Genomic DNA, 72089 nt, shown 5'->3' with positions numbered 1-72089 from the left:
TAATTTCTTTCATATTATCACTAAACGATCAATTTTTCTTTTCATTAACTAATAAAAAAAAACTACTTGTGCAAAAGAATTCTTGAGCGAAGAAATGTATTTTGTCACACGATGCGTTTTTGTGTGATGAAAAAATGAACTTCGCTATGCTCAAACTTCAAAAAATAAAATTCTTGCGCGATGACATTGTATCTTTGCGCAAGGAACCCTTAGTCGCTCAAGGGCTATTTGCCCAACTGTCCTTTCTGTCGCACAAAACCCCAAATGTTTCGTGGTAAACTAGGGTTTGGCTCCACCATTTGTGTGACGATAATGTATGTAGTGCGAGAAAATATTTGTAAGGTTCTAAAAAACGTTAAATGCTAATCGGGCGGCGAGTTGAGGTTAGCACCTAGACGGCAAAGCGGGAGCTTAGGCGGTCTAGGTGGATTTAAATATATATATATATATATATATATATATATTATATGAATAAGTATCTACTTATACAAAAACATACAATTGTATTACAATAAAAAAAATACAAAATACAAAAATATAAATTAGTTTTGTAACATTGCAAATTGCTTTGGTACACATCTGTAAAAAGACCCTTGCAAATTGCATTAAGAAACCAAAAAGCCCACAGTACTACCCCAAAAAAGGCCTACCAACTGTAAAAAAAGGCATGCAAATTGCAAATTACTTTTATATCCAATTAAATTAAGTGATCTTTCATGAAACGAGTTTGGATTAAATTTATTTTAACCAAAAATCATGCTATAACTTTATTTAATTAAAAAGACTTAAATTTTAATGAAAGCCCCTTAAACTTTAATAAAAGGACAAAAGAACTTAAATTTTAATGAAAAAGACATAATTTTAATATTAAAAAAAAAATTGGCGCGCATGTCCCACTTGTCGTCACAAATACTATATGAAACTTAACGGTATTACAATGTTTATGAAACTTACTACACTGCTTATGAAACTTAACGGTACTATATTGTTTATGAAATTTAACAGTATTACTGTTTATGAAATTTACTACACTGTTTATTTAATGGTACCACACTGTTTATGAAACTTACTACACTATTTATGAAACTTAATGGTACTATACTGTTTATGAAATTTAATGGTACCACACTGTTTATATAACTTACTACACTTTTTATGAAACTTAACGAGTGTTGGGCACACATTTATATTTTATGTTTTTTTTGTCCTTCTTAGATGGTTTTTTTTATTAAAATGCAAAGTTTTGAAGCCTTTTCATTAATTTTTCTTTTCACACAGGTCCTCCAAGAAGTCCTAGGCCTACACCTAACAGCAACAGTGAAACACGATAAAAGAATTTAAAAATAAGTAAAAGGGAAAATGGTGGGGACCATCTTAAAGGTAAAACGTGCAATTAAACAGACAAAAGGGCTTCATCTTCTCCCTCGCGCGTAACGTGGGGCTCTGCAACAAAAAAAAATTCTTGATTTCAGTGTTCTCCATATATGCCCGCCTAGCTCCCCTCCAGCCTCGCCTAGTCTCGCCCAAGCGTCGGCTTATTATGCTTTCCAATTTTGTGACTGATTAAGTCTTAATCGCAACGATTACTGACCGTTCAGCGCCAGGCGCCACTAGACCGATTTTTTTAGAACATTGAATATTTGTCACGTAAGGTGGCTTTGTGCAATGAAAAACTAAATTTTGTTGAAGCGCAAAGTTGAACTTAGATATGGAACTTCGGATTCCATAACCTCTTCAAGGGTCTCATTTGCATATAACGTATGGATGATCACAGGTATACTCAAAGGTAACACCTTCAGGATGTAGTTCGACTGGTAGACTAAAGTACTATCAGAACAACACTTGAACTTCAAGCCAAGGCAAAAACGAGTTTTCCTAAGATCCTTCATCTCAAATTTTGTCTTCAAGTACAAGGCAGTTTTCTATATATAAAAACAAATGCCCACTCACTGATACGTCGATGGATCGTAGCCTCCTAGCCTTGTTTGTCCTCATACCTCCTCAGGGTAAGTCTCACCTATATGTGAAATAACTTTACTAATTAATTAATTAGGACATACACTAAAAGGCTAGGAAAATCCCTCATAGTTTGCTCAAACGGAGGGTTTAAGTATACGAAAACATTCTACTCGATGTCACGGACCCGTGCATGTCAAGCATGCGCCTTTCGGAGGCCGGACACGCCTTCATGCGCCGCCAAGTTGCGGCCACACACGCAAGCCACGCACCTGACAAACTGACAGAAACCCTAGGGAATATTTCGTCAGAGCTGACGGAATATTTCGTTAAATTTAATAGCGTTACCTAACAGCGTCAAAATTTAATTTCGTCTTCAAGTACAAGGCAATTTTCTATATATAAAAACAAATGCCCACTCACTGATACATCGATGGATCGTAGCCTCCTAGCCTTGTTTGTCCTCGTACCTCCTCAGGGTAAGTCTCACCTATATGTGAAATAACTTTACTAATTAATTAATTAGGACATACACTAAAAGGCTAGGAAAATCCCTCATAGTTTGCTCAAACGGAGGGTTTAAGTATACGAAAACATTCTACTCGATGTCACGGACCCGTGCATGTCAAGCACGTGCCGTCCGGAGGCCGGATACGCCTTCATGCGCTGCCAAGTTGCGGCCACACGCGCAGGCCACGTACCTGACAAACTGATAGAAACCCTAGGGAATATTCCGTCAGAGCTGACGGAATATTCCGTTAAATTTAATGGCGTTACCTAACAGCGTCAAAATATTATGTTAACTTTAATGGAATATTCTCCTTCTTCTTTGGTTGTCCTTCGCTGTCTGCCACTGCCAGCACCACCATCTGGTTCGCTGGTTTCTGGAAAAAAAATTAAAACTTCATAACTTCTTCATTTCTCAACCATTTTCAACGTACTTTATATGGAAATGAAGCTCATGAAGAGGAGAACAAGTTTGTACCTTTCGAAAGTCCAAAGAGTGGACAGAAATGGATTGAAAAAGCCTCGAAACTCTAGGCCCTATTTTCGTCATCTCAAACCCGCATGTTCTCATGTTGGCTCAACTTCAAACCTAGGCTAGTGGCCACGAGGAGTTGCCTAGATGTCTCCAAACCTTCTAAAACCTTGCAACTCGAACGGAAAAGTCATGGAGGAACGTACACCCAAGTCGGAGCTCAGAGTTGCTCCAAGTTGGACACTCAAAACTCGATTACTTTAAGATCGGTTCGTACGGATGGACTTATGAGGATGAGAGGAGCACGATGGTGGTGATTTTAGGTTCAATCTGTGTAGTTTGATGGTGAGTCTTGGTTGTTGCAAAGAGGAGAGGGAAGAAGAAGAGGAGAAAGAGAGAGAGAGAGAGAGTCTTCCGATTGGTCAAAAACAAAAAGAGAGATGAGATGTTTGATTGGGTGAGAAATGTGGGAAAGTGATTGATTGGTTAGTCAGGGAGAATAGGGCACGGGACAGATTTAAAGAGAGAACGGGATAAGATTTGTACAAATTTGAAATCACAAGAAATCTAACACACCTTATCGAAAACAGTAGTTTCCAATACTGAATAATTAGCACGCACGTGTACAAATCTACCCATTGGTAATGCACTTTAACTAAACGTAACGTTTTCGTTACAACTCCGATACAGGTCTAACTCGCGCTCACGCATTTGTAACAACAAGTACTAATTAATTACGATATCGAGAAAAATAATTTAAAATCTGAATAACTACGTCCACATCAGGTTCCACTTTTGCCAAAAAAGGGCATAAACGTCATTTTACACACTCAGGGAGAAAATTACATGGAAAATTAAGGACAGGTCATCACATCAAAGACACTAAATTTGAAACTACAAGTTCAATTTAGTTCATGAACAGTTAGTTCATAAAAGAGAGTTTCTTGCAAGAACACATAATGCAATATGCTGATTTAAGTGTAGTGGATTTGAGTTGCTTCAGGAACTCAAGTGTGAGCGCTTCGGGACTACTAAAGGATGTCAACGGTTCAATGAATAAAATTAAATTATTGAATCGTTAATGTCCAAAAGTGATCTTCAGGTCGATAATTTTGGATTTCTTGTCAGATTAATTAATTCAATAGATCGAGACCATACGAGGTCAATCGTAGAAGCAAAATAATGACATGATGGTCTTATTAGCTTCAAATGGCAATGGGACAAGTGACAAGTGAATTATAGCTTTATTAGCATTAACCAAAAACGTCCCAAAAAATATTTGGGTATGGTTAAGAAGCAAGGGATGCCAAAATATGTCATCGGGTAGAAAAAATAAAAAAAAAATAACCACAGCGCAGCACGTTTGGGCTGGCTGGTGAGGTACAGCTCTGCAGCAGGCCTTAGGTTACATGAAATGGCTGCATAGCAGCCCAATTTAGCTGCAGGTCAGCAAGCCAGGGAAAGGAGGCAGAGCCCAGCAGCGCTACGCTTGCTGGCAGAGGTGCAAAGGAAGCCCATTAGCTTCTGAGGACAGACCAAGTCGCGAGAATCCCATCAAGGGTTGCTGGCTTAAGGAATGGACTGAGGGCTGAAGCCTATGCACTAGGGATCCAAAGGGTATGCCTGGTTCTAATTCGAGCAATGAACCCAGAGGGCAGCCCAATTGCTGACCCAAGCTTCAGGCTTGGATTGAGCTTGGCGCGAGCGCATGGCTCCAACACAGCTCAAGTGACCGGCTCGGCTTGGCAGCGCAAATCAGCCAAGTTTTCCCTTTTTTCAGATTTTTTTTTTTTTCGATGTCTAGGGTTTGAAAAACCTTAATTGCTTCTAATTTTTTTTCGATTCTTTGACTCATAAATTCCACATAGTATAATTTTGTATTTCATGAACAAGTATATATATATATATATATATATATATATATATATATATATATATATATATATAGATTGACAAATATATGAAACATATACAATATATATATCGGAAGGTAAATATAAATGTAGGGGGTTCATGCATCATGGGGAATGTTTTCATGCTTCATGGTCGTTTCAAATATCTTTCTTTATTTTAAGCGTACCTGATTGGCAGAAAACAACAAAAGCTTTTGAATTTGTAAAAGATCCTTTCAGAATGTCGAAATTGCATCTCCAATGCGTTGTATCATGTTCAACACAGAAAAATTAAATTGAATCAATAGCATGTACATCAATTTAATAAAATAATAATTTAATCATAAAAAGAATGATTAAAACGTAATACTCCTCTGATTGAAGATCAAAACTATCTTTAGCGCAGCATCAAGAGCATGCTGATAACGTGTTGTAGACATAATTATTTGCAAAATCCTTAAAATTCACGGTAAACTAGGTTTTGGTGCCATCGTTGTGCAACAAAAATTTTAAAATGGAAGAAAACTGAAAAACTTGAAAAAATTCCCTTGTTGCCCAAAGCTTGAGCAACAGCAAGTGAGTGGTTCATATTCCCTGGAACTAAGGTTTAGGGTGAGATGCATGCCAATTACAGCAACCAAGTTAGTGACAACATTTATGTAAGTATTCCATTCTACGTTTCAAATTTAAATTTCATTACAATAAATAAATAAGGTTTAAACTATGATCGGTAGTCTTAAATGGTTTCTCTAGTTTTATTTTTTTAGACTTCTACAATGCAGAAGAAGAACGAGTACCTTGCCAACCTTTCCTAGCAATAACCGTACGTGCCAATAGAGGAGATGACACCTAATCTAAAGGTGTCTCTACAATTGTTGATGGACGAGCTTAGGCAACTGAAGGGCAAGAAACCCCACGGCCTATGAGTGGGTCAGTTCAAGACCTGGAGGTGTATTCTTCCTTTGCGAGCTCACATCCTTCGACCGAGAAATCTTCCAAACTTTAGTAGGTGGAGATGGAGCTAGCACACCAAAGAGAAGAAGTTGAGCGCCAAAGAGAAGAAGCGCACCTGAGCGAAGAAGTTGCTCGTGAGCGAGAAGCTACTACGTGCGATCAAGAAGCAGTACGCATGTACATTGCTTTGATAGCCCAAGCAATGTCAGCTTCTAACATTTGCATTCCCTAGCCCTCGAGCAACCTTTAGGTGTCATTCCCCCATCCACCTCAACACCCACCCGAGTAATTTAGGTTAATTAGTTTAGTTTGTTTTACAAAAGTATACGAACAATTTTATTTTGAACGCAATTAGATACATTTTAGCTTTTTAAATTAATATAATTAAAATGAAATAAATTATTTACTATACATATTGCTTTAAAACCGAATTTAAAGAAAAAAATTAAAATGGTTTGCTTGACAAATATATTCGTCGAGCAAACTTTTGTTTTATTTTTTTTAGTTTTGGTTTTAAACAGTTGCCCGACAACAATGTCGTCGGGTCAAGTTTTTAATAGTATTTAATTTGGTACGGGGCGACTAATATAAGAGTACATATGTGAGCGGGATTAAACTCATTTCACACGTGATGTTAGAGCATAATAAAATTGCAATAAAAGTAGAGAACGTATATACCATAAGGAGAAACCTCTTACAAGTCAACTTTTGCTAGAAATCATCGTCGTCACAAGAACTCTACCACTAAATCCTAGAGGAACAAAAAACAAAGATGAGTGGACCGAAAAGCAAAGTTTTGTAAAAACCAATGTTTTCATAAAGTTGTAACTACACAAAAGATATTATACTGAGGATAAAGCTTGGCTTATTTATCTCCATATGGTGCAGTTCTGTCGAGAAACTTAATTAGGAGCTACGGTCGTTTGTGATTACTAATTAATCTAGGCAGTTAGGCAAGCCTTAGTTCTGTTTCATTGTTTTCGTTGCGTGATTCAAATATAAAAAGTGACAGACGTCCTATACCAACATATATTATGACTTTTTCTTGGCATAATATAAAATAAAATGGACTAGGCAAATTTGAAACATTATCTAAGAACAGCTGGGTTTTCAAGTCGGCAGAAAAGCTCAAGTCCAAGTCAAGGTCAATGCTATTATATAGTAAGCTGCCCTTATTTATATTTGGGAAGAAAATGAGTTAATATGTTAATATATCTCTTTCTGTATTTAAAAGCGGACCAGCCCATGGCTTGCCACGATAGTCCGTTCTTTTGGAAATCAAGAAGACTCACGGAGACATTTCAGTCTTTTTTTACCACTATTGTGCAAGATAGAAAATTAATTGTACACATGCCACAAGACTAACAACTAAACTAGCATGTAAGTATTCAGATTTGGTTCTTGATCTGTCTTCAGAATATGATTTGAACTTTCAAGGGTAAAAGATTGATAGAATTTGTCAAAGCCGCTTTGCCTCATGCCAATGACTTTTCTGTTCATAGTTTATCTCAAGCTTACTGCCCAATATCTATATTGGAGCCTGCATTTCTTTATTACAATATGAATCAACAATTATTTTCTGTTCCTGTTAGGTAACCTTTTTTTTATATTTTATTTCCTTAGTTCTGCTAGGGTTTAGAAGAAATGTTGCTTGGGCTAAAGTTTAAATTATCCATGGGTTGCAAGTCTTCAATAATGAGGCTGATCATGACGAGTTGGCTTGTAGAACACGCATATACATAGGTAAATGCTAGTAGAACAACTACATAAGATTCATTAATAATCTAGATGGAAGATAATGATGATTGTATTAATAAGAAGAAAAGAAGGTCAGTACTAGTAGAACAACATACATACATACATGTAAAAACAAATTCGGCTCACAAATTTACCATACGTCAGATTACTGTTTTATAAATATATGTCTAAACCCGTCGAACGCTATCGAAGCTGGAAAAAGAAAAATCTATACACACAAGTAAATGCTTCTATAGGTAATAGAAGAGGTAATTCTTTTCACATTATCACTAAAAGATCCGTTTTTTTTTAATTCACTAGTAAAAAAACCTACTTGTGCGAAGAATCCTTGAGCATCGAAATGTATTTTGTCACGTGAGGTGTTTTTGCATGATGAGAAAATGAACTTTGTCATGCTCAAATTTTAAAAAATAAAACTCTTGCACGATGACATTTATCTTTGTGCGAGGAACCCTTAGTTGCTCAAGAACTATTTGCGTGATTGTCCTTTCAATCGCGCAAAACCCCAAATATTTTGCCGTAAACTAGGGTTTGGCTCCACCATTTGTGCGACGACAATATACTTAGTGCCAGAAAATATTTGTTGTGTAAGGCGGCTTTGCATGACGAAAAACTAATTTTGTTGCTAAGAAACCTTTACAAAAAATTGAAAACAAAATTGAGCCACAACATTATATCTTTGCGTGATGAATTGTTATTTGCAAAACCCTTAAAATTCGTAGTAAACTAGGTTTTGGCACCACCGTTGCACGATGAAAATTTTAAAATGGAAGAAAACTTAAAAACTTGAAAAATGCCATTGTCGCGCAAAGCACTAGTAACAGCTGGTGAGTGGTTCATATTCCCCGGAATTGGAGGTTTAGGGTGAGATGCATGTCAATTATGGCAACCAAGTCGGGGACGACATTTATGTAAGTATTATGTTCTACTTTTTAAATTTAAACTTCATTACAATTAAAAAAAAGGTTTAAATTATGATCAGTAATCTTAAATGATTTCTCTTGTTTTTTTTTTTTTTAAGACTTCTACAACGCAAAAGAAGGATGAGTACCTCGCCAACCTCTCTAAGCAGCAACCGAACGTGCCTATGGAGGAGATGACACCTGATCTAAAGGTGTCTCTGCAGTTGCTGATGGATGAGGTTAGGCAACTAAAAGGCAAGAAACTCCGCAGCCTATGAGTGGGTCGATTCAAGACCCAGAGGTGTCTTCTTCTTTAGCGAGCTCGCATCCTTCGATCGAGATGTCTTCCAAACTTCAGTAGGTGGAGATGGAGCTAGCACACCAAAGAGAAGAAGTTGAGCACCAAAGAGAAGAAGCAGAGCTCCTAAGAGAAGAAGTTGCTCGCGAGCGAGAAGCTGCTACGTACGACCAAGAAGCAATACACATGTACATTGATGGGATATCCCAAGCAAGTCAACTTCTAGCGTTCGCATTCCTAAGCCCTTCAGCGAACTTCAGGCGCCATTCCCCCAACCACCTCAGCACCCACCCGAGTAGTTTAGGTTAATTAGTTTAGTTTGTGTTACAAAATTGTACGAACAATTTTATTTTGAATGCAATTAAATAAATTTTAGCTTTTTAAATTAATATATTTAGAATTAAATAAATTATTTACTATAAATGTTGCTTTAAACCCGAATTTAAAAACAAAATTAAAAAGGTTTGCTCAACGAATATATTCGTCAAGCAAACTTTTGTTTTATTTTTTTTTATTTTTTTTGTTTAAATTTAAACAGTTGCCCGATGAAGATACCGTCAGGTCAAGTTTTTAATGGTGTTAAATTTGGTATGGAGCGACAAAATCACGCTGTCGGTCAAGATACTTTCGTTGGATAAATACGGTCTACACACTTTTACTCGACATAAAAGTCATCGAGCAAACTTAATTTTGCCCGACAAATTTCTATTTTCGTCGGATAAGGCTTCGAGAGACAGGTTTTGTGCGACCAACCTTTTCCAACAAACTTCCATCGTCTAAAGGTTTTGGACGAGGGAATCCACTTTTATCTGACAAATGTTTTCTGTCTAGCAAGGTGTTTTTTTGGTAGTGCTTACACATTTTCTTGTCTTTTTGTTGTTGGTTTTTATGTTTGTTTTGTATCAGGCTTTTGTTTTCTTGTTTTCATAGTTTTCTTCAAATATAAAGCAATCATAGTAAAATATAAAATAAAATGGGCAATTTTCCAACCTAGATATAAAATATATGGCGGGAACAAGTAAAAGGGGTGGTTGATTCTACGACCAGGTCTATCTATAACCAGCTGGTTTCAAGACGGCAAAAAAGCCCGAGTCCAAGTCAAGGTCAATGGTACATAGCAAGCTCCCTTATTATGAGTTGAGATCTTTTCCATATCTCATTGTTCGCCATATAAAATATATGGCGGGAACAAGTAAAAGGGGTGGTTGATTCTACGACCAGGTCTATCTATAACCAGCTGGTTTCAAGACGGCAAAAAAGCCCGAGTCCAAGTCAAGGTCAATGGTACATAGCAAGCTCCCTTATTATGAGTTGAGATCTTTTCCATATCTCATTGTTCGGAATTCAAGGATCAAGAAATTTGAACTATTTAAATTGAAGACATTGCTTCGTTGCTGAAGGTTTCAACAAGAGCTCATGTTGAAACCTTCAGCAGCCAAGTCTTATAAGCCAAAGGTCCAGGGGTTGAGTCTTACAAGCCAAGTTTTGAAATTCCTTTCTTTCTGTGGAAGCAAAGTGCATACAAGCCAAAGGTCCAGGGGTTGAGTAAAATCGCAAAAGGATGCGGATTTAAATCTTTGGTTTGGTTCGATTCACTTCGGTTTCTAAACTATCAAAACCGAACTAACCAATTTCAGTTCGGTTTTACAATTTCGTTTTGGTTTTTTTTTTTTTCTGTGTTTCGTTTCAATTTGGTTTTTTTCAAATGTGGCAATTGATGATTAAATACCTCTTTTAATGATTTAAATAAGTAATCCAATTATCAATTGTCACATCATATTGACTACAAAATATGGTTTAAGTAGATAATCTCTCTAGCATCTACAAAGAAATGTTGAACGGAAAAAAAAAAAAAAAAAACTCAAAAGTTAATTAATATCTTTTAAAATAAATTTAAAAAGTTGACGTTGAATATAGTGGTACACATAGCTCTCTATATAAACCATCCAAAGAATGGCACATTTGCACAGAACCCAGAAGTAAAAAAACAAAAGGCACTAGCTTAACTTAATTCACTAGTCACAAACCATGGTTCAATTTCACCATATTTGTTTCCTCTCCTTGCTCATAACACTAGCAGCAGGCTTCCTTCCTGGCACCCATGCAGTCGACTACAGCGTCACAAATACCGCCAGAGGAACCCCCGGCGGAATCCGCTTCAACAATGAAATCGGTGCAGACTACGGCAGGCAAACCCTAATCTCCACGACGGACTTCATATGGAGCTTGTTCCAGCAAAAAACAACCGATGACAGAAAGAGTGTCTCCAAGGTCACCCTAATCGTTGAAAACATCACCGGGGTCGCGTACACCATCAACAACGAGATCCACGTCAGCGCCAGCTACATAGCTGGTTACTCCGGCAATGTGAAGAGTGAGATCACCGGTGTGCTTTACCATGAGTCAACGCACGTCTGGCAATGGAATGGGAACGATCGAGCCCCGGGGGGGCTGATTGAGGGTATAGCTGATTACGTGAGGTTGAAGGCCGGGTACGCGCCAGGTCACTGGGTTAAGCCCGGGCAGGGGGATAGATGGGACCAGGGGTACGATGTCACTGCTAGGTTTCTGGACTATTTGAATAGTTTGAAAAATGGGTTTGTTGCTGAAATGAATAAGAAATTGAGGAGTGATTATAGTGCTGATTATTTTGTTGATTTGCTGGGGAAGAATGTTGATCAGCTTTGGAGAGAGTACAAGGCCAAGTATGCAGGAAACTAAATTGTAGTGCTTCTGTAGCCAATAATTTAGAGTGCATTTTTGCTCACCATCATTTAGTGCCCTATTTATCACTGTTAGATGAGTTTGAATTTTGAGATTTGTGTCTATCCACTACACGAATCTCGAAATTCAAAAATCATCTAACTGTGATAAATATGGTGGTGAGCATACACCACACTAAATAGTAGTGAGTAAAAATGCTCCCAATAATTTAAAGAAAGAGATCCTCTCCAGATCTATATATCGGCAGCCCATAGATCAAATGATCTTGGCTTTTAAAATTTTATCCTACTGCCAAAACTATTGTAACTTTCAAAAGTTTTCACTAACTTCTCTGCTTTTGGCCGTAGGATCAAATTTTAAAGGTCAGGATCATTTAGTCCCTGAACTCTAGAGATATAGATGCGGAAAGAATCTCTTCCCATAATTTAAAGCTGTCATGCAGCGCAAGGACTGATTTAAGTAAATAAAATGTTGTATTAATCTATTGATCATAAATAAATGGTTCCAATTCATTTGTACGATAGTATTATTTGTATATGTTATCAGACTGTCAATTTGTATTCTACATTACTATTAAACTAAATAAAAATTTTGATATAATCAATAGTTTATAGTCGGACAACACATCGAGCCAAAATTTTAATAAAGAAAACATAATATTCTATGATATGACACTTATTTGAAGCCTTTTTTTTTATAGGAAAAAAGATTTAATTAAACAGAAAAAGCCTCTAGTACAACCAATTCCCAAACAATTAAATTTAAAAGCATCCAAGGTCGAAGCAGGAAGGCAATAATCCCAAAAATATGGATTCGTCACTAATAGGCCCATGTGAGCTAATTTGTCCGCGACAAAATTTGCCTCCCTAAAATATGATGCCATCTAATGCATAGAAATCCCAACACTAGCCACTTGATGTCCTCAATGATCGATATAAGATGAGCTTGGAATCCCCCTCCACCACAAGCTTTCTCACACCTTTGTACCTGGCAAAAGAAATGCCCTCCTTTAAAGCAGTGGCTTCCGTGAGCGAGATGGTGGCCCTATCGAGATTGAAAGCACCAGCTCCAACAAGTTGTCCAGCCTCGTTCCTTAAAACAAATTCAGTAGCCGCTTTATTTAAACAAACCGAGCCATCAAAATTTAACTTCACAAAACCTTGGGGTGGAGACTTCCAACGAATGTTTGTTTGATTACATAGGTTGCTTTTGTTAGTCCTTTTACAATTGGCCTCAAAATAATATAAACCCACTCTAGCGGCAATGGCAATACTTATAGCAGGATGAGGACTTATACTTCTAAAAATTTTATTATTCCTATCATTCCAAATTTGCCAACATTTCAGAAGAGCCTTACTAAGTTCACTCAGACCACTGCATTTATCATTGTTAATTAATTCTAACCAATCTAAAAAATCATTTGTATGACCAACATTACTCCATCGTGTATTTAACGCAGATTGTTTCCAAACTTCTTTTGCAAAATTAAAAATGATGATTTTGTGTTTCTTCCTCCTTGCCACATAACGGGCAATCTTTGTTACCATTTTGAATGAATTTACTCAATCTTACCTTAGTATGCAATTTTCCTTGAATAAGCAACCATGCAAAAAATTTTACCTTTGGGGGAATGATTAACCTCCACATCCTCTTAAGGAGCTTTTATGTCACATCCTGGCCCGAGTCCACCACATCTCGGGCCCACTCTACCACCGTAGCACGATATTGTCCGCTTTGGGCTTACCATTCCCTCACGGTTTTGTTTTTGGGAACTCACGAGCAACTTCCCAGTGGGTCACCCATCCTAGGGGTGCTCTGGCCTCCTTCTCACTTAACTTCGAAGTTCCTACAGAATCCGAAGACAGTGAACTCCCAAAAGGCCTTGTGATAGGTAGGGATGAGAATATACATTTAAGGATCACTCCCCTGAGCGATGTGGGATGTCACATTTTGTCTCTTCACTTCATGGCTTTGATTACTATGAATCCAAGTAGCTAATTTAATTGAGAACTCACCAGTTGATGAATGATCCCAAATGAAGTAATCTTCCTTATTCTGCAAGGGAATAGTTACCAAACTGATTTTTTTCACAACATCTGAATCTAATACTTGAGAAAGTCGAACTTTGTCCCAGTTCCCATTATCAATAAAGTCACAAACTTTAGCTTCCCAATTAATATTCTGACACTGATTAACTGGAATGAGGTGGGCAGGCGGATAAGGAAAAACCCAACGATGGATCCAAAAAAGGATGTCCCTACCATTAACCACGACCCATCTCATTCCCATGTGGATAACATGTCTACTATTTAAAATTCCTTTCCAGGCTATAGAATAGTTTTGTCTAACCTTACAACTTAAAAAATTATTATTCCTTAAGTATTTCCTTCTAACCACTTACGTCCACCAATTGTTCTCATTTTTCAGAACTTTCCAACCTAACTTAGCCAGACAAACATTATTGAAATGATCCACTCTTCTAATTCCTAATCCCCCTTGGTCAGTAGCCATGCAAACTTTATCTCAAGCTAAAGGATAAAGTTTCCTATCTCTTCCCCAGAAGAAATCCCTACATTCCTTGTTTAAATTCTTTGTTACACGAGGACACTTAAAGTAAGACATGATATGGTTAGGCATACCAGTTAGATTAGACTTAATAAGAGTTAATCTACCTGCTTAGAAAGAGTATTCGTCTTCCACCCCGCTAACTTTTGTTTCACTCTACTTAATAATTCTTGTTCATTAATTGGATCTTTCCAGAACACAATGTTATGAATACCCAGGTACTTACCAATTGTTGTTTTGTGTTGTATATGTAGGATATTGACACTTATCTGGGTTTTAGCTAATTTAGGGGTTTCTAGTAGCTTTAATTGATCCTCCAGTTAACCACAAGGCTTGAGGAATTTGTGATGCTAATCTATCTATCTATATATATAAAGTAAGAGCAACAAAATGGTTACTTAAGCAAGAGGGCACAGTATCAAGCTACTGCAATTGGATAGGTTTCCAACTTTCCACAAACTGATGGTTAAATTCCAATCAAGTTGCAATATACACTTAACATTGGAGAAGGCTTTTTAACCAAAATACTCCCTGAGATTTGCATAACTCCTCAGTTTGGTCCCTGAGATTTGAAATCGATAGAATTAGTCCTTGAGTTTGTTCACAATCAATCATTTTGGTCATTCCGTGAAAAATCTCCATAAAATAAGGATAAAATGACAAAAAAAAAACCCTAAATTTTTGTTAAATAATTTTAGCCTATTGTTTATTATATTGAGGGAAATTTTGTCATTTTGATCCTTATTTAACATAATTTTTCACCAAATGACCAAAATGATAGATGATGGGCAATCTCAAGGACTATAGTGAAGAGTTAGACAAATCTCAGGAACCATTTTGGCCAAAAAGTCATTGGAGAATAGGTTTTTTCCATTAAACTTCTATTGATTTCAAATCTCATAGACTATAGTGAAGAGTTAGACAAATCTCATGAACTATTTTGGCCAAAAAGTCATTGGAGAATAGGCTTTTTCCATTAAAGTTCGAGTAATGGAACGATATTACTAAAGATGACGTGGAATTTTTAGTACCTCCTTTTCTTTCACAAGAAAAGAATGAAAAAAAAAATGATAAACGATTTCTACATACTTCTTTTCACTTTTTAGATATAACTTTTTCAAGTCGTTTGATTTAAGTAAAGGAGAATTAAGGGTCAGAATTATGAAAATATGGGCAAAATAAACTGTAGAACTGTAATGGATTATCGCAAGGACAGCAATACAGACTCCGGAACTTGGCCAAAAACTTTTCGAAACTTCTTTCATAAAACGAGTTTATTATCACTGTAGCATTCCGATTCCACTGTGCCGTGTGATGGGTAAGTTTATCTTAACGTGTTATGGCCTTGTTAAATTGTGATGTCACGGTTGTAATCGGCTTCGTGTAAGTATTCACAGGCTTGGAAAACAGATGAGGGATGATCAAGTAGGACATTAAGAATTCACAGGCGACATAATCAAAGCATAGAAGTGATATATATGACATAAAAGAAGCCAAAAAAAGCCATTTTTTATTCGGTATGTTCATGGCCCTACGAAATCGAATTACAAGCAGCCACACCAAATTTGTATATTTCTTCCCAGAAATCACTATTTCAAATTATCAAACATACTGCCAATTTGTCATAGAACCGTCTCAGAAGTCGTAACGTTACTGGTGTTGAAGAATTGCTGAAATAACTTCATTAATGTCCTGAAATTTTTTCCTCTCCTTGAGAAGGAGCTTTGCTAACTCAAGAGCTCGACGCTCACAACCCGCCCGCTTGCTGGCATCCGCTATTGACTCAAAATCTTCAACATGTGCAACTCCAACAATTCGCCTGTCAAAAACAAAAATAAAAGCATTATTATCGAAATTAATTCAACAGTTTCTTGATGCACTCTGTGTGTGTGTTTTTGTGGTGTTTGTTCTAGTAGGCCATCCTTCACCGTGGAATATTTATTTTAAGCACGGGGTTTTCTGGTCTAGAAGCTCTTCCTCTTGGTTTTAAAATGACTACTGAGTTACTAAAACTAAAATCTCATAGACGCAACGGGTAAGAAGTTAAGAGACCATGTAAGAATGGCACAAAACTACAAACAAGAAAGCAGTCTCTGCATATGGGCCATTCCAACGATTCGCAGAAGAAGATTCCAGTTAAGAATGAACGTAAATGAACGATGCATGATCCTGATTCTGAATAGATCTCATTATTAGTTTCCAATAAATTTCTTTTGTGCAAAAACATCAAATGCGAGAACTAAAGAAATATGCGGTCTGCCTTCTCACCTAATCATTTTTGCAGCACCAAATCCAAGAGTGTCATGAAGCAGATCTGTAATAAATTTCTTTTGTACAAGCTGTACAAGCTCAGGGTTGTTATAAATTGCAGGTAGATATGCGTCGCCAGAATCTTTGTTCGCATCCCATAGTGCAAGGAATTTTCTGTGGAAAAGGTTCCAAGTGTTTTCAATTGTCCTCAAAATCCAAGCCTTGTATGCCTGCATCATAAAACAAATTTCATACAAGACCATCACACCACACCACAACTAAACACTAATAATAGCAAGTCGAACTATGAACTAGGTGGAGGTAGAGTATGGCTGGGCTGGGCTATAGCCTAAATTTTGGAATTTTAGAAAACAGCATGTAGTTTTATAAGCCAAAGTTGTCTAATTTTGAAATTAGCACAGCCTTCTTTGATAAAATTAGCCTACCTCGAACACAAAAGGAAAGATAGCCCACCCCATATAAACTTTCCTAGCTCTGCCCTTGGAACAATTACTCAATAACTCTCAGGTTTAACATGTTATAGAACAGGCCTTATACAGTCGGAAATTATAATGAAACTACATGAAGTTTTCTTTTAGTTGCACAAACACCCCTGCTGTTGGATCATCATAAGCCAGGCACAGGCATTCGTAGGAAACCATTTTTAAATACCAATAGTAACAATAACTAAATCTAAACTACCTGGCAACCAAAACAGCATCCGGAATTCCAAATACTCAAAATGTATTTTAAAAAAACACCACACGTTATATTCCAGAAACAGCAATGCTCTTTCTACTATTGAAACTAAAGCAAATCTCAAATCCACCATCGAATGTGAAGGACAAACTCTACATGTATTCGTTCTATTCAAATCTCGATCTTACAAATAAATTATAATCCAGCTTATATTTTGAAAACTGAATTGGGATCACATTCTTCTCTGATTTTTACCTTTTCCTAAGAAGTTTCTAAAAAAACTCTAAAGAGAATCAAGCTTTTAACTTTACTAGTACTGACTGAAGAGGTAGCGTTCTCTAATTTTTAATCTGTTCTTCAACTTGAATACTCACAAGGTGACAACCGATTTCACTACAGAAACTGAGACGGCTTCTTATGCTGAACATCTAGCAGATGTTGCCAACATTTCCAGTCCACAACTATCCAATGGATGGTTATCGAAATACAACATTTCCAGTCTCCACCGGGTTACATTTCAAAAACGAAAAAACAAATCACAAACATGAAGGTGATGAAATTATTTGAGAACTCTTGAAGATCAATTTAATGTGATAGCTAAGATGATTAGGAAGGTCTTGATAGGTGACACTGTTGGGTTTTACGGCTCAAAATTAGGATGATGCAAAAAATTAGATTTGTGTTACCTATTTGGTTTTGATGTCCTATTTGGGTTTGGATTTTGACTTCTTAGTTGGTTTCCTTGGTGGAGAGATTTTGTTAATTACCTATTTGATTAGGATTTGGATTTACTTCCTATTAGGATTCTTATTGTAACCTAAGTCCTATGCACTATAAATAGGACCTTACGGTTAGTGTATTTCGTGTGGCTCATTCGTGTGGCAATTTGGTGAGAGTCAATTTGTGAGTTAAAGAGCAATTTGGGAGAATCTTCTCCGTTTGTTTGGGTTCTCTACTCGTTTGGTTTAGGGTTTGTAATTTGTGGGATTTGGGTTGTGAGAGTATAAACACTCTTTTGTAATCTCTGTTTGTTTAGCGAAATTCCTCGCTGTGCTTCACTCGTGGACGTAGGCTTTACGCCAAACCACGTAAATCTCTTGTGTTAGTTTGAGATTGTTTGTTTTAGCTTTCACCTACGACGTTGATATTGGTACTTTGTTAGAACTCGCTTCCGTTTGTGCATAAAAGTAAACAGACATAGGGGAACAATAACAATATACATTTACAGAACTAAATGACTTAACAACAATTTAGAATCATCACACTGAAATACAACATAACAAATTATATGCAAAAGACAAATAACACTGAAAAACAAAATAATGTCACAAGAACTGAAAAACTTGAAAACAATTCATCAAGAAGAAAAGAATAGTAGAAAGCAACGAGTTAAAGGTAATGATTTAAGATGAAATGGACCAGGACATACTTTTCGATCATTCTGGTCATTAGCATGCCCATCTTGTGCATAGAAAGCCAAAATCAAGTTGCCCAGAAAAGCTCCAATATCAAAACCCATTGGTCCATAAAATGCAAACTCTGGATCTATAACTTGAGTTGAATCATGAGTCACCATTACAGAACCAGTGTGAAGATCTCCATGTATTAGGGCTTGTGCTCTCTCACAGAACCTACAGAAGAGGCAATTTGATCGTTCAAATGACAATTAAAATGAAAACATGACATAGAGAGTAATACTGCTACAAAGATTCGATAGTTTCATTACAAGGATTTCAACTCAGCAACTTCAAGCTTCAAAGCATTATCCCCCTGCACAGCCTCAGCATCCGAATCAAGATAAGGAGAAGTCCATCGGTTATATTGAGATACTTTGTAAGGATCAGAAAAAACAACCTGCTCAGTGAGCCTGCACAACTCCACATTGCCACAAAATTCGGCAACTGCAGAAAGTGGGCATGAAGATGAGTTATGATAGATATACAAAAGCAGATTGTTCATGAGGCAAAACTGAAATGGAATTGAATCTGTACACTTTGAAATCAATTTTAGAATACTAAGGTTCAAGTCAAGTTCCTTTACTCACGGCATGTGTTAAACTGAACAGAATTCAACAAGAGATTATCAATCTAAGACAATGATTCTATAAACTCAATGACTTTCCTAATCATTTTGGCTAACGTATAAGGGAACCAATTATGAACCACAAGTGGAGAACATGGTGCATGATTATTCTCTTCTCTCGCAACCAAATCAAACTATTGGCAGGATTCAAAACAATACCACTTTGGAATTGGACCAAAATGTTCAACCAATCAAGATCCAGGACAAAAACATCCTTTCACATGCAACATAAGTGTATGACAAAAACGCACATGACAACTATGTGAAAGCAAACCAAAATCAACTAAAAGAAAACATTACATACCAGCTTTTTTGTGGTCTGTGGTATTGTGATACAGGAGGGATGTGAAGAACAGAGTCTTTGCAATATAGTCGGACATGTGGTCGGCCAGCAAGGGGTACTCAACTCCAGCAATCAACCCTTTTCTCAGTATGATATGCGGGGGCTCCAAATAGTGCATGCCGATCAAAGACATGGTCCGATCGAAATGATACACTTCAGGAACATGATCAGGACTCAAACTTCCATGCTCTTTAAGTGCCAATGCCTCAAAATATGCTCTTTCCTTTGTCATTGGCCATGACTCACCAATACAACGGATATATGGAAGAGCCTGCAAAACCAATCAACGTATTTCATCAGATGACATCCAAAGCTCACTAATTTTACATTTTCACCCAATCAAAGTTAAAAAACAAAACAAAACAAAACATAGACCCCATTGGAGCTGAACCCAAGAAAAACATTTTGGAGTTGAACCCAACAAAATTTGATCTAACACCACAAACCCATTAACATATTTCATCAAAGGACATCAAAAGCTCACTGATTTAATTTTACCCCTATCAAAGTCAAAATCTTAGAACACAAATTAAACACTTTGGAGTAGGACCCAACAAAATTTGATCAAATCCCACAAACCCATTAGTACAATTTGATCAAACACCAAGAACCAATTACTACCCAAATGGTCAAAAATTATTTACCTGCTTGATGACGAAAGAACCAGAAGAACCAACGACGATGAAGACGAAGTTGAGATTGCCATCGCCAACTTCTTTGATGGTTAAGTTGTCGAACTTGTTGCCGAGCTTAGAAGCGAGAGAAGGCGTGGCCTTTATGTACTCTATGAGGACCTTCTCGTCCAGCGGCCGGAACTCGGAGAAGGCCATGATGCAGCGGCAGCGTCGATGGAGCTGAGTGGAGAGTTTTTTTTGTAGGGTTTAATAAGAAAGTGAGAGTGAAGAGGTTTGAAAAGCGATCTGAATGATAACGTTGGAATTGGAGTGCATTTTTGCAAGTTCATTACCAGAGATTTTTAAGTGTAATCGATGTACGGATGATACAATATGTGTCATTAAATAAATGATGGGATATATATGCTAAAATGTTAATAACTTAAAAAGTAAAATTTCTCATCTTTCATATTAAAACACATGTTGTACCACTTATGTTCCTATCACAACTAAACACTTTTCGCTCATTACAACTCTATTTATCACTGAATTTAAATTTTGAAATTTATGTGTATTAATTATACAAATTTTGAAATTCAAACTATATAACGATGATAAATGAAATTGTAAACATACACTGTAGTTGATTGTGGTGAGCAAAATTGCTCATTTGGAATTTGGATGGTTTGAGAGAATTTGTGGATTTGTGCACTTTTATGAGCCGGAAATAGAAAAGGAAAGATGGAGACTGTGTATGGATTGGTGCAATGAATCTGATCCGTTCGTGGATTTTCTCATTGGTTGAATTGGGATGTGGCGTGAGTGGAATCGGTTTCTCCAATCTGAAACAGACTCCCTAACAAGAAACCTTTAAGGGAAGGAATCCTCTTTTTTTTTTTTTATAAAAATGGAGAGTAGTTGTAGGGTCTACACTAAATCGAACTTTAACGATCCGAATTATTGATTTTTCAAGTTGCACCTCATAGATCATCTTTGCAAAATATTAGCCAAATCAGAAATGTTTAAGACATCTAATTGATTTCAAAAAAAATAACGAATAGTTTGTTATATAAGAAACAATGAAATTTTATCTTAATAGATAAATAGGTAAATGATTTCGGATTGAATTGAATTTTTGCAAGGATGATCTATGAATCGAGACTTATAAAATAGATTATTCGGATCGTTAAAGTTTGATGTGGCGTGGATCCCACACCTAATCCCTATTTTTTGAAAAAGGAGGATCCCTTTGCATAAAGGGCTTGCCCAAACAAAACCTTTGCTATAACCTCAGTTATAATATAATGGGAAGGCTTTTTAGTCAAAATAGTTTCTGAGATTTGCATAACTCTTCATTTTGATCCCTAAGATTTGAAATCAATATAAGTGATCCCCTGAGATTATTTACCATCAATCATTTTAGTCCTTGGGTGAAAAATTATGTTAAATGAGAATCAAAATAACAAAATTACCCTTAATTTAATAAACAACAGGCCAAAATGATTTGACAAAAATTGAGAATATTTTTGTCATTTTACCCTTAATATATGGACAAACTCAGGGGCCAATTTTATTGATTTCAAATATTTGGGATCAAAGTGATGAGTTATACAAATCTCATGAACTATTTTGGCTAAAAAGCCTAATGGGAATAGATCAAACACGTATAAAATGTGTCACAGCCCGTCCCGAGGATTAATTATCGTGGTTGTCAAAAGACGGATTTACCCTTGAGCGTTGGATGTGTGTTGGTATTTTGGATTAAGAAATTGGGTCATTTGGTTCTATTCCTAACTAATTGGACCCAATTAGAATTAAAAGATTAAAGAATTGTGATTGGTGTGCATGTTTGGACCACACACATCCATACCTTTCTCTCTCTCACTCCCCTGTGCTCTCTCTCTCTTCTCTCTCTCAATTTCACTCTCTCTCTCTCTCGGCATTGTGTACCGACAACACCAAAACATTTGCAAACGCGACGGATCGAAGTGGAAAATGGCACCATTGTGTTTGTGAAGCTCAGACGCACACATCCATACCATTTTCAAGTAAGGATAGCTTCGTTTTCAAGTGAAAACCCTAACCCCGAATGAGGTACTGTTCATGCAAAAACTTATGGCTTGTTTTTATGGAATTTGAAGCTTATAGGAAGCTTTGTGAGGTCCCTAGGAGGCTAGGGATAGTTCGTTTGAGGATTTTGGTCGTCGGAAAGTGGAGATCGACATGTTTAAATTTGGCCGAAAAGTTATGGTAATTTCCGACGTGTTCTTGTGAATTTCAACGACCCAAATTGTTATATTGTGTTTCTAGTTGTCCTTAGCTTCATTTTGGTTTAAATTTTATAAGTTTTGGTGAAGAAATGAGTGAGAACAAGAGTTTTAAAGTTTTACCCAGTTTTCCGACGACCGGTAACTCGCCGTAGAAAATGACGGCATATTCCGTCAGTTTGGACGGAATATGCTGACGCCGTCAGTCAAATGTAACGGAATCTGTTAGGTTTAATGAAATATTCCCTAACGGTGACTAGGGAATCCGTCAGGTTTGGGCCGCTGTGGGGGCGCATTTTACCGTGCCCTTACCGGCGCGTGGCGGCACGTGGGAGGTCCAAAAATAATTCTAAAAATATGGGGATGATCTTGAGGTTGTGTAGATCACTGTGGTACATTCATATACCCATTTTGAGCAATGTATGAGAAGTTATTAGCTAGTTTTGTTTATGTGCTTTAAAATAACATTTTTATAGTTAATTCGCATATAGGTGAGAATTATCCCGAGGACGAGCGTATCCATGGGTGACTCAGGGGCTACGACCCTTCGACATATCAGTGAGTGGGCTTTTGTTTTCAGTATATATTTATATACTTGATATATTTCCCAGAAATGCATTTCTAAGGAAAGTGTGCTTTGAAATAATATGTCAAATGCTTCTATATTTTGAATATGCATTGCATGGTTGTATATATATATGTGGTGCTGTGGAGGCACAGGTGAGTTCAGGTAAGTTATGTTTGGTTGTGTGAATCATTGATGATGTGATATGTGATATGTGATTAAGTAATGTTGAGCTCATAAAGCTGCACCTAGGATGATTGTGAATTAGTTAGAGATATGAAGTACATGCATGTTTATTTACGTCACCTCCCGCACTATATGCTCATATTGGATCCAACTTAAGTGCACAATCTTGTCGTACAGACCTTATTATGGTTCCGACTCGTAGGTGACTAGCGATTTATCGCCCGGCTATTATGAGAGAATAGAATTGAGCATAATTATATTTCACCCAATCTTGTCGTACAAACCATTTTCAATGGTTCTGACTTATGTGCAGTATATTGCCGTATAGATCATAGTAGTGACTCCGGCTAGATTGAGTTTGAGCTATGAATTCAGCCGTACAGACTACCACAGGAGTTCCGGCTAACATATCACATTTCTATGAAATTATTCTCACATGAATTGTTTACTTAATTATATCTTGGCATGGCATATATACCTATGAATGTGATTATGTGAAGCATGAACTGAATTGATATGATTTCATATATATATATATATATATATATGCTTATATCTTGGCATGGCATATATACCTATGAATATGATTATGTGAAGCATGAACTGAATTGATATGATTTCATATATATATATATATATATATATATATATGCTTATATCTTGATTCTAGGAAAATTATACATGTTTTACAGCGAGAGGTTAGTATATTGATAAATGAAATGAATTTGTAAAACATTTGTTTTTGCCCACTCACGTTTTCTGTTTTGCGCCCTTCCAGGTTTTAAGCAAGCCTGTTGTCAGTGGCTCGGGATCGTCGGCAGTTCTGACCTATTTGAATAATAGTAAGACATTCCTGGTACTGTGTAACTAGTACTCGTCCTACTGGACTGCACCTAGACTTTATGCTCTGATTAGGAGTGTTCACTGTTGTAACTAACTTCTATCACTTTCGTTTAGTAGTGCACTCTAGTAATCTGGTTTTTAATTATTCGTATAGTTGCTATCTTTATCGCTTCTGCACTGTGCACATGGCTACGTCACACTCACGTGACGGCCATCATGGCTTGACTCGGTCGGGGTGTGTCAAAATGTGTAAAGTTTGACCCGTTGGATGTAAACATGGAAACGGTCGGATTCAGATTGGATAAACCTTGATCCATAATTAAATTAACGAATTTGATACTTATTTGGGTTATCGGATCTGACTTGTTGATCCATATTCGATTAGCACCAAATTCGGATCAAATCAGAACCTTATCGAATTTAATTTAAAACCTAAAAAAGATTAAAATATCATTAGTAACTTCGTTCTTTTACTATATTTTCCTTTTAATTAAAATTTTCGCATTAAATAATAAAAAATAGGATACAAGTGTATTATTTATTGCATAAAAACCTAAACTACCATTACACAAAAGTATAAAATATATATATATAATTAATAATATGTTATATTTAGTCGGATTAGATTATTATCAAATTGGATTAGCCTCGATCAATATTTGGATCCATTTATAATTGAATTATGAAATTCTGATCTATTCAGATAATCTAATTGGAAGTCACGATTCAAATACTATTAATTACACTGAATGCCAATTGGATTTTCAATTCGATCCTGGTCAAATTTGATCAATTCACAAATCTAGTTGGATGTCTTTCCCATTATTGAAATATGTAAGTTCCAATATCTCATTTTCCTTTACGAAAAGAGAGGGAGATAATTGTTTGAACAATGTCTCAATCCCTTATTCTCACTTGCAAAAGGTCATTTCTCGTAATTTGATAATACAAACATATATACTTTAATATTGTGAACACCTCCCTATTCATAGTACGATGGTACCACTTGACTACATTAGTAAAAACAATAAAGATCCTTTTTTTAAGCATATGTGAATCTCTCCAAAGAATCCTTACAAAGCAATTGGCTCATGATTTTGCTGTCAATTTCAACAAGAGGAGGAAAAAAGTGGGGCAAGTTCAACAAGTAGTGGGTAGAGTTAGCTCTCTCTTGGCTGTATTTTGATACATTGTCAATGACACACCTCGACCTAACATCGAGGCCTGCTGGCCGTCACGTAAGGGTGATGTAGTCATGTGCACAATGCGGAAGCAATATAGATATAGAGAAATGCGAATGAATAAAAACCAAGCTAACTAGAGCGCTAGATAAGATAAGATGTAAGTGCGATATTAAGTGTGAGATCACAATTAGAGAATAAGTAGTCTAAGTGCAGTCCAACAGGACGAATATTAATTATACAATCCCCAAAGATGATCATACATTGGTGATAATCTATCAGAACTGCCATGAGTTCCTCGTGAGCCACCAACAAGCACTCTTGCCTAAAACTTGGAGGGGCGCAAAACAGAAAGTGTGAGTGGGCAAAAATAAAGTTTTTCAAAACCATTTCATTTATCAAAAGTTATAACCCCTCGCCGTAAAACCTATATAATTTCCCCAGAAAATAGAATATATAAACATATTTCAAAACCATGCTCAGCGAACGATATTCATAAGTATGCCATGCCAAATATCTCAAAATAACTGAATAAGTAACTCAAGTGAAATAATGTATCAGCCGGATCCACCTAAAGTGGCCTGTAGGGCTGAATCTATAGCTCAAATAAGCATGTATGCACATGAGTCGGAACCACCTATAGTGGTCTGTACAACAGGACTGAGTGTAAATAAATACGTTATAGTGCTACGATCATATGAAGACTGTGAGTATAATCGCAGGTCACCTACGAGTCGAAACCACCTAAAGTGGTCTGTACCACACGACTGTGCACCTAACTTGGATCCAAGGTAAGCATATGGTTTGGAAGGTGAAGATCACGTGAAGGACTGTGCCCTAACTACTGGCGGGAGCACTAACACGGGGGTGCAAGTTTATGAGCTCTCAACACATCTCACATAATCATCAATTCATATAAACAGTCTACAACTCACCTGGTACTTACCTGAGCGTCCACATCGAACATAGATATATGAAATTACTATACTATTTCATAATCTAAGCATTAATTAGTAGGCATGGCATTTCAAAACATAATTTCAGTTAAGCATATTTTCTAGGAAAATCACCAAGTATATAAGTATATACTGAAAACCAAAAGCCCACTCACTAATATGTGGAAGGATCGTAACCCCCGAGTCTTGCTTGATTGCGCTCGTCCTCCGGATAGGTCTCACCTATATGCGAATCAACTATATAAACGTTATTTTAAAGCACATAAACAAAACTAGGCAATAACTTCTCATACATTGCTCAATTGGGGTATTTGAATATACCACCATGACCTACTCAACCTCAGGAACATCCCCATATTTTTAGAAAAAATTTCCAACGTCCCACGCGCAGGCACGGCAAGACGCGCAGCTCACGTGCAGGCACGTGCCTAGCACACTGATGAATTCCCTAACAGCGTTAGGGAATATTCCATTAAAAATCAGCATATACCGTTAAAGATATCTGACGTCGTTAGCATATTTCGTCAACTTTGACAAAATATTATCCTCCTTCTTCCTTGGTTTGCCAGAGTCCGGCGCAGGTGCCGCTGCGATCGCCGAATTTTGGAAAAAACTTTAAATTTCAATATCTTCTTCATTTCTCAACCAAAATTCACGAAATTTATACCAAATTGAAGCTTAGGACTGGAGGAACAAAACCTTACCACTTTTAGGACCTAAAACCAACGGAATCTCGCCGGCAAAATCTTGATAATTCGGCCACCTCTGAAACTCATTAAACCCGAGTTTCCCGACGTCCAAAACCTTCCATATTTCTTCTAGGACCTCCAAAAAGCTCAAAACTTCAAGAAACACTCGCGATCATGTCAAGTGAACAGTGCACCTCTTCGAGGGTTTCTTGGTTCTCAAGTTCTAAGAGTTCTCGCATCGAACCAATGGCATGGATGAGCTCCTGGGCTCACAGGGAACACAAAGACCACCTTCACAGCCTCGATCCGTGCAGATGAAGTTGGTTCACCAGTTGACCGTACAATTGTACGAAAAGTGAAGAAAAACCGAGAGAGAGGAGAGAGAGAGTCAACAGGTTTTTGTGTGTGTGTGTGTGTGTGTGGTCCAGCTTGTGCTACCAACCAAAAACCAAAGAAAAGCTTAGTTCTAATTGGGTCCAAACAATTAGAACTTTACATATTTGTCCACGTCCAAAACTTAAACCACACAACACCACACAACGCTCAAGGGTAAAATGGACATTTCACACCATCGACAAAATATTTTAGGACGGGCTGTCACAACCTACCCCCTTAAGAAAATTTCATCCTTGAAATTCCATACAATAATGTACAAGCCACTAATAACCATAAAATAAGCGCGGATACATCTATTTCATACGCTCATCTGTCTCCTAGGTAGCCTCCTCCACCGAGTGATTCCTCCACAAAACTTTCACCAATCGCACGGTCTTATTCCTCAAAGCCATATCTTTCCAATCCAAAATCGTCACTGGTTCCTCATCATAAGTCAAATCTGAATTAATTTTCAATGGTTGAGGAGGTATCACATGCAATGGATCAGAAACATAATGACAAAGCATGGAAACATGAAAAACATTGTGCACTTTAGACAACTCTGGAGGCAACTCAAGCTTGCAAGCAACTTCATCGACTTTCTCGGTGATTTGATACAGTCTGATGTACCTAGGACTTAACTTACCCTTTTTCCCGAACCGTACAACACCTCTTCATGGTGACAGCTTCAAAAACACCCAATCACCAATTTTATACACCCGATCAATGGCATGCTTATCTGTTAAACTTTTCTGTCGATCCTGGGCCATTTTTAGGTTCGAGTTAATTACCTGAACATTCTGAGTAGTCTCATCCACAATCTCAGGGCCCACCAAAACTCTTTCACCAACCTTTGACCAACATAAAGGTGTACGACAAGATTTTCCATAAAGTGCCTCAAATGGCGACATAACAATGCTCGAATGGTAGCTATTATAATATGCAAACTTCATCAAATTTAACTGCTGATGGCAGGCATCACCAAACTGTAAAACATAAGATCTTAGCATATCCTCCAGTGTTTGAATAGTCCTCTCAGATTGTCCGTCTGTCTAGGGATGATATGTCATACTATAAAGTAGTTTCGAACCAAGAGTCTCTTGAAATGCTACCCAGAACTTAGAAGTGAATCTAGGATCCCGGTCCGAGATAATACTAACTGGAATCCCATGGTACTTCACAATCTTCGACATGAACAATTCAACTAATCGGCTTAAAGAAAATTTCTCCCTTACTAGAATAAAATGCGCTGACTTAGTAAGCCGATCAACTATTACCCAAATTCCATCATAACCATTTCTTGTATGAGGAAGTTTGTACACAAAGTCCATGGTAATGTTTTCCCATTTCCACTGTGGAATGGGAAGTGGTTGCATCAACCCAAATGGCTTTTTCCTTTCAACTTTGACCTATTGACAAATAGCACACCTGTTCACATACTCATCAATTTCTCTTTTCATACTTGGCTAATATAAAATGGTCGAATGGTATGATACATTTTAGTACCCCCAGGATGCATTGCATAAGCCGAATAGTGCGCTTCATCCAAAATTTCTTTCTTTAATTCCACATTATTCGGCACGTACATTCTGTTCTCCTGCATAAGCATGCCATCAGTCTCCCGAATTCTGAGATCTTTCTTTTTCCCATCATTTCTTGCCTAAATTAATTCCTGGGTTTCCTCATCATTCATCTGAGCTTCGAGCACTCGATCAATTAATATTGGCCTAACTTGAAAATTAGCAAGTAAGGCTTTCTCTCGATCTTCCACTCCTAACTTCACTCCAGTGGACCTCAAATCCACAAGAAGAGGAACATAACAAGAGTACAAAGCATTAATTCTCCCTTGATGCTTCCTACTAAGTGCATCCACCACTACATTTGCACGACCAGGATGATACTCAATCATGCAATCATAATCACTGGGCAATTCAATCCACCTTTGTTGTCGAAGATTAAGATCCCTATGAGTAAAAAGATACTGAAGACTTTTATGATCCGTAAAGATCTTACATTTTTTGCTATCAAGATAATGTCTCCAAATCTTCAAAGCAAAGACGATAGTGATAGGAGCATATTTATGCGACTTAGTTAGCTTGTTCTTGTGCATTTACGTTGTATTTCCTTAGTTATTTTAGTGTTCAAAGTTATATTTGTGTGTTTTCAGACTCTAAGTACAAAGTATGCAAGAAGATGCATTTTGGAGGCCTTTGGAGCATGTTTCGGGCTTGGAATGGATAGCAAATGCATGGGCCAAGTGGATGGACGAATTTGAGAACTAAAGAGGCCAAGAATATGAAGAATTATGGTCCAAAAGATGAAGAAAACAGCCTAAAAATCTGTCACCCCAACTTGCATTCCTTGCCATGCAAACCACATAGAATTCCCTTTGGATTCCATGCCATGCTTGATCACTCTTGTCCCCTACATAATTTCTAATTTCATGCCTCAATTCATTTAATTATTACACTCAATTGCTTGATACCTCTTGTTCCCTTCACTCATTAGATTTTAGACAACATTTACATCCATTAAATACACCACAATTGATGCTCCATCATTCACATTTGGAATCCAATGCCATGTGCAACACATGTTGTTGCACCTTTGACCCATTTGTTGACACATTTCACCTCCCTTTCCATCTCTATGCAATGTACACAATCATTCATGCTCCCTAGCTACAACACCACTCCATTTTACCCTTCACACTTTGCATCATTACTTCATTTTCACCCTTGGACCATTGCACACCACACACACACAAATTGCCATGCATTTCATCCTTAACCTAACCTGATTTTCTAAGGTTTTTTTGGGCCTATAAATACATGTTTACACCCCTTGGCCAAAGGACAATCCCCCATATTCATCATTTTATCACAAAAATTCGTCCATACACACCCTAGGAAGCAAAACACCCCAAAAACACAATTCTAGTGCCTAGAAAACATAACAGCCACTCCACCTTCTTCCACCCTCTTTGCCTAGTTCTCCACCACCCTCCAACCATCAAACACTCCTCCACACTCACCCTAAACCCTTCCATACCATTCCCCATCCATTCTACATCATAAAACTACCCAAAATCTGTCCATAACCCAATCTGCCGCAAGCAAGGGAAAGGAGGAATCTTGGATGCACTTGCTACCAAGTTGGAGCATTTTAGGTGTTTTCTTTCCTTTGATTTTAATGTCTAATTTTATGTATCTTTGCTTTGTGAGTATGAGGAACTAAACCACTCTTAGTTAGGGGGTGATTCGAAACTATGTTCATACTTGCAATATGATTTGATTACATCCAGTTGTGATTCATAAGTTGTGAATTCAATTTACTTATCCGTTCATATAAAAACTAATTTGTGTATGTTGGTTAAGAGTGCACGCTTAATTTTCATGCATGAATTTGACGCTAGAATATAAGGGAGTTTCACCTAATCGTTATAAACTTATATTCACAAGTAGTGAAGGTTGCTAGTCACAATCACGTTAAGTAAACTCTTGGCATAAGTTTCATGCAAATCATAGTAACGAGTGCCTCGTCAATGCTTATGTTTTTCATAGAACTTAATGATTCTTGCTTGTATCTCTATTATGCAATTCATGTAGGGAACTTGTAGGGAATGTTTTGGGTTGTCGTATGCAACCATCCAACCTAATAACTTGTGGAAAAAACTGAGGGTTAATTAGTGCAATTCACGGTTAATTTGAGGCGTTAAGTATTCATAGCTTATCGAAAAGCAACTGGAAATCGTTTTGTATGCAAGTGTGACATGTGTGGAGAAGAACCTCCTAGCTAGCCTTCCATCAATAAGTTTCATTCAAATTCATTTTACAATCTGTTTTGATTCACTTAAATTTGTCTAAGAATTTGTTTACTTTGTTCTTGTCTTAATTTAATTATTTTCGTCCAAAATCAACCCCATCTTATTTCTTTGAGTCATATTAATTAGAACTTGTCTTAGATTATGTTTTTAAGTGTTTTAGTTCATTAGAAAACCAAAATTCGTCCAAGTTTGTGTTAGAGTCCCAAAACTGCCCAGATTGTGTGTTTAAGGTAGTTTTGAGTGTTTAGGGGCTGTTTTGAGTCTTTTGGTTTGTTTTAGTGTTTTAAAGTATAGTTTTGCATTCTTTGAGTCTAGTTAGTGTTTTAAACTTTGTTTTCACGTTTTCAAGTCAGTTTCCAAGTGATTTAGCAATCCCTCCTAATCACTGGCCTAGAACGATCCCTACTTACATACTTTACTACAATTGATAAAAAGAGGGTTTAATTTGTGTGTTTAGTTATTTTACGCATCAGATAGCTGCTAACTCAAGATCATTTGTAGGATAATTCATCTCATGAGGTTTCAACTGTCGCAACGCATAAGCAATCACCCTACCATGTTGCATCGACACACATCCCAGACCATTCAAGGAAGCATCACAGTAGATCTCAAAATTACCGCTATCATCCGGAAACGCCAAAACAGGTGCATGAGTGAGATAATATTTCAACTATTGAAAACTCTGCTCACAATTATCATCCCACTCAAACTTAACATCTTTCCTGGTTAACCTCGTTAATGGTAATGCAATAACTGAAAAATCTTTAACAAACCGTCGATAATAACCTGCTAAACCAAGAAAACTTCGTACCTCAGTTACGGTTCGTGGTTGCTCCTAATTCTCAACAATTGCCACTTTCTGAGATTCCACCTGAATACCTTGAGCAAATATAACGTGTCCCAGAAATGCCACTTGATCCAACCAAATTTGGTATTTGCTAAATTTAGCGTACAACTGATGTTCCTTTAATTTCTTCAACACCAAAGTAAGATGTCGAACATGCTTTGATTTAGACTTAGAGTATATTAGAATATCTTCAATGAAAACAATAACAAACCTATCTAGATATTGCTGGAATACTCGATTCATCAAATCCATAAAAGCTGCAGGTGCATTAGTTAACCCGAATGGCATCACAAGAAATTCATAATGACCATATCGAGTCCTAAAAGCTATCTTAGGAACATCTTCACTTTTAATCTTCAATTGATAGTAACCAGACATCAAATCAATCTTAGAAAACACACAGGCATCTTGAAGCTGATCAAATAAATCGTCTATACGCGGCAATGGATAACGGTTTTTAATAATTACCCGATTCAATTGCCTATAATAAATACATAGCCTCAAAGTCCCGTCTTTCTTCCTCACAAATAACACCGGAGCTCCCTAGGGTGAAGTACTAGGCTGAATAAAACCCTTATCAACTAATTCCTGCAATTGAATCTTCAATTCCCTCAATTCAGCAGGAGCCATTCGATAAGGAGTTAAAGATATAGGATCTGTACCTGGAAGTAAATCAATAGTGAACTCCACATATCGGTCTAGCGGCAATCCAGGTAAATCATCAGGGAACACATCAGGAAAATGCCTGCCCACTCGAACATCCTCTACACTGCTAGGAACATTATCATTTAGCACTACATAAGCCAAATATCCCTGACAACCTTTCTCTAACAACTTTTTAGCTATTATGGCAAAAATAACACCATGCCTCACCCTACTACGCTCGCCCGCAAAAGCAACCTTAGGTAATCCAGGATGATGAAAAGTAACTGCTTTCCCGTAGCAATCTATATTGGCATGATTGTAATGCAACCAATCTGTGCCCAAAATCACATCAAAATCCACAATATCTAACAGGATGAGATTATCTGGCATAACTACATCCTCCACTAACACGAGATATCCTGGATATACACAACTAACATAACATCTCTCCCCTCTAGGCATCGCAAACTCTAAATCATTCCCAAGAGGTGTAGGATGAGGTTGTGTCAACTGAGCAACGTATGAAAAATAACAGAATGCGTAGCACCACAATCAATTAATACTCTAGCAAAATGACCAAGAATATTCAACATACCCATGATCAAATCAGGATTATTTTAAGCATCCTGCAGTATCATGTGGTGAATACGTCCCTAGGCTTGTTGTCGACTTCCACGACCTCTGCTAACTTGATTACTTCGCCCCTGCACACCTCGCCCCTGACTTGGCTGACCAGGCTACCTCGAAGATCCCGCACTACTGGAAGCAACCTCTACGTGCTGGGACTGTCCTCCAGGATACCATTGAGATCCACCAGCTGAATAGGGAAGATATGGCGTATAACCTCTAGGATACTGAGGATAACCACTTTGCTGATACGGGTCTTGTGAGCACTGATATTGCCTTGCAGAATAAGGAGCTACATTTCCCTGGTAATGATAAGCACATCCGCGACCCGTCTGACCATAACCACTAGATCCTTGAACTTGTTGGATCAGTACTAGTGGTGGTAAAGAAGGCTGTTGGGGCCTCTGCTAATTCTGGGGACAATGAATAGCCTTATGCCCCATTTGACAACTAGTATAACATCCGCTACTGCCTCGCCTACACTCCCCAAAGTGCCAATTATTACACATACGACATAAATGTGCATCTATGCCACCAGAATCTCTCTGTCTCTGAAAACGAGGGCCTCTAGAAAATCTACCACCTCTTCTCTGACCAATGGAACTCATACCCCCACTGGAAGAACTGGAACTAGTTCCACCTCTCTTAAAGCTCTGAGTCTTGTGAGGTTCCAAAGATGATTGGCCTTTACTTTTATCATCTTTCTTTTGATTTCCATCATTTTCTTCCTCCTCACTATCACTATGCATATTCTCTGAATCTTCAATTCGCAGCAGAACCTCATAAAACTCTTGATAAGTAGCACATGAAGATATGGTCGCCATAGAACGCCACTTTTTTCGAGTACCCAACCTAAACAGACAGAGCATCTAACCGGATTAGCAGTAACCTCCGGGTGATAGCGAGATAAATCAGTAAACCTCTTGTAGTACTCATTGGCTGACATATTCCCCTATCTTAGGTGCATGAATTCTTGTTTCTTGAGATCTATATATTATGAAGGAATGAATCTCTTCTGAATTAACTGCTTAAAAACTTCCCAATCAGCAGCTTCATCTGGTGACAACTGATAAGACTCATGTCTCCACCAAGATGCAGGCTGCTCACCTAAAAACCAGGTAGTCGTCTCAACCCACCTATCATCTGGAAGATTTCCCTGCCTATGCATTAAACGGAAAGTCTTCTCAAGATGATTAAGCCATTTCTCTACTCCTTCATACCCTTCATTACCTATGAAATTATTCAACTTCGAATTATATACAGTCTCCAGAAAAGTCATTTGGGGAGGACGAAGTGAAGACTGAATAACATTAGTTATAGCTTCCCCTAACTGAGCAATATCAGGGAAACTAGGCTCAACTAAAGGACGTGGCTCTCTACAAGGCGGCATAATTATGACAGAAGACACCAAACTGACATACCTCGACCTAACATCGAGGCATGTTGGCCGTCACGTGAGGGTGACGTAGCCATATGCACAGTGCGGAAGCAATATAGATATAAAGAAATGCGAATAAATAAAAACCAAGCTAACTAGAGCGCTATATAAGATAAGATGTAAGTGCGATATTAAGTGTGAGATCACAATCAAAGAATAAGTAGCCTAAGTGCAGTCCAGCAGGACGAATATTAATTATACAATCCCCAAAGATGATCTTACATTAGTGATAATATGTCAGAGCTGCTGTGAGTTCCTTGTGAGCCACCAATGAGCACTCTTACCTAAACCTGGAGGAGCGTAAAACAGAAAGTGTGAGTGGGCAAAAACAAAACTTTTCAAAACCATTTCATTTATCAAAAGTTCTAATCCCTCGCCATAAAACCTATATAATTTCCCCAGAAAATAGAATATATAAACATATCTCAAAACCATGCTCAGAGAACGATATTTATAAGTATGCCATGCCAAATATCTCAAAATAACCGAATAAGTAACTCAGGTGAAATAACGTATCAGCTGGATCCACCAAAAGTAGCCTGTACAGCTGAATCTACAACTTAAATACGCATGCCTGCACACGAGTCGGAACCACCTATAGTGGTCTGTACGATAGGATTGGGTGTAAATAAATACGCTCTAGTGCCACGATCACGTGAAGACTGTGTGAATAATTGCGAGTCACCTACGAGTCGGAACCACCTAAAGTGGTATGTACGACAGGACTGTGCACCTAACTTGGATCCAAGGTGAGCGTATGATGCGGGAGGTGAACATCACGTGAAGGATTGTGCCCTAACCACGAGCGGGAGCACTAACACGGGGATGCAGGTTTATGAGCTCTCAACACATCTCACATAATCATCAATTCATATAAACAGTCTACAACTTACCTGGTACTTACCTGAGCGTCCACAGCATCGAACATAGATATATGAAATTACTATACTAATTCATAATCTAAGCATAAATTATTAGGCATGGCATTTCAAAACATAATTTCATTTAAACACATTTTCTGAGAAAACCACCAAGTATATAAGTATATACTGAAAACCAAAAGCCCACTCAATGATATATGGAAGGGTCGTAACCCCCGAGTCTCGCTTGATTGCGCTCGTCCTCATGATAGGTCTCACCTATATGCGAAACAACTATATAAACGTTATTTTAAAGCACATAAACAAAACTAGGTAATAACTTCTGATACATTTCTCAATTGGGGTATTTGAATAAACCACCATGACCTACTCAACCTCAGGAACATCCCCATATTTTTAGAAAACTTTTCCGACGTCCCACGCGCCCTCATGCCCCGACCAAAGCACGGCTAGACGTGCGACTCACTCGCAGGCATGTGCTTGGCACACTGACGGATTCCCTAACGGCGTTAGGGAATATTCCGTAAAAAATCAGCATATACCGTTAAAGATACCTGACGCCGTTAGCATATTCCATCAACTTTGATGGAATATTATTCTCCTTCTTCCTTGGTTCACCGGAGTCCGACGTTGGTGCGGCTGCGATCGCCGGATTCTAGAAAAACTTTAAACTTCAATATCTTCTTCATTTCTCAACCAAAATTCACGAAATTTATACAAAATTGAAGCTTAGGACTAGAGGAACAAAACCTTACCACTTTTAGGACCTAAAACCAACGGAATCTCGCCGGCAAAATCTCGATAATTCGGCCACCTCTGCAACTCGTTAAACCCGAGCTTCCCAACGTCCAAAACCTTCCAAATTTCTTCTAAAAGCTTCGTGAAGACGATTTAGGACCTCAAAAAGCTCAAAACTTCAAGAAACACTCGCGATCATGTCAAGTGAATAGTGCACCTCTTCGGGGGTTTCCTAGTTCTCGAGTTCTAAGAGTTCTCGTGTTGAACCAATGGCATGGATGAGCTCCTGGGCTCATAGGGAACACAAAGACCACCTTCACAGCCTCGATCTGTGCATGATGAAGTTGGTTCACCAGTTGACCGTACAATTGTAAGGAAAGTGAAGAAAAACCGGGAGAGATAAGAGAGAGAGTCAACGGGTTTGTGTGTGTGTGTGTGGTCCAGCTTGGGCTACCAACCAAAAACCAAAGAAAAGCTTAGTTCTAATTGGGTCCAAACAATTAGAACTTAACATATTTGGTCCACGTCCAAAACTTAAACCACACAACGCTCAAGGTTAAAATGGACATTTCACACCATCGACAAAATATTTCGAGACGGGATGTCACAGTCAATGATAAAGACATACCCACAAGGCATCTCTAGTGCCTCAGGTTTGGATTAATTTGCAACCAATGAGTTCTTATATAACATGTATGTCAGAACTCTTTATTAATTGTTGCTGAGGGTAATCAACAACCTTTGGAGCAACTATGTGTTTGTCTTAGTGTCTAACACTAATGACTTTGAGACTAGTCATACTACCGAATAAGTTCACATAACACATACTAACCTTAACGGATTGTCAATGCCCAATTGACAATCATATGGCTAGGAACGTTTTAGGAATGAATATAATAGAATGGTCGTTGATCTAACAGTTAGATCATTTCTCTTTTAGGTTGATTACATTATTAGGATTCTGTTATGGGTTTAAACCCATAATACATTAAATAGTGATTAACAATAAACATTGTCTTTCCATTAAACTAAATAAGAGTTTAACAAAATAAGTATTCCAAAAGCTATTACATCAAATGAGTGGCTTTAGGCATACTTCGAACGCTTAATGTGAAGGCTCTTGCAATGAGGGAACTAGGAAGGCTTGGTTTTGACAACGACGAAGGTTTATCGTCACATATATTTTGAGAGCAATTTGCTTTAGATTGTCATAGCTCTAAGTGATGTCTCCACTAACCTCTCCCTCGTTGGAAATATAGTGGGGGACACCAATCTTTGCTGTTGAATGTCACTAAAGCTAACTTTACTTATGTTCGTCGCCAAGCCAATGCCGTTGTCCACTGTCTTGCCCGCTACGCTCTTCATGTTGGTAGACTTTTCTATTGGTTTGAGGAACCTCCCAATATTATTGCAGATTTATTATTTCAAGATTGTAGTAGTTAGGTTCCCTCTGTTATGGAGATTTGACCGAAGTTCTTTCCCAACTCCTATTGTTGAACCTCGTTTACCTTCTTTAATGAAAAGTTATCTTTTTTTATCAAAAATTAGTTGATGACGTGATTCGACAAAAAACACTTAATTAAATAGTCACGTATGCGTCATGTGTGTTTTTATCGTATAAATTGACGAATTAATTATACAAGTACCACAAATGTGCGAATTGAAACTTAGTGACGACAATTATCGATTTTGAAAATGAGAGACCAAAACCATGAGTTTTTGCCAATTTTGAGAACCATTTGCGAGAAAAACTCAAAAATAGAAAGAAAAAGAACAATAATAAAACCTACCTTTTAATCTTAAGCCCATTCTTCAAAATTGCAAGTTCGAGTTTCGATTAGGCAGAAATCAAACGCATCCGGGTCAATTTCAACCCACCAGGACCGACCACTGGTGGAGAGTTGGTTGTTAGCATCAGGGCTGGTTCGGGTCGGGATCCCGAACCGAAACCCCGAACCCAATTCCCAAACCAAAACATTTCGGGATGGGATTTTATATCCCGAAACCGAACCAAAACTATTGGGATCCCGAAATTCGGGATTCCCGAAAGTGTTTCGGGATTTTCGGGAAACTTCGGGATTGGGCCTTGAAGCCCAAAATGTTGGGCTTTTATAAGATGGAACCTCAGCGTCGCTTACTATTTCCAATATTCATTGTCCCTCCTGCTGTTCCTAAACGCGCAGCATCCAACTGAATACACCACAATCAGGAAGATGAGGAAGACAATGTTGACAATCGCCGTCTTCTTCCAATTACTTTTTATGTTGTCCAGCAGTCCAGCCTTGCACGACTGACAGTTGAAGCACAGAACCTTCTCATCATTCTGCCACGCACTGCAGTCAGGGTTGGAGGAAACGGTAGTATTAACGTTGCTGGTCCAGGAGATGGGGCTTTCGTAAGTAAATCCACAATCATCTGATGGCTTACAGCAACCGGCTTGCACATAGGTAAAGTAAACACATTACAAGAGAAAAATATTTGCTGCCAAAGTCTGGCAATTAAAATAGAAACCTTCTCTATCAAGCATGGAAAAAATATGGCTGCTTCTGATTCAGTCAACATGTATGCCTCATCCCTAAATGTATCAAAAAGTTCTGGAAGAAATTACAACACCTGTAAATCAGAACATATGTGGTTAGGATAACACACCTAGAAAACCGTAGCACTTAAAAAGCAAGGAAAGAAGACTGAACGAAAATAAATAGACCATACCTTTAACAGGCATGTTGTGTTCGATTTACAAAATTGTAAAACAAACCACCTTAGCAGTATATCCAATACTTCAATAATTTCCTTTTTAATGGTTGGAAGTGCCTGGAATGCATACACAGAACATTGGTCAAACTAAGCAGGCGTATTTGATACAAATTGGGATATTAGGAGAAGCGGCGTGAGTCAATGGACGACGAGGACCGGCATGGATTCGACGGAGGAGTGGAGCGGCGTGAGTCAATGGACGACGAGGACCGGCATGGATTCGACGGAGGAGTGGAGCGGCGTGAGTCAATGGCGTGATGGACGATGAGGAGCGGCGTGGATTCGACGGAGGAGTGGAGCGGGGGGACTGTGAGAGTGACTGTGAGAGTGTGAGAGTGTGTGTGAGTGAGCCAGTGAGGTGAGAGAGCGAGAGCGACTGAGAGAGTCTGATAACCTAACAAACAAATGACCTAACTATGGACGGTTGGATTAGATTTTAACAAATCCAACGGTTCAAGTAATTTCTAATTAAAAATTAAAAATAAATAAATAAATATATATATATATAATATTCGGTTCGGTTCGGGATTCCCGAAAGCTTTCAAAGCTGTGGCCGAATCCCAAACCGAAACTTTCGGGTCGGGATCGGTTTCGGGAAATTCGGTTCGGGAATTTTTCGGGCTAATTTCGGGACGGGATCGGGACGGTTCGGGATTTTCGGGAAAAATTCCACCCCTAGTTAGCATCACTCCACCAAAGCACGCGTAAATCACACACCTCAAACCCCCATAGAAAAACTGGATATGATTCATATGAATGCCATGCAACCCTGTTCCGATCACTCCCTTCCCCCCCACTCAATCAATCACTGACCTACAAAGCGATGGAGAGGTCGTCGGCAGTTGCGGTGGTTGTTGTAGCTTTCCTTATCGGCCTCTTGACCTCCGAAATCGCAGCAGAAATCGCCCAAAACTCGACCGAATTTTACAGAATCGGTCGCCGTCGTTCACCGCCGCAGTCTCTCTGTGCGCAGCTCATTGAGCCGTCTGGTTACTCTTGCTCCGAGCTCACGGTGAGTGCTATACCACTATTTCACTAAATATTGCCCACTTTGTATCTTTAATTGTTAAATTTGTGATTAAAGTGTGTAACTTTGAGTACCCAGATTGTTAAAATTCATTGCTTCTGGTTTTTTTTCTCAGATTCAAACGAAAGATGGGTACTTACTGGGTCTTCAACGCGTGTCGTCGCGAAGCGGGGATTTGAGAACACAGCAGGGTCCTCCTGTGCTGCTTCAGCATGGGCTCTTCATGGTGAAGTTCTGAAATTTCCTAACTACAGTTTAACAAATGCAAAATTTGACATTGAATTTACACTTTTAGTGACTATTATGTGAGACTGTTGATACAATCACTTGTGCAATAAAAGGGGAATAAACCCATGATTTTTTTATATGATTGGTAATTGCATGACTTCCTTACATGTAGATCTAACATATGTTCATTAAACACGATCTAGAAGTGTAGAAAAAACGGGTGATTTGGAGCCGCATCTGCTGGACTCTTTATCTGAATTAGTATAAGTCATGTTTGTTAGTGCATTTTCCATTTGGTTTGAGATGTGAAGGATTGCTGAGATAATCCTCATAACTGATTCGTGAGTATTACTGATTCCCTGGATGCCTAAATTGGTGAAACGCCTAACTTTTATAGTTTCTTCCAATTTTTTTTCAGCAGACATCTGAACATATTGATCCACTAAGTTGATTATTTCAAAATTTGACCGTATGGTCACTTTTTGGTGCTCCCTCATCTCAAGTTTTTAGTTTCCGTTGAAATTTTATTTCTTGAAATGAACGAATGTGGTAAAGAAATGAACTCCATGGTATACATTTTAAATGAGGATCTAATGTGCTTCAAACTCAATTGAACTTGGTTACCGCCTTTCTTGATCTTATGCTAATACTACCTAGTTTTGAATTTCAAACAGGCAGGTGATGCATGGTTCTTAAATTCTCCAGAAGAATCGCTGGGCTTTGTCCTTGCAGATGAAGGTTTTGATGTATGGGTAGGGAGTGTGCGTGGAACACGTTGGAGTCATGGACACGTATCTTTATCAGAGGAGGATAAGGTTTATATAGCTTCTATTCGTCTCACAATTTTTTTGTCTTTCATTCAGCGATAAGGTGTGGCTCCAGTTATTGGTGGTTTCCAATCGGCTGCTGATCAAACTCGTTCTATGTTGAAAGTCTGGATTGCCCCCCTGATATTCTGAAGGAAAAACATAATCACATATGAAAAACAACCTCATTGTTCCTTCCTCACAGTTTCATGCTTTGATAGATGACAATACTGAGTTAGAAAGAGGAATAGCTAAAACAGATTAAAGAAAATTACACTCAACGATAGGCTCCCTTTGCTAGGATATCAGTATTTTGTGCTACCTGTTTGCCTTGATAAAAGACATCTGTATTTAGGTTTTTTATTTCGAGAACTCGTCTTAATACACTCAACATAGCTTCATATGGGGGATTGGTAATGTGAACCTACTTGAAAGTTAGTAGAAAAAGGAATGTTCATGTTCAGCAATTCATAGTTTGCTTATCTGGAATCTGACAATACATGGATTTATTCTTTATTGTAGGAATTTTGGGATTGGAGTTGGCAGGAATTGGCTCTATTTGATCTATCAGAAATGATCCGCTACATATATTCAACAAGAAGCTCCAAAGTCTTTGTTGTTGGACATTCACAGGTCTTACATCTCTTCATCTACTTCAAACTTCCTTGCCTTGCTGCTACCTTTGGTGTTAACTCAATTTATTCATATTGTCAGGGAACAATTATGTCTTTAGCTGCTCTCACCCAGCCGGATATCGCAGAACTGGTTGAAGCTGCTGCTCTTTTCTGTCCAATATCATACTTGAAGCATATCACATCTAAATTTGCACTTAGAATGGTCAACATGCATGTTGATCAGGTACTCATTATCTGCTTCAAAGTATAGTGCATGAATGGCTATTGTAATAAAATTGATACATATGTTCATTTTTTTCAGATGATTCTTGCTATGGGCATCCATCAACTTAACTTTAGAAGGTTTTGTTGCACACTGTCCACCTTTTTTTTTTCCGCTAATATTCTTTTTGCTCAAATGTTATGAGGTTATTAGTATTAATCTTGTCATCTTCTGTACATTATATGCAGTGAATGGGGAGTCAACCTTTTGGATTCAATATGTGATGGCCATGTTGACTGCAACGACTTGCTAACTTCCATAACAGGTTCGACTTCATATATATACTACTTCTTCGGTTCTTCCCTCCCTCCATCTGTGTGTGTACGGGCACATGCATGTGCTTTTGCATCTATTATATGCATTGTGCAGTGTCCACGTTCAAAAGTTTGGAACCTTGGAGGAAACATATTGTATTCTTTATTATATTGTTTATGTGACTGTATTTGTCTATTGGAGGAATGTCCTAATGATAATAATTCACAAAGTATGAATTAATATTAAAGGTGGAGTACAGGTTATAAAAAAAACAAAACAAAAGTAGACATGATTAAATTTTGAGGAAGCACTTTGGCAGTGTATTATTAAGGACCCGTTTGGGAAAGCTTCTATAGGAAATACTTTTGCTCATAAGTGTGTTAGCAGAAGCGCAACAAATTTTTTTTTATTAAAAGTCTTAACTGCTTCCTGTCAAAGCACTTGGAAGTAGTTCTCAAAGAGGCACCTGGTAGGCACTTCTCCAGAAAGCCCAAAAAGTGCTTTTAGAATCCAGAAACACTAATAGTTATTTCTTCCAAACACTGACAGAAATGCTTTGATCTGTAAGCGCTTTTGGCCTTTCGGAAAGCATTCGAGACAGCCTTATGATTGTGGTGCCAAACATTCTTGTATATTACTGTGAAAATGTTTTCATCTCATTCTGTATTTATTACTAAATTTGTACATGAAAAGCTTATCTGATAATATCTGGGGAAGAAGGGTTGCTAATGCGTTTTGGTAACATTTTCAGGGAAGAATTGTTGCTTTAATAACTCACGTGTGGACTTGTATCTTGATTATGAACCACACCCAACATCCGCAAAGAACTTGCACCATCTCTTCCAGAGTAAGCTCTATACCGCTTGTGCTTGCATAAATATCCTTTTGCCCCACACCCCCTCTCTCATTCTTTATTATTTTCGTACACTGATTATTGCATTTTGTGTTGGGCAGTGATCCGTAAGGGAACTTTTTCACAATACGACTATGGCCTGTTAAAAAATTTGAGGTTGTATGGTCAGTTGAAACCCCCTGCATTTGATCTTAGTCTCATACCCGAATCATTGCCACTGTTGATGGCTTGTGGGGGCAATGATGATTTAGCGGATATGACAGATTTCCATCACACTCTCAAGGAATTGCAGTCCACTCCGGAGTTGCTTTATCTCGAGAATTATGGTCATATCGACTTCATTGTGAGCGTTAAAGCCAAAGAAGACCTCCATGACCCCGTGATTAGGTTCTTTAGGTCATGGGGAAAATCTAGTAGTTCTTAACGCGACTGCTTTCTGCAACATGTAATCAATGTGTTTACCCATGTACTGCAGTAGAAGTGTTGATGTGTATATATTGTATGTAACATTATCCATGTAGAAAAATGTGTCCTGTATCTTATTAGGTTTATCTTTATTGTTTGTCTATTAAGCAGACAAGGGAGAAGAGGAGATAATTTCTCACTTCAAGATGGACTTCTGCAAGTGCAATGGCAACGTCGGACTGGTGGCTCCAACCGGAAACGGAGGACATTCGCATGGATGGCATATGTTCTCGGTCCACTGTTGGTACTTGTATCCTTGTACTCAACTTAAAGATTGCAAACTTGATACTTTCGAAAAAGAAAACTTGGCTTTTTTTTTGTCGAAAAGAAAAAAACTTTGGCTATTTTTTTGTCGAAAAGAAAACTTGGCTTTACTATCTTAGTTTTCTCGTTTAATTACCATATTAAAGTTGTCACTTAGTAGTACGGTCTAGTAGTATTTTTCTTCACTTGTAAGTGAGAGGTCATAGATTTGATTTTCACCAAAGGTGAATTTGAACCATATTATTGCTAGCCCATTGTGGGGGTAAACACATCTCTTCCTTTAGTATAAATAATATCGTTTGTTAAAAATAAATAAAGAAACCAAATTAAAGTTGACTAATTATTACGAAATCAAATTTTTTATCTTTTGTTGCTTACATGAAGTTATATGATAGTTAATTTGAAGTTAATAATTTTATTATTTTTTTAGTACGTCGATATTAATTTGAAGGTAATAATTGTTTTTTATTTAAATTTTTTTAATACATTGATATTCTTACACTAAGAAGAGGGAGAGTTCGGTTAAGTCACACAATTTGTTGCCTAATTTGGTATCAAATTCACCATCTATGAAATTCGAACTTAAGACCACTCACTTTCAAGTGAAGAAGAATACCACTAGACCGTAGTACTGAGTGGCTTGAAGGTAATAATTTGAAGCAAGAAATTTATACTATGTTTTCTAGGCTTCAGTCTTCCAAACTTTCAAGAATGAAATAAGTAACCATTTGTTGTATGGAATTTTAGTATATTACTATTAAATTATAATATTGGTTAAAGGGATGCGTTTATTTAACATTTATTAACTCTTATTTTTTATAAAAGCAGCTTTAGGATACAATTTTCATTTGTTAAGAGGAATATGACAATTTAAAATTACAAAATAGCTCAAAAAATTAATATTTTTAAGCTTAAGAGTTAAAACTCTCCTTTTGGCTATAGCCTAGGGGAGCCTTATACTTGGCTCTGCCAGTGTAATGGATTGATGATTGGCTAATTCTACTGCTAGTTGACAATGCGGGTGGGTGAATTCTATAAAAGAATTAACTTGGGTCCTCATTCACTGCATGATCGATTCACAAAATTTATATTTATATTTAAAATTGTTCATATTATAAATCATATTTAATAAAATTATGTGAATAAAAAATTCCTTAGCCAAGTCTCTCTCTTCTAATAATTTACGGATGTTAGGCCCACGGTACATCAACGGTTAGAATTTGTCAAAACTATTGTGCTAGCCCAGATTATTTCCTGCATTATTGACTTTTCAAACTCGGACACCTTTCATCACCTACAAGTTTATTTATGGATTTGGATCCTCTCCTAAGCAGCGGGTCCGAATCCTCCTGACCCAATAACACAGACCGTTGGATCAGGATTCAGACCCCCTACTTAGGAGAGGATCCAAATCCTCTTTATTCGGGTTGTACTTATGGCTCAGGTTCATGAATGCGGTTGATTCTCTATAACACTTTTTGTGTGCACGCAGTAGCTAGCTACAAAATGCCACGTGGATGAATTACTACTCACCTCATTATGCCTGAGATTTGTTGTATGAAGAATATTTGGACGATTATTGCCTCATTATGCATGAGATTTGTTGTATGAAGAATGCTAGGGTTACTTGCATTTGGACCATTCTCGCCTCATTATGCGTGAGATTATTCGTATGTAGAAGGCTAGGGTTACTCAACATATATAACTATAATTGTCTACTATTTGTCTAGATCTTGTTGAAAATGAATCTCACATTATGAAATGAGAGACATTGCATGGGCATATACATAAGTTGGCTACCCCCCATATTATTAATTGGGAACCCCAACTTTTTAATGGTATTAGAGTAGGTTGCCTTACGTATGAAACCTAACGGCCACACGTATTCCATATTACCTTACTTGTGTTGTTCATGTGTTTGGTTTGAAAATTCGCCACACTTAAGAGAACATGTTGAAAATGAATTTCTACATTGATGAGAGGAGGAATCTTAGACCTTATATGTGCTTATAAGTAAGTTAGTTTTCTATTTAAATTTTCAATTCAATTCACGGTAGAATCCCAACTTTATTTTGATCTATGTCACTAAACATGTAATTGTATGTCTTATGTGTGTTCATATAAAATAATTTTTAGAAATAATATTGAACTTAAAAATGGTTTGTTGCTCTTGCTATGCCTTAGGTTTTAAGAATCAGTCAACCAAGAAAGCCTGACGAACTTGCAATAATTGCGGGCAAATCAAAGATCGAATCGATTAAGAGGAATCCGAACTAAGAGGTCATGAACTGTTTTATATGAAAAATGATTATACGTAACTGTAATAGGTGACACTATCTAGAATAGTCAAACAAACCAACAACGAATCATGTGTCCCAACAGTAACCATAAACCTCAAACTCTCTCTATAGCACGACATTCGTTTGTCACATCTCCCATTCTATTCATCAAACCTGATAGGACCTAACTTCATGTCTTGCTCGATGCATTGATACAATGTAATACTACAATGTACTTTTCATTCAACAACCCTCTATCCTTTTTACAATTTCCTCATATAGTAACTAGGCCGACTTAGCTACTAAGAAACTGACTAACAACCTTATCTCTTACTATAACCAACTAACCAATTAACACATTCGATAGTGCTGACACATCATCCTAGTTAGCATCCTATCAAAACCACATGGTCCATAATTAAGTAATCAAAATATCTTATATGTAACAAAAGTTGGTTCTTTCATTGTCTTTTTTTCTTCGTTGAATCAAACTTCAACGAGTAATGCTAAAATAATCAACTATTTAAATTATATTTTATAAATCATATAATGTGACAGTTGATAATTTGATTATTAATTAAATTTGTTAACTTGTTTATTCTTATTGATAACACATCACATGATTTATAAATTTAATCAAAAAAGTGATTAATCTAAGATTAGTATACCATTTCTAATCATAGCTTTTTTTTTTTCTTTTCTCATTGGTTGAGCAAAACCCTGGATTTTCTTTTTCCTCTTCATGTAGTAAAGATCCGCACATATTTTCCTAAATTACTATATGGAAAGACCGATCAGATTTGGGTCCGAAATGATGTGGCATTTCTCACAACATTAGTTTCAAGTTGACAATTAACCTAACAATACTTATTCAGAAGTGAAAACAAAATCTTTAAAAAATATATTTTGATATAGTCCAAAACTTGTTAGTTTACAACACCCACCACCACCTAAACTAAACTTCCATATATGCCGCCACGTACCACTCCGGCACGGTGGGAAATGGGAATCATCTATCTTTATCATTTTATGGATTTCATTACGAGGATATACCAATTACTAACTTATGATATATTAACACTACCACGTAAATTAGGGGTGGGCATTTGGAACCGAAAACCGAAATCAAAACACGAACTAAATTGGACTGCACCGAACGGTTCGGTTTTGCGATTTTGAAACCGAACTGCAATGTAGTGAAACGGTTTGGTTTTGGTTTTGGCTTTTAAAAATCGTACCGAAACCAAAACCGCACCTAAAATTAAATGTCATATTTTAATTGGTTGTTTGTTAGAGTCCATACATTTAGTATGGACTCAACCACACTAAAATGTCATCCCTTTCCACCCCTAGGATACAAAATGCTTAACTATTATCAATACATCAGCTTTTTGGAGAGACATAGAGAGGGTTTGTATTGATACAAAATGTATTAATACAATAAGAGGAAGTGGGAACCTCAATTTGTATTGGTACAAAATGCTTAATTATATCAGTGTCAATACATTGCTGATTTGTTTATTAAGAGAGGGAGAGAGAGAGTGCAATCACTTTCACTTTTCTCTATGAAAACCTCTAGAACTTTGAAATCTCTCACATTGAAGTTGGGAAGGGGGCAAACTGCCATGAATTCTTGTTAAAAAATGAATGTTTGGCCATTGCCACTTTTAAGGTCTTCTCTTTTCTTATAACAACTTCGTATAATCTTAAAAAATGTTGTTCTTCTTCTTATATTCTTACCGTAGTTTGGTGCAAGTATTCTGTAATTTTGCTACAAGTTCATTAATTAATGTATCATGAGAAAAGAAGACCGTTTTATGCATAGATAAGTGTAAATTTTAAATTTTAAATTATTTTTTTAAAACCGAACCGAAACTGTTTGAAACCGCACCGAACCAAATCAAACGGTTTGGTTTCATTTCGGTTTTGGCTTCAAAACCGTACCGCACCAAACCGTAAAAATTTTTAGCTTTGGTTTCACTCAAAATCGTACCGAACCAAATCGTGCCCACCCCTAATGTAAACCCTACCTCCCCCCATAAACACACACACATGTATATATAAATACATATACGATATATGTATGTATGAATTCTCCAGCATATTCGTGTACAACGGCTCATCCTCTATCAAAATTAAAGCAACATATCCATATTCTTATAATGTCGGCAGTATCTTTTGCAAACTTGGTACCAATATGGTCTTTCTTGGCAACCTATCAGAATGGTAGGTCCGTTGTGAATGGCAACCATTATTTTCTGTAGCACGCAACTACACGTTAATGAGTGCCAAGGTAGTGGGTGTTCATTAACATATAGGGTTTTTATTACAAATGTTCCTTGAAATTGACACATCTAATCTGGTCTCTGAAATTGAAAATCGATCAATGTAGTTCTTGAAATTGGGTGTCGCACATCAATGTAGTCCTTTCGTAACAACTCCGTTAAAAATTCTGTTATGTGTTGATGTAGCACATAATTGGGTTCCACAATATAATATAATATTGCCATGTGGATTAAAAGTATTTAAATAATAATTAAAAAAGTATTTAAATAATAATTAAAAAACTATTTTATATAATAAAAACAAAAAAAAAAAGAGAAAAAGAAGAAGTTCATCAACTTCTTCCCCTCCTACCCAGCGACCCACCATTCTCCTCGCCTTGAAACGTCATCTTGCCTGTCAGTTTTGTGGGTTTTGCTTCTTTTCGTTTTAGTTTTATGGGTTTTTTGTTTCTCAAGTGGGTTGTTTGGGTAAGGTATGCCTGTCAGCTTGCCTCTGAAACTAGGTTTTGTTTCTACTTTCTATTGTGACCTGCAAGCTTTGTTTGATTGTGGAGAACGTTTCGGAAAAGAAACGAACCATCAAACTTTTTTTTTTAATCCTATATGCCGTCGAAAGCATTGAGCTCAATTCTATTATCCAAAACTGACTACAAATTTGCGATGCGTTTGCTTCGATTTTCTGTTTCTGTTCTGTTAGCATATTAGTTGTATGTGTGTACATATATATACATACATATGTACATATACATACATACATTTGAGCACATGTGTCTGTGTGTCTATGCTACAATTTTTCTTTTGAGGTTTTAGTGGATTTAGCTTACTTGGTTTGTTTTTTCAGGCGATTTGCTTCATTCTTATTCGGCCACTGTCTAAGAATACATACAGAAGGATCAACAGACTGGTGGCAGAATTGTTGTGGCTGGAACTCGTATGGCTTATTGATTGGTGGGAAGGAGATGATGAACAGCCATCTTCTTCTTCTTTTTCTCTTTTTATTTTATTTTTAATTATATAAAATAGTTTTTTAATTATTATTTAAATACTTTTAATCCACATTGGCAATATTTTGTTATATTGTGGAATCCAATTATGTGTCATATTAGCACATAACAGAATTTTTAACAGAGTTGTGACTGAATGACTACATTGATTTGCGACATCCAATTTCAGGAACTATATTGATCGATTTTCAATTTCAGAGACCATCTTAATTGGATGAGTCAATTTCAGGGACCATTATGATAAAAAAAACCCTTAATATATATGTAACGTTGGGAAGCGCATTACGCGGATAGAACACAACCACCCAAAATAAATACGTAATGATAAGAGTAATATACGACAAGGCTGCTGTATATACACAACAAGTCCACTTTGTGTATGTGTGTGTATGTATGTACTGTGGATCATTGTCGTTTAATCTGTCGTCAATCTCTCCCTCTCAGTATACTCGCACAACATATTTGTCTTCTCAATAGTAATACACAAACTTAACAAGAACTTTGTTTGAGTGGGAAAAGTGAATTAGAAGAGAGCAAAATATGGGATCTCAAACTCCTCTCCCTCATATTTTTCTTGTGTGTTTTCCAGCACAAGGACACATAAACCCTATGCTCAGATTAGGCAAACGCCTAGCTTCAAAGGGCATGTTGGTAAGTTTCTCCACCACAGAAAACTATGGCAAAGAGATGAGAAAGGCCAACGATGGCATCAGTGACCAACCTACACCAGTCGGCAATGGTTTCATCAGGTTTGAGTTTTTTGACGACGGGCTAGCGGAAGATGATCCGAAATTCTCGAAGTTGGAAGAATATATGCCTCTGCTTGAACTTGTGGGCAAGGATCTGGTAACACAGATGATCAAACGACATGCCAATGAAGGTCGTCCAGTTTCATGCCTGGTGAACAATCCGTTCATTCCTTGGGTTTGTGATGTTGCCACCGAGCATGGGATCCCTCGTGCCACGCTTTGGATTCAGTCTTGTGCTGTGTTCTCGGCCTATTACCATTGCCACAACAAGATGGTGCCGTTTCCGACAGAGGCTGAGCCGATTATCGATATCCAGCTTCCTGGTATGCCTGTTCTGAAGCATGATGAGATTCCCAGCTTCTTACTCCCTTCTGATCCATTTCAGGTGAATAACGTATACTTACCAAAAAAGTCATCCCGCTATAATTATTGGTCTAGTTGTATTTCTTTATAATAAAAAAATAATAATAATAAAGAAAAAAAGAAATAGAAAGAAATTCTGTGCGAATCCATTTTTCATCCGAAAGAAAAATCATGGGCGATGTATTCAAAAAACTCATTTTGCACTCCGGATATGTCTGTTTGTATAAATATTAGAGAAAAAATAAACAAGAAAAGACGGCAAAATAATTTTTTGAAGTACTAATAACAACCATCAAAATAATAATAAGATTACAACACTTTTGGTTTCACATTTGGAGAAGGCTTCGTATTACTTTTTAGTAAGTAAAGGTTTAAAACTGTGGCATTAATTGGTAATTAAAACTTAACAAACATATTAGGGTCACTTAGTACTACGGTCTAGTGATATTTTTCTTAACTTATAAGTGAGAGGTTTTAGGTTCGATTCTCACCAAAGATGAATTTGAACCATACTATTGCTAGCTGCTCACCCCCTTTCCTTAGTGTAGATAATATCATTTGTTAAAAAAAAAGCCCATATTAGGGATATAACAGTACTTTATATTGGTGTTTCTCTCTAATTAGTTTGCTGGAAGACATTTTATGTTCGAATACAAACCTCCACCGTTAAAAAATAAATTAACCCTAATTATGACATTATTGACTAATTAATTTGTTTCAGGTTTTGGGGAGGGCAATATTAGGACAGTTCAAGAAGTTATCCAAATCACTCTATGTGTTGATGGACACATTCCAGGAGTTGGAGCCAGAAATAATTGAGCACATGTCCCAGGTGTGCATAGTGAAGCCCGTTGGCCCCTTATTCAAAAACCCTAAAGCTCCAAAAACAAGCATCGGAGGTGACTTAATGAAAGCCGATGATTGCTTTGAGTGGCTTGACTCAAAGCCCCCAACATCTGCCGTGTACGTATCTTTTGGTAGCATCGTGCACTTAAAGCAAGAGCAAGTTGACGAGATTGCTCATGGCCTACTGAGTTCTGGGGTCTCGTTTTTATGGGCTATGAAGCCACCTGGCAAAGCATTCGGATCGGAAAAACATGTTTTGCCAGATGGGTTTTTGGAAAAAGTTGGTGACAAGGGAAAAGTGGTGCAGTGGAGTCCACAAGAGCAAGTTCTAGCTCACCCATCGGTTGCATGTTTTCTTACTCACTGTGGCTGGAACTCTTCAGTCGAAGCACTAACTTCCGGCGTGCCACTTGTGACATTTCCTCAATGGGGCGACCAAGTCACCAATTCAAAGTTCTTGGTGGATGTGTTTGGTGTGGGGCTCAGATTGTGTCGTGGAAGAGCTGAAAATAGATTGATCACGAGAGACGAGGTTGCGAAGTGTTTGTTGGAGGCAACCGTGGGAGAGAAGGCGAACGAACTGAAGCAAAACGCTTTGAAATGGAAGAAGGCGGCAGAGGAAGCGGTGGCTGAGGGTGGCTCCTCTGACCGGAGTCTTGAAGATTTTATAGACGAGATTAGCAAGATCACGTATGTTGCCTAGAATAACTTGTTCGTTGATTATATCGCACTGCTTATTTCAATAGGAAGCCAATTAATCAAATAAAATAGAGGTGTGCTATCCAGACACCCATTTTTACTTCTCTCACACCCATTGTTAATTTCTGTCATTTGATATTCTTTAATTCATCCGATCCGACGACCGAAAATTAAAAGAGTGTAAGAGAAGTAAAAAAGAGTGTGTGGATATCACACCCCTAAAAATATGAATTTAAGTTCAATGATGTACTTTGTTTGAGTGATATATGTATGATTAAGCTGTGACATTCATGTGTGTGTTTCCCTCGCCCTTTATCTTTCTAACTTTATAAGGAAGAATTTGCTGCAAAATGTTATTGATATTTTGGGGTTATTCACTACTATAAATTACCAGTTGCACGATAAAAGTTTGCTCGACAAAAAAAACTTTGGTTCGGCAAACTTGGTCGACGTTTAGGATTTTGTCAAAGACTTTGTGCGATGAAAATATTTCGTAGGGCAAAATATGTTTTGTTGGGCAATGTTTTGGCGCCAAAAGGAAAAATTGGCGCGCATTGTGACACACCCCGTCCCGAAGGAGGGCATGCTGGCCGTCACGTGAGAGTGACGTAACCATTTACACAGTACGGAAGCTTTAAATATACCATTTCTAAGATGAAACACCCAAAGGTGAGACCTAATTTTGTCCATTCTGTCAGAACACCGTTGAATTCCTCGTGGCCACCAAAACTCTGCTATCAAGAACCTGGAGGGGCGAAAAACAAAATTGAGTGGGTCAGTAAAACCAAGCTTTTCAAAAACATTTCGCCAAAAATAATTCTAACCCCTCACTGTAAAACCTGTATACTCTTCCCAGAAATGTAAAATATCAATATATAAATATATTCTCAAGACTTCAATTAACTATCTCAACATTATTCATTACAAATATGCCATGCCATGTCTAAAATCAACAGTATAGTATGAATGCATCAACATAAATCAGGTGGAAGAAAATAATCAACCGGAGGCCCTACAATGGCCCTGTACGGCTGAATCTAAAGCTCAATATCTCATTCAGCCGGAGTCACCAACTGTGACCTGTACGGCTCTACACTACACATAAGTCGGAACCACCTAATGTAGTCTGTACGACTTAATGGTTAATATTATGCTCTAGTGCTTTTTTCATCAATCATCTGTGCACATAATCTAAGGTCACCCACCAGTCGGAACCTCTCTAAAGGTCTGTACGACTGGCCTGTCGGAACCATCTCCTGTGGTCTGTACGACAACATCTACTTGGATCCAAGGCGAGCGTGCGATGCGGTGAATACTATAAGCACTAATACCATGGTGCAGGTTATGAACTCAATATATCTCAACATCATCATAACAGTAATAATACTCACCTGATACTCACCTGTGCGTCCACCGCACCATTTCACATATATGCATCATATATCATTTCATGCATGGCATTTCAATTCACATTTCTATATACTTTTCATATACTTTCATGCATAGCGTTTCAATTCACGTTTTTCATATAATTCTATATACTTTTCACATACTTCTATGCATGGCATTTCAACTAATATATCTCATATACTTTTATACATTTTCATTTAAAGCATAATTTCATGCATTTTCAATTTCTGGGAAAACGGCAAGTATATATGTATACGGAAAACAAAACTGCCCACTCACCTGGAGTTCGCCCTACAACTCCCCAGCACCACACATCAAGGCGTCATGACGATCGCCGCCTAGAACAGTAATCAAATCCAGCCTCAAAATTCATTTCGATAGAACATATAACTTATATAAAATACGTCACTACGTAGATCGATCCGGAAGATCTGCCTCTCAGATTTTAAATCCATAACTTCCAGAGGTCCACAATATATCTCTAGGATAACATCCTAAAATTTCATTACCATCCAACGGTCGGATCATCAATTCACATTTTCACCTAATGCGAAAACTATAAAATGTTATTCGAACACCTAACCAACAATCCTTAATAACTTTCTCATACGGTGTTCAAATTGGGTATATAAATATACCACAGTGATCTACTCGACGTCACGGACGTCGACATATTTTTAAAATAATTTTTTACTGTAGAACGCGCCCCCACGCGCCAAAGAAGGCACGGGTCCACGCGCACCTTCTTCTTCCTTGGGTCGCCGGACTGGTTTTTCCGGCGGCCGTTTTCTGGACAGTTTTTCAAATTGCCATAACTTTGTCATTTATCAACGAAATCAAGTGATTCAAAAACGAAAGTTGTAGCCCTTGAAGAGAAAAAGATAATGGTACCTTGCACTACACCTAGTTCGCCGTTGTTTGGCCGGAAACTTCCTCGAAAGCCTCGGAGGTCGCCGGAAACTGGGTAAGATTCAAATGAGTATAACTTCTTCAATACTCAACGCAATTGAGTGAAACAAAAAGGAAAGTTGTAGTACTTGACGAGACGAAGAGATTGATACCTACCTTGACTCCTAACTCGCCGGGATTCGCCGCAAAAAGCCTCGAAAGCTCCGGCCAAACTTGAACTTGTCGATCTCCGTGTTCTTACGTCCAAAAACTTCCAACGAAGCACTCCGAGCTTCCTTGGGACTTTCTAAAGCTCGCTGTGATCTTGTTTTAGCCTAAAACGTAACCATTTAAAAGATCATGAACAGTACACATTCACGGCAACTTTGAAACTAGGGTTTTCCGAAGCAAAACTTACCTGAAATGGATACCATCGTGATCGTGAAGTCTTCAGGGTTCCAATGGTGGTCTTAGATTCGTCGTTGGTATAGATTTAGGGTGGTTTTGTGGTGGTCCGTGTGAGTTCGAAGGAGAGGGAGAGAGACGGAGAATGAGAGATTGTGAGGGAGGAGAGAGAGACAGGGTACGGGAAAGAGGGAAGGATTTGAGGTATGTGGTCCTACCCAACCCCAAATCACAAAATTCCATCATAAAATTTAAGTCTAAGTCTCCACTCTAATTACCAAATTTTAGGAGCTTAGATATAACGAACGTAAAACTTATACCTTAGTCAGTATTAGGGACATTTCCGTCAATTCACCATCACGAGTGTAAAACTTTGGGACGGGCTATGACACATTGTGTCATTTTGCCCGACGAAATTCTAGTTCGTCGGCTTATGGAACTTCTCCCGATGAACCATTTCATCGGGCAACATGTACTAGCCGTTGAGAAAAGGTTCACAATGACTTGTAAAATAAAAACCCATCGACACTTTTTTTTACTCGACGACATTCTTAATTTTGCCTAACAAACATTTTTGTTGTGCAAAACCCCATTAAACGGGTCCGTGCCTTCTCTTTCTCCTTCTCCTTTCTTTTCTTCTTCTCCCTTGTGTTGCGCTGCTCTCTCCTTGCCTACAAGAATTTATCTCTCTTTTGTAAGACATATTCTGAAATCACAATAAGACATTAAGATCATGAATATCACAAATCGAATCAATATAAAATAGGAATTTAGGAATTACATGACTTAGTTCAATATAATTAGTTCATGAATTTAGGAATTACATAGGTATATCAAAAAAATATCACAAACATATTATGTCTGCAGAATTCTAGCAACATGGTTTCACTTTTAACATTTTACCATAAATTCATTTCTTGTCCAAAAAAAGGTGAAAAAAAATACCAGCTGTGTATACAATATATTCTATATTACAACATGACCAAATTTCATACAATTTGGAATTGTGAAAGTCTATCAAAAATAGGATGTGTATCAGGCGCAGATTCTTGACATGAATGGTTTCCTTATCAAAATTAGATCAGTTAAAAAACGAACTATCGATTTCAAAAGGATTTTACAACATAGTTTAAAAAGAAAACCAAGAACCAATGATTTGTTCTTATAATCCATTGCACTAAATTACGAAGAGGAATCGAATGAAACGAAATTAAATACCACTAGGGTAAAACCCCAGAAAACCCAATTATAGAATTACCTTAAACTAATGATATAAACACATCAATTCAAATCAAAACATAAAAGGAATTCATTAAATTGCAATACAAACACTACAAACTCATAACCATATTAATCCATAGAATGATTTTTATTTGAGAGTTCGAAAACAATCTAAACTATGCAATATATATAAAAGCATAATTCAAATTAAATATCACCCAAGTTACCTCATGACTGCAAGCTATTCACCGGAAGATGGTAGAAATAATTGGAAGAATTGTAGGAGAAAAGTGACTATTTTGTGTGACACACCCCGACCCGGAATGTCCACTAGGACTCCGAATCGAGTCGTGTTGGCCGACACCTGAAAGGTGACGAAGCCATAAAGTGTGATAATGTGTAAACTACGAACAAATTTTAACCTAAAAGTGCCTAAACACACGAGTGCTCGGTGAGCAGGTATGGACCCATTCACACGTGATACAGAGCATAAGAAAAGTACAGTAAGGTAAGATAATGATTATACCATCACAGGAAGCCACCAATACAGGGAAGTGCTTCGAATTCTCGTCGATACAGAAACTTGCTACTAAAATCGTAAAACTTGTATAATTTCCCAAAAAGTATAATACATACCTATATCGAAACCATAATCGGAAAAGAATATCCAGATGTATGCCATGCCAAATATCTCAATATAATAAAATAAGTAAACCAGGTGAAATAAATCTCTAGAAGTAATATGTCAACCAGATCCACCTATTGTGACATGTACGACTTAATCCATAGCTCATCACATATCCCTGCACACGAGTCGGAACCACCTCTAGTGGTCTGTACGACAAGCTGGGTGTAAATAATTACGCTCAAGTGCTACGATCACGTGAAGGCTGTGTGAAGTATCGCAAGTTATCTATGAGTCGAAACCACCTAATGTGGTCTATACGACAGGTTGGCACCTACCTTGAATCCAAGGTGAGTGTGTGGTGCGGGAGGTGAACGATCACGTGAAGGCTAGGCCCTGTCCTCGGGCGAGAGCACTAACACCGGGGTGCAGGTTTATGAGCTCTAAATGCATTTAACACTACTACAAAATGGTCTTATAGTGTCAGTGGGTGGTGTCGATTTAATCTAATATAGTGGCGGATAAGACAGTTGCGATACTAACTAAACATGACGTCGGATTTACTGTCACTTATAAGCGTCATAAAATACTAAACCGACGTAAACATACATTTTAATATTTTTAAATACTGGTGTCGCTTTTAAACCGACGTAAACATACATTTTAATAACTTTAAATACTGGTGTCACTTTTAAGCGACATCAAGTATCAGTGTAGGGGGAAACGACTGGAAGAGCTTTTTCAGTTAGTGTTGCAAAAGTTTCCTTATTTCGACGCCACATCCAAGTGCACTGACATGTTAGGCTCATGTCGGTTTGAACCGACACAAACTTGTCCTTATTTCGACGCCACACAAACTTGTCCTTATTGTTTTTAAATATTTTAAAGCATGCGTCGATTCTGAGCGACATAGATTTTAGTTTTTTTAAATATTTTAAAACCCGATGTCGGTTGTAAGCGATATAATAATGGCCTTTATATACTTTCCCCCGTGTTTTCTTCTTCCTCTCTTGCATTTTTCTTATTCGTTCTTCCAATTTCAAACCATCCCTGTGTTTTCTCTCTTGCACCTTTCTTATTTGTTCTTCCTACTTCATTTGTTCTTTCTTCACAACAGTAAGTTTTTCTTGCTTCTAATATTTTTATTTTCTCCACTTATGTTTAATTTTTATTTACAATTTATTTTTGTAGGGAATTTATTTGAGTTGGTTGAGTACATAAGGATTTTATCGACGACATAATTCTTCCATAATTCAGGTTTCTATCACTAAATTCTTTAATTTTTAAATTGTATAATACACAAGTTTATTTATTTAAAAGTTCTAATTTAAGTACGTAGATAAATTTCTACTATTTTTGTTAAATTAATAAATATTTAGTTGAATTAATTAATTTTGTCACTTGAATTGTTATGAGAAAATGGAAATGAATAATATTTATAAGCATTTATGTGAAATTGACATATTAAATATAATAAACTTATAATATTTAGTAATATAAGAATATATTATGTTAAATTAATTTGTTTTGCACTCTAATTGTTATTTTAATTTGTTTTTGTTGTTATTTTGATAACTTTGATAACTTTGATAACTTTGATAACTTTTGGTTGTTATTTACTAGAATGGATTAGATGAGCATAATTTTGATAACTTTTTGTTGTTATTTTAATTTGTTTTTACTATTATAGGTGTTGTAAATTAAAAGATTGCAATCGTGATAGAGTTCGAAGGTTGAAAGATAGAAATGGAAAATTCTAATAGTTATGCCTACATGATAGGGATTGAAAGATTGTAGGCATCTTAGTGTCAACGTAATATTTTGCCCTCGTAAAGTGGTAAACCATGGACAGGAATTGGTTGACGATAGCTCGAACAACTTATACAACTGGAATTAATTTGTTTTTGGACCAAGCAGTTGCAAATGGTGTTGGCCCTAATAAGTTTAGATGTCTTTGCAAAAGATGTTGTAATCGATATACTTTTTTTAGGAACACTGTTGTTGAACATCTCATATTGTATGATATGGATAAAGATTATAAAAACACTTGGTGGTGACATCATGGTGAGAAAAACATTGGAGAGCAAAATGTGGCAATCAGAGAAGAAGAAACAGGAGATGAGGTGGCTGGTATACATGATTTTCTTAATGATGTATTTGTCCAACCATTAATAGAAGAAGGTGTTGGGTCGTCTACTGAACCCCCTATTGGGGAAAGATGTCCAGAAGAGGTGGAGACTTTTTTTAGGTTGCTTGAAGAGGCAGATCAAGATTTGTGGCCAGGATGTAAAGAGTTTAAGAAAGTGGAAGCAGTTGTAAGACTGTATCAGATCAAGTGTTTAGCAGGAATGCCAGACGAGATCTTCACCACTTTACTGGAGTTAATTAAAAGAATGTTGCCTGAAGGGGATTGTTTGCCTGAATCCTGTTATAAGGCAAAAAAACTTATAAATGACTTAGGTCTGACGTATGTGAAAATTGATGCATGTCCCAATGATTGCATGATCTATTGGAAAGATACTTTGGAGTTGACTGTGTGCTTGGTTTGTGGTGAATTAAGATATAAAATTACCAATACAGATGATAGCTCGAGAAAAAAGATCGCAACTAAGGTTATGTGGTATTTTCCTTTAAACCCACTGTTGGTACCACACATATGGGGCCTCAGACCATTGACACATTAGGCCTCAACATTTGGGCCTCATTACCCAGCCCATAATTATGTAAAATGAGGAGCCCTTTATTCTATAAAAGGGGACTCCTCCCCCTTTCACAAATCAGACTCTGTGAATCCAACAGAGGGCAATACCCTCACAAACACAACAACACACTCTTTCTCTGGGGGACTCCCCCTCACACTTGTAATCTATACATATAGTTACAGAGAAATACAATCAACATCAGTGTGGACGTAGCCCAAACATTGGGGTGAACCACGATACATCTTGTGTTCTTTACTTTCTTGCAGATTCACGGTCGGATTTACGTTGTTCCAAGACCTTCCGGTTTTCTGCATCAACATTTGGCGCCGTCTGTGGGAATCGACACAAAAAGCTATGTCGGTTCTCTTTCATTTTTTCATCTCACCATCGTGAGACCTCACCACACACCACCGTGAATCTGTTGAAACCCAGAACCTCCCTCATTGGGCTTTTCCAGAAAACCCCCACAAACACAAAGCCATCATGGCCACATTTCTCTCTTTCTCTCTCTAACATGTCAAGAAGAGCTAGTATGAGGGTGAGTTTCAGTCTTTATATGAATGAAAAGCCAATTCTGTAACTGAAACAGGCTGGTGACGGCGGTGGCACCAGAGTAGGTGGAAGTATAAGCAGGGTGACTGGAATTTGGACTTCAAGGTAAACGATAAACGACGTCGCCTTTGCAAGCCAACAGCCACCACACACAGTCCGCTTCTTCCAGTTCATGGCGCTCCGTCACACCCAGTTTGAGAACTCCTCACTCTAACCCTGAGTATCAACAAGAGGCCGGAAGAGTGAGGGTTGTTGTCAGGCTTCGACCAAGAAATCTGGAGGATCCCATTTCAGATTCTGATTTCGCAGAGATTGTCGAGTTGCAGCCCGATGTGTGATTTTGCAGCTAAAATATTCCGAGCCTTTTTATCAATATTGTCGAGCTCTCCCGCCTCTTGGCGTTGTTCAATACCGAGCTTTCCGATCCGGTGACTCAGGACTGCGTTTCTCAGCTGGAGGAAGCGTACCACGTGTTTTTTTTTGTTTCAACCTATCTCTCTCTTCCTCCTTCCATGTTTGCTCCTTGGCGACTGTGTCGGCGTCGAGAAGGTCAGCCTTAAAGACCGTGATAGTGTGGCGGTCGGCGCCGGGAGGGGGAGAAGAGGTGGGAAGGATCAGAGGCAGGGAAGATGGAGGCATGGATGCGGGTGTAGCCCTCTTCCAGTAATGTCTTGACCAACCACGACCCTATGAAGCCATGGGCTCCAGTCACGCACACTGCCATCCTCAAGCCCCATGACCGCATCATGGGATTGGACCTTCCCTCTGGTGGTCACCTGACCCACGAGTACTACACTTCCAGAGGGAAGAAGATCTCGGCGACCTCGATTTACCAATATAGGAACTACACTAATATTGCATTGCAGTATCCCTTCATGCCAGCATGTAGAGCTACCATTGATATGTCTTTGGTTCCATCAACTGCATCTCTTATCTTTGTTCAAAGCCCCTACGGAGAAAGGCCATTTTCTTATTGATTTCTTCATGGGCGGAAGAGCAACCTGTAAATCTGACCAGGCTGCACATGTTTGTGGATGAACTTCCCGATACGCTCATACTCAAAGGCTTTGATGTTGTCGATGGTGTTCCTAAACCCAGGTCATTAAAAATTGGCATGTACAGGAAAAAATGGGTGCGGTAAAGACAAGCCATCAGAAGATGCCATCAACTTCTGAGAACGATAAAACTTTCATCATGAAGGAGTGCATGTTATCTTCCCACTTTTCTAAAAAAGCCACGGGAACATAATGTGGAGCTTGCCGTCCTCTGAAACAACTTTCATCATGAACCTGCCCATTTTCTGAAAAAAAAAGCCAGGAACAAGATAAGATTCTTCTTCTTTTTTATTATTTTACTAGTTTATTATTATTTTTATAAGATTCTCTTCTTATTACTATTATTATTATTATTCATATTGCCTACCATTTACTAAATCCTTCAGTATTATTAAAAACTCATGTTGATCAACGTGTCATGTTACCTGCCACTTAAAAAAAAAATTGTCTGCCATGTGTGTGTCTATATATATATATTCTAATAACCTACATATTTAGGCAATACCTAATATATTATTCATTTATGCAGCATGTCATTTATCAAACAACTGAATAAATCATTTATTCATGATTATATATATATACACACACATTTAGGCAATACCTAATATATTGTTGATTTATGCAACATGTCATTTATCACACAACAGAATAAATCATTTATTCACAGAAGGCACACAGTACAATATTTTTGCCTTGACAAACTTTGTCAATTTGATTTATTCATTATACGGTCATACTTATACTGTCATTTATTGTCAGGAATTATTGAGCAACTAGATCCATTGATCAACATTGTTGCTGATTAAAGAAGTCTACCAACTTATAGACTGGTGAGCCACGTGCTCATGATGATCTCTTGTCTGACCGGACACCCACTTGCTTATCACCAATCAGGTAATCAAAAGTATATCCAGTACTCCAAAATTATTCTGCAGCCTGCCGCTATTATCACCAACCAGGTGAGCAAAAGTACGGCCAGTACTCCAAAATTATTCGGCAGCCTGCCGCTATTATCATTAACCAGGTGATCAAAAGTATGTCCAGTACTCCAAAATTATTTGGCAACCTACCGCTATTATCACTAACCAGGTGATCAAAAGTACGTCCAGTATTCCAAAATTATTCGGCAGCCTACCGCTATTATCACCAACCAGGTGATCAAAAGTACATCCAGTACTCCAAAATTATTCGGCAGCCTGCCGCTATTATCACCCACTAGGTGATCAAAAGTGCGTCCAGTACTCCAAAATTATTCGGCAGCCTGCCGCTATTATCACCAACCAGGTGATCAAAAGTACATCCAGTACTCCAAAATTATTCGGCAGCCTACCGCTATTATCACCCACTAGGTGATCAAAAATACATCTAGTACTCCAAAATTATTCGGCAGCCTGCCGCTATTATCACCAACCAGGTGATCAAAAGTACGTCCAGTACTCCAAAATTATACATGATCATCACTCATGTCAATCATACATAAACATTCATGAGCATCACTCATGTCAATCATACATAAACATTCATGACCATCATTCATGTCAACATTCATGAGCATCACTCATGTCAATCAGCTTCGATAGCTTCATTTAGAGAGCTCCAGCTTCAAAAGCTCCAGCTTCAAAAGCTTCATTTACAAAAGGAAAAGCTTCAAAGCTTCACTTGCAAAGCTTCACCTACAAAGCTTCAGTGCAGGGTATACAAATACCGCCTCCGAACAACCGCCACTTCGGCCCATACATGGATTCAATTTGAAGTCTCTAGCCAACATAATCTATTGACTGAAGACTTGGGGGACTACACTATGTACCATATATTCGGCTTCCGTAACTGGGCCTCATGAAAAATACTTGGGGGACTTAGCCCATTATTTATAGTGTACCATATATAGAGCACCCATTATTTATGTATTGAGGAGCGAACCCTTATTCTATAAAAGGGATTCTCTTACTTTCATTAGAGAGCACCCATCACTTATGTATTGAGGAGCGAGCCCTTATTCTATAAAAAAGACTCCCTCACCATCATTAGAGAGCATCGCCGCCAGCTGAGCAACCGCCTCGTCGTGAACATCACTCATAACCCATCACTTATGTATTGAGGAACGAACCCTTATTCTATAAAAGGGACTCCCTCACCATCATTAGAGAGCATCGCCGCTTGCTGAGCAACCGCCTCGCTGCAAGCATCGCTCTTAGCCCATCACTTATGTATTGAGGAACGAGCCCTTATTCTATAAAAGGGACTCCCCACCATCATTAGAGAACATCGCCGTCTGCTGAGCAACCGCCTCGCCGTGAACATCAACTGTAGCCTATCGCTTATGTATTGAGGAGCGAGCCATTATTCTATAAAAGGGACTCCCTCACTTTCATTAGAGAGCACCCATTATTCATGTATTGAGGAACGAGCCCTTATTCTATAAAATGGACTCCCTCACCTGTTGGAAATGTGCCCTAAAGCCAATCATGTGATGATACTTTACGGACATTTCACATGTTAAACTAATCTAGTTTAACATATAAAGGGCATAAATTATTGTTTGAGCCGTCTCATATAAATGTTATATGCTTAAACAATAAAGTCCAAGGAATTTGTGATTGGGAGAATGTAATCTAATGAAGTTAGATTCTTGAGACCATTCTTTCGTAGACACATCCTAAACGTTCCTGATCATAGGATTGCCAATTGGGCATTGACAGTCCGTCAAGATCGGTACGTACTATGTCTTCTCTCAGGGAGAGTGATTAGTCTCTAGTCATTGGTGTGTGTGACATCAAGACAAGTACGGTAGGTGCTCAATAGAGAATGAGTTCACTGAACGCGATCAACGAAGAGTTCTCATATTCCATGTCACATGAGAACTCATGGTTGGGATAATGCAAAGTAGTCCTTTGACCTGAGGCATCATAGTTGTCTTGTGGTTAAGACCTTGATCTTTGATTATGTCAAAGTCATCCCACCAGGAGGGTGTCCACGGCATCGTTGGGGTCAAGCCGCTTAGCTATGGAGACAAGTGAATGCGCAACAAGGGATCTCTAACCTTCAAACCGTTTGAAGGAGAATACTCTCTGATATGATTTGAATCTCTGGCCAGAGTATGAATGAGATTTGGGAATGCGTTCCTAATCACATTCAAGGTAATCATATAAGCACAAGACACACATTGGATAGTAGACATGAGAAAATAAACTATCAAACCAAACAATGTGGTCAAGAGTATTAGATTAGAGAAGGACCGTATTGCATTTGTAATCTCGAACTGAATAGGTTCTCTAACCTCTTCTGATTAGCTTGGGTAACCATGATATGCTGCTAGGTGTCACTCATGGTTTGTGGAAGCCCTAAACGTGTATAATCACTAAAGGGAGAATTGAAAATAGTTTCAATTCACAATCGATGTAAATGGTTTTAATCGCCCACTGCCTCGCTAAAAGGAACCTAATGGATCGCACACCGTGAAAGGTGGAGATTTGAGATTAAACGGAAATGAGTAAGAATGATTAAATGGTTTAATCATTTATTTATGGCAAGGATTAATTAATATGTTAATTAATCAAACGAATAAGTTCGTTAAAGACTTCGGGATAGTTTTGGACCTTAAGGCCCAATGGGCTTCGAACGACAAGCCCATTAACTTAAGTTGTATGACAATTTAATGACTAAAGATTCATTAAAGCCCAAAAGCCCAAATCCCATAAGGTGGCCGGCCATAAGTGTATGAATTAGGGTTTGGTTGTTTAGGTCACTTAAAGAAGTGACTATATAAATGACTTTATAACTAAAAATTCATAAAGGAAAAATTAAGGGTTTATTTTAGGGAAAAATGGGTGAGAATTGTCTCTCCATTTCTCTCTAAAGAGGCCAACACCTTGGAGGGTACATCTAGCAATCCTACTACTCCAAGGTCACTCATTTCTTCTATAATCGAACCTTGGTGTCGAGAATTAGAGGTTCTCAATTTTGGGAACTTGGAGAACCTATTCTTCCATCCAAATCCATGGATCTAAGAAGCAAGGAATGAAGGCCCTTATCTCTTTGGGTGATTAGCCTTTGCTTATGCAAAGAGGAATCTACAAAGGTATTAATTTCAACTCACTTATATTTTTGAGTTGATTATTGGTTCACCAATCTACTAGGCTTTGAATTTCATGGGTAAATGTTTTGTATTTGAGTGCATGTAAGCATGATTCCGCCTTTAATTGTTAATTGCATGCTATATGATGTTGCTCAAATGAACATGTTTTTCAAAATAATTCCTTCAAGTGGTATCAGAGCCTAGGTCTAGTAGTTGGTGAATCCTTTTGTGTTTTGTAGTTCATAAGTTTGTGATCTAAAAGTTGTAATTGTTACAAGCTTTATTCTTGCTTCTTTGAAAGTAAATTTTGTTGGAAAATTTGCTATCTCAAATGTTGTAGATGTTGTTCATATGAGCATGAATATTGGAGCTAAAATTTGGTGCCATGCTTTTGGGAAAATTCGGCCAAAATCAAAGGGTGAATTTTTGGGTTCTTGTTTGACTTGTTAAAAGTGTTTTAATGTGTTCTTTGGAACCCCTAAGTACCCTAGTTTGGTTAGATGTTATTTCCCTTAAGTAAGAATGGTTTTGGAATGTTTTTGGGTGGAAAAAGTTCATGGAAAAATTTGGGTTTTTCATGAATGTTCTTCATTGTTCTTGATGTTCTTGCCAAGAACAAAAAGGTTTGGTGTATTGATTCAAAGTTTTGATTTATTTCATAAAGTATATGTGATATGTTTTTAAATGATTTATTATGTATTTAAAGTGTTAAATATTTGTATAAATGATGATTGAAATAATTGTGTTTGAATTATTTCAAAAACATATCTTATCTTACATACACTTGCATGTTTTTGACAAAACTCACAAATCAACACACACACCAACCTTATCCCTCCCTAAAACCAGCCACTCCCTCAAAGGGAGTACTTTTGGGGCTTTTATGCAATTACATAAAGTTTTGATACTTTTGTGTATTTGCACTTTGGCCCAAAAGTTTACGTTTTTACGTTTAGGTCCAAAAACGCTAAAGGACAAATTGTTTTGATCCTTTAATGATGTTTTTGCATTATTAAAAGTTTGGGTTCTAGTTGTATTTACATGAAGTTGTGACTTTTGTGTATTATACAAAGTGACCCCAAAAGTTTTTGTTATTGCAATATGGCCCAAAAGTTGAGGTTAATTGCATGATGGCCCAAATAGGATGAGAACAAAATTGTTTTGTCTCTTTAAATGAGAATTGGATTTTCATTTTGTTTAGCTCCATTTAAATCAATTTTATGGATACAAAAACCAAATGAAAATGTTGCATTCATTAATTAGTTAAAGTGTTAATTAATTAAAGGGTGATTATGAACCTAAGCCTAATATAATTGAGCTATGTGAAAGGCCGTTTCAAATTTGTTTGAACCATGGGAATGTGTAGATTAGATTTTGGTTGTAATTTGATTTGATCAAATGTTGTAAAAGGGCTTAAGCTCTTCTTTACTTTAAAGTAATTTGTTATATGCAAATGTTGTAATGAGCATAAGCTCACCTTTACTTTGAAGTACTTCTTTCTTGCTTTATATATGATATGCATGAAAATGAAGTAGTTGGGTCCAACGCCCATAAGACAACACGCCTTAATGTGATTAAACGCGTAACTAAAATCAATCTTCATTCCTAGACCGAGATTCAACACAAGGCTCGTGTTGAATCTAAACAAAGGTTCATAATCATCCTTAGGCCCTAAGGCAACTATGTAGTCCATCAAATGAATGCAAAGTTTATGTTAGTAGTATCATACACTCTTGCTTTAAAAATCGTTTTAAAAGCATAGTGGGAGTATTATGTACAACTAAAACAAAGGGATGGACCAATAGTTGTAATAGGACCAAAATAGTTTTAATAGAGATTAAAATGTATGTTTATATGTGATGAGACCTAAAACCCTCAACCAAACCAATATTAAGTTGATAAGCGAGAGATGTTTAGAATATCTCTTCGTGGCCTTCCACCGTGGTAGGCTCCGATGTTTGTGACTCGTACACCGGCTTCACCCTATAATGGGGGAGTACAAAGTGCGTGCTTACACTCGAAGGAGTTCTATATGCATACATGATGAAGTGAGGTAGGCAACGAGTTTAGCCAACATGATATAATTCTGAGGCTATGCTTGTGACCCCTACACGAACTAAGCATGGTGGGAATGACTTAACTAAGTGCAATGACGCCAACATGATATAATTCTGAGGCATCATTCTCTAGAGGCCAAACGAGATGGGTACTTGCATTAGTTGCAAATGAGTAAGTGTACTCTCTCATTATTATTAATGCTAGCCAACATGATATAATTCTGAGGTGGGCTTGGTAATAGTGAGCCTCCCATAACCTACTAGGAGTTTCATCCAAAACTCTCGAATTCCTATGAGGGATATGGAATTTGCCAAAAATAGTGGGTGGTGCTATTTGATTTAAAGACCCAAATCAAATGGCTTAAAATCAATCAATTTATATTCGTTATGTATTTGATTACCAATATATTTGCAAACGCTATCCAACACTTGACAAAACCGAACGTTTAGTTTACGGACTTGGTACTACAAAACCATAGATTGTCTTTAATGGCTTGTAAAAGTACCAAAGTAGTCTCATCCTCACAATCTTACTATTGATAATGTATCATTAGAAGAATATGTTAGAAAAGGTCTATCATAAAGAGGACAACACTTTTAATGTCATAATTCTTCAATTACAATTTGTTGTATGAAGAAATAGGAGTTGCTTTGAACAACTCTTAATCAATGCAAACACTAGTGCTTATTTCTTTGTTAAATGAACAAAGAACTTGAGAAGAAAGCACAAAGGCATGAACACTTTATGTGCCATGTTTCTTCACTTACAAATTGTTGTATGAAGAAATGAGAGTTGCCTTGTACAACTCTTGAAGGTTTGTAATTATGTTTAGAACATAATGGTTGGTTGACAAAAATAGTCCATTAACATGGACTTATGATGATTTTGAATCATTAAGTGTTGAAGTGATAAACCACTTAACGAGACGGAAACTAGGCAAGGACTTCACCTTTGTTTCCCTATCCTAATAGTTCACTAAGTTTATTGTAAACTATGTAGTGAAAAATAACCACATGCTCTCCAAAAATGTTTGATGTGTATAACACAATTGAAAAGGGTTTCAAGAGAGATAGTGGGAGTTTAGGGACCATGACTAATGTAGTCAAAGGTGAAAGTCAAATAAAGAAGATAAATAACTCCAAGGGAACAAACTTTCTTTATGAAAGGATGGATATTGGAAGGGGTATTTGCAAGAAATGTCTTGCAAGTGTCAAGGACACACCTTTCGAAGGTGTTGTAAATTGTTCTTGAATAGTTCAAAACAGTTGGTTCTTCTACTTGAATGCATGATTCCGTATTAGTGACTATGTTTTACAATCGTTGTAAAAGTGTGGCTAATAAGAAGTAGAAGATTAATGAGAGAAGAGAAAGTGCTTCACATTCGGAAACGTGAATCAAATGTAGATCTCTGCGAAAGCAGATGGTACTTACTTCCTCATATGAACTACCAAAGAAATTGGAAAAACATAGATTGTCTTTATATTCCAATTTTAAGGAACTAAATTCCGTCACTATGTGAAATGGATAAATGTTTTGTTTGACAAAACAATGTTCTTTATTAATCAATGATTAGATTATGGTAATCTAATTAATTGTCTCTATAGTAGAGATAATATGGTAGTGTTAACTGTTTAGAAAATAATGATGCTTAAAACCCAAAAGGTTGCAAGGAAGTGACTAATCCCAACTAAGTTGTGATTCCTCTAAAAACATAAGTTATGAGTTGGTGAAAGATGGATGCTTTGGATCGTTAGATCCGGATCCAATACCTTCTTGTTAAAATTGTATAGAGGCGAAATGTTCGAATCTTTATTCTTTTGGAAAGAAGAAAGAATCACAAAGTTGTTGAGGTTAATTCACTTAAATGTTAGTGGCACTTGTCCACAAACATAATACTACTCATGTTGGATAACATTCACCGAAGATCACTCTCGGTTGGACTATAGTTTATTTTGAATAAACACAAGTCCGAATACTTTGCAAAATGTTTCAAAGAATTCAAGTAATGTAAGTTGATGAGTAAGACGTCTAAAGTATTTACCTCCTTAGATTTGATCCAAGGAAAGGTAACACTTTAGATGAGTTTCCTTGAAAGATATCAAGGAAATAAGCATCATAAGATAATGTATTTCTCCATTAGGAGAAGATCGAACTTGAATAAGATTTAGTTCGTTAGATGTTATCTATTACCCATATATAGGATATATACTTCTAAAACAATATGATTGTCAATGAGAAGATCTTCCAATATTTTCATGACTCCATAAGATGTAGTTGGAAAGAAAGACAAATCTTAAGCATGTTAAAGATTTGGGGTTGTGTGCTAACAAGCAATATTTGTTTGATAACAATCTTGTGGGATATCCTTAAATTAACTTTTGGATATCGCTTCTATAAACCAACTAACAAATGTTGTTTTGTTGGGTAGTTCATTGTAATTCTACAATGTGATTTGCCTAAAAGCAAATGAACGAGAGATAGAACTCAAAGAATGGGTTCTTTGAGAGACAAGATAGTAATCAACAAATATAACAACCTAGTTCCTATACCACAAGCTCCAAGGTAGTCGATAAGGATTTATAAACCGTCTCAGTTGAATGGTTTTGAACTTTATGACTACATTGAGTGCATATACGATATATACTCAAGGAAATGGTAAAGTACCATTTGACTCGAAATAATGAAACCTTCAAAGCTAATTGGTAGCTTAAGGTGACTACAATCAAAGAGAATGGTTGACTTTAAAGGAACCATTTTTTACGTAGTCTAGGTTTCAATTAATTCGAAGATTGCTAGCTACAACTAAATGGTGATTCAATGATTGGACATAATATGGGTTTCCGAAACCATTATTAAGATAGTCTTGATAAAATATGTCTAAAACTATAAATCACAAGACATGTAAGTTGTAGAGATCCATCCATCATGGATCTTAGCAAGTTAGTGGGAGCTATTTGCATTTTATGAGAAAAAGGATCAAATCGTTTGATTTCTCATAAAGATGTAAATGAATCTTTTGTTTACTAGTTTTACAAAAGATTAGTGGGAGTTAATCATGTTCCTAAAAATTTAAATATATATGATATATTAATTTTGGAAATGAAAAGAATACTTCTTTGTTAAAGTTATGACTTTAAGCATTCTATAAACGATAGAATGTATATGGGAGATATAGTCTATATACATGGGATGGAAATCTATAATGATATATTTCATGATATAATTGGATTATATCAATGCCTAATAATAGACAATGGATGCTAGGAAGTTTCTCATATGATGATAAACTTCAATTAGAAGGATGACTCTAGTAAGACTAGTAAGTTGCCCTTCTCAAAGGGAACGTGCCCCTTTGACTCCCAAAGAAATAATGCGTAAATAGAATCCTTTATGCATACGCAGAAAGGTGATTTATGTATTTCATATTGTATGAAAAACATTGATATGAGTTGTACCTAGAACGGTATAAGATGATATCAGTGCAAGCCCAGGATCAGAACCATGGCAACTGTCAAGTGAGTCCTTAAGTATTTAAGAAATACTAAAGGATAAATTCCTCAAAGATCGAGGAAGAATCAAAGTAACGTAATGGAAGCGTAAATGTATTAGATTATGAATCTAATCCATCATTGGATGTTTCTTCATTATGAATGAAGAGATAAACAGATATCTCTTTATTATGACTAAAGAGATATTTGGATGGAAACATTAAAGTAATGACTTTAGTGTGTTCTATTATGAATGCAAGATATATTGCCATAAAGAAGTTTACAACAATGTTGTTTGGATGGGAAAGTTCATTTATGAACTCTCTATTCGGTTCCAACCAGAAAGTGTATGACACTAATGGGGCGATAGCTCAAGCCTGGGAATCAAGGTCTCATCAAGATCCGAACACAAATGAGAGACTGAACCACATGATTGAGAATCATGTATAATGGTGACGTCGTTATTCTCAAGGTTGCTTCTGTGGATAACACATATAGATATCCACTGTCTAGGCCTACTATTCAGCCATTTATGAAATGACTACAGAAGAGATATCATCATTGATGATCAAGCTGATTGGCTCTAGTGCAAGTGGGAGATTGTTGGAAATGTGCCCTAAAGCCAATCATGTGATGATACTTTACGGACATTTCACATGTTAAACTAATCTAGTTTAACATATAAAGGGCATAAATTATTGTTTGAGCCGTCTCATATAAATGTTATATGCTTAAACAATAAAGTCCAAGGAATTTGTGATTGGGAGAATGTAATCTAATGAAGTTAGATTCTTGAGACCATTCTTTCGTAGACACATCCTAAACGTTCCTGATCATAGGATTGCCAATTGGGCATTGACAGTCCGTCAAGATCGGTACGTACTATGTCTTCTCTCAGGGAGAGTGATTAGTCTCTAGTCATTGGTGTGTGTGACATCAAGACAAGTACGGTAGGTGCTCAATAGAGAATGAGTTCACTGAACGCGATCAACGAAGAGTTCTCATATTCCATGTCACATGAGAACTCATGGTTGGGATAATGCAAAGTAGTCCTTTGACCTGAGGCATCATAGTTGTCTTGTGGTTAAGACCTTGATCTTTGATTATGTCAAAGTCATCCCACCAGGAGGGTGTCCACGGCATCGTTGGGGTCAAGCCGCTTAGCTATGGAGACAAGTGAATGCGCAACAAGGGATCTCTAACCTTCAAACCGTTTGAAGGAGAATACTCTCTGATATGATTTGAATCTCTGGCCAGAGTATGAATGAGATTTGGGAATGCGTTCCTAATCACATTCAAGGTAATCATATAAGCACAAGACACACATTGGATAGTAGACATGAGAAAATAAACTATCAAACCAAACAATGTGGTCAAGAGTATTAGATTAGAGAAGGACCGTATTGCATTTGTAATCTCGAACTGAATAGGTTCTCTAACCTCTTCTGATTAGCTTGGGTAACCATGATATGCTGCTAGGTGTCACTCATGGTTTGTGGAAGCCCTAAACGTGTATAATCACTAAAGGGAGAATTGAAAATAGTTTCAATTCACAATCGATGTAAATGGTTTTAATCGCCCACTGCCTCGCTAAAAGGAACCTAATGGATCGCACACCGTGAAAGGTGGAGATTTGAGATTAAACGGAAATGAGTAAGAATGATTAAATGGTTTAATCATTTATTTATGGCAAGGATTAATTAATATGTTAATTAATCAAACGAATAAGTTCGTTAAAGACTTCGGGATA

The 72089-nt window shown here is 37.3% G+C and overlaps 4 protein-coding genes and 1 long non-coding RNA gene across 6 annotated transcripts; 3 read left to right on the top strand and 2 right to left on the bottom strand.

Annotated features, from left to right (window-relative positions):
- Positions 1-10686: 10686 nt before the first annotated feature.
- On the top strand, positions 10687-11986 carry LOC126585138 (uncharacterized). The gene has a single exon (XM_050249527.1). It carries the CDS (start codon positions 10768-10770, stop codon positions 11458-11460), a length of 693 nt encoding a protein of 230 aa, XP_050105484.1. The 5' UTR covers positions 10687-10767; the 3' UTR covers positions 11461-11986.
- A 3495-nt stretch (positions 11987-15481) lies between these two features.
- LOC126586745 (methylthioribose kinase-like) lies at positions 15482-20359 on the bottom strand. The gene is made up of 6 exons (XM_050251686.1): positions 20047-20359; positions 19364-19673; positions 18704-18878; positions 18407-18608; positions 16297-16508; positions 15482-15847 (listed from the first exon to the last, which is right to left on the bottom strand). Exons 1-6 carry the CDS (start codon positions 20230-20232, stop codon positions 15679-15681), a joined length of 1254 nt encoding a protein of 417 aa, XP_050107643.1. The 5' UTR covers positions 20233-20359; the 3' UTR covers positions 15482-15678.
- A 19141-nt stretch (positions 20360-39500) lies between these two features.
- LOC126585767 (triacylglycerol lipase 1) lies at positions 39501-43995 on the top strand. Of its 2 annotated transcripts, XM_050250277.1 has the most exons (10): positions 39501-39849; positions 39980-40090; positions 40767-40907; positions 41421-41531; positions 41613-41756; positions 41835-41875; positions 41984-42060; positions 42802-42897; positions 43005-43348; positions 43480-43995. In XM_050250277.1, exons 1-9 carry the CDS (start codon positions 39661-39663, stop codon positions 43325-43327), a joined length of 1233 nt encoding a protein of 410 aa, XP_050106234.1. In that variant the 5' UTR covers positions 39501-39660; the 3' UTR covers positions 43328-43348; positions 43480-43995. The 2 variants fall into 2 exon arrangements, with proteins under 2 accessions (XP_050106234.1, XP_050106233.1); XM_050250276.1 differs by lacking the exon at positions 43480-43995 and having other exon boundaries at positions 43005-43460.
- Positions 43996-49553: 5558 nt separating this feature from the next.
- LOC126585766 (putative UDP-glucose glucosyltransferase) lies at positions 49554-52144 on the top strand. Its single transcript, XM_050250275.1, has 2 exons — positions 49554-50334; positions 51034-52144. The coding sequence occupies exons 1-2, from the start codon at positions 49741-49743 to the stop codon at positions 51859-51861; spliced, it is 1422 nt and encodes a 473-aa protein (XP_050106232.1). The 5' UTR covers positions 49554-49740; the 3' UTR covers positions 51862-52144.
- A 267-nt stretch (positions 52145-52411) lies between these two features.
- On the bottom strand, positions 52412-54768 carry LOC126585769 (uncharacterized). The gene is made up of 4 exons (XR_007610645.1): positions 54574-54768; positions 54159-54490; positions 53547-53605; positions 52412-52602 (listed from the first exon to the last, which is right to left on the bottom strand). It is a non-coding gene; the product is annotated as an uncharacterized LOC126585769 (long non-coding RNA).
- Between the last annotated feature and the right edge of the window lie 17321 nt (positions 54769-72089).

This window comes from Malus sylvestris, chromosome 10, assembly GCF_916048215.2.
Source record: "Malus sylvestris chromosome 10, drMalSylv7.2, whole genome shotgun sequence".
Classification (NCBI taxonomy): Eukaryota; Viridiplantae; Streptophyta; class Magnoliopsida; order Rosales; family Rosaceae; genus Malus; species Malus sylvestris.
The sequence above is the reverse complement of the archived record's forward strand: the minus strand, read 5'-3'. Positions and strand labels throughout refer to the sequence as shown.

What these genes read in the sequence shown, in the direction of transcription:
- LOC126585138 (XM_050249527.1), top strand. Translation starts at nt 10,768, where the DNA reads ATGGTTCAATTTCACCATATTTGTTTCCTCTCCTTGCTCATAACACTA.
- LOC126585766 (XM_050250275.1), top strand. Translation starts at nt 49,741, where the DNA reads ATGGGATCTCAAACTCCTCTCCCTCATATTTTTCTTGTGTGTTTTCCA. An exon ending in TCCCTTCTGATCCATTTCAG is followed by an intron (nt 50,335 to 51,033) that starts GTGAATAACGTA and finishes AATTTGTTTCAG; the next exon opens with GTTTTGGGGAGGGCAATATT.
- LOC126586745 (XM_050251686.1), bottom strand. Translation starts at nt 20,232, where the DNA reads ATGGCCTTCTCCGAGTTCCGGCCGCTGGACGAGAAGGTCCTCATAGAG. An exon ending in GTTCTTTCGTCATCAAGCAG is followed by an intron (nt 19,674 to 20,046) that starts GTAAATAATTTT and finishes TTGGTTTTGCAG; the next exon opens with GCTCTTCCATATATCCGTTG. An exon ending in ATGACCAGAATGATCGAAAA is followed by an intron (nt 16,509 to 18,406) that starts GTATGTCCTGGT and finishes TTTATGATGCAG; the next exon opens with GCATACAAGGCTTGGATTTT.
- LOC126585767 (XM_050250277.1), top strand. Translation starts at nt 39,661, where the DNA reads ATGGAGAGGTCGTCGGCAGTTGCGGTGGTTGTTGTAGCTTTCCTTATC. An exon ending in TTCAGCATGGGCTCTTCATG is followed by an intron (nt 40,091 to 40,766) that starts GTGAAGTTCTGA and finishes AATTTCAAACAG; the next exon opens with GCAGGTGATGCATGGTTCTT. An exon ending in TCAACATGCATGTTGATCAG is followed by an intron (nt 41,757 to 41,834) that starts GTACTCATTATC and finishes CATTTTTTTCAG; the next exon opens with ATGATTCTTGCTATGGGCAT.